The following is a 72089-nucleotide window of genomic DNA, read 5'->3' as shown; positions in this document are numbered from 1 at the left end:
GGAGTAGTATCTGTATACCTCCTATCAAAGCAAGCAGTGTTGAGCTAAATCCTCAGCTCATTGTCATGGTGCAGCAAAACTGCCAGTATTCCGGTCTTCTACAGGAAGAACCTACTGAGTTTCTGGCACAATTCTTGCAAATTGCTGACACAGTACGTGACAAGGAAGTAGATCAGGATGTCTACAGATTATTACTGTTTCCATTTGCTGTAAAAGATCAAGCTAAGAGGTGGTTAAATAACCAACCTACAGCAAGCATAAGAACATGGAAGCAGTTATCAGACAAATTCCTAAATCAATATTTCCCTCCAAAAAGGATGACACAGCTAAGGCTGGACATCTAAGGCTTTAAACAAGAGGATGATGAATCCCTTTATAACGCCTGGGAGAGGTACAGAGGGATGCTAAGGAAATACCCCTCTGAAATGTTTTCAGAGTGGGTGCAACTAGACATCTTCTACTATGGGCTTAAAGAAAAAGCTCAGATATCTCTAGACTACTCAGATGGTGGATCTATACACATGAGAAAGACTATTGAAGAGGCTCAAGAGCTTATTGATGTAGTTGCTAGAAATCAGCATCTATACATAAGTAATGAGTCCTCCATGAAAGAAGAAGCTAAGGTAGTATCAGCTGACTTTAGTCCTTAGGAGCAAGTTGCTAAACTCAATCAGCAAGTATCTTCTATACCAAGGCAGTTGGCAGAATTTAAGGAGATGCTACAAGAAATCAAAATTGCTAACAAGGATATGGAGTCCCAATTGAATCAGACAAAACAGCAGTTATCAAAATAGATAACAGAGGAGTGTCAAGCTGTTCAATTAAGGAGTAGAAAAACATTAAATACATAAACTCAAAGTAGCAGAAAGCCAAGGAAAGAACAACTGACAGAGGATGAGCAGAATGCTACCCAAAATCCCTCTGAGGACAGTAAGAGCCCAGAGAGGAATGATTCTGGCATTCAAATGCCAGAAAAGGGTGAAAAGTTGGCGTCAAACGCCAATTCCATGTTCAATTCTGGCGTTCAAATGCTAGAACAGGGTAGGAATATGGCGTTAAACACCAGCCGGCACCCACTCTTGGCGTTCAAATGCCAGTAAGGGATCAGACACCTGCAAGTGCTGATAATAACTCCCTCAAGAAGGCTTCTCAACCTGCTTCTGTAGGAAATAAACCTGTAGCAACCAAGGTTGAAGAATATAAAGCCAAAATACCTTATCCTCAGAAACTCCGCCAAGCGGAACAGGATAAACAATTTGCCCGCTTTGCAGACTATCTCAGGACTCTTGAAATAAAGATTCCGTTTACAGAAGCACTTGAGCAAATACCCTATTATGCTAAGTTCATGAAAGAAATCTTAAGCCATAAGAAGGATTGGAGAGAAACTGAAAAAGTTTTTCTCACTGAGGAATGCAGTGCAGTCATTCTGAAAAGCTTACCAGAGAAGCTTAAGGATCCCAGAAGCTTTATGATACCATGCACATTAGAGGGAATTTGCACCAAGACAGCTCTATGTGATCTTGGGGCAAGTATCAACCTAATCCCTGTATCCACTATCAGAAAGCTTGGTTTGAATGAAGAGATCAAACCAACCCGGATTCGTCTTCAACTTGCTGATGGCTCCATAAAATAACCATCAGGTATAATTGAAGACATGATTGTCAAGGTTGGGCCATTTGCCTTTCCTACTGACTTTGTAGTGCTGGAAATGGAGGAGCACAAGATTGCAACTCTCATTCTAGGAAGACCTTTCCTAGCAACTGGACGAACTCTCATTGATGTTCAAAAACGGGAAGTGACCCTGAGAGTCAATGAGGATGAGTTTAAGTTGAATGCTGTCAAAGCTATGCAGCATCCAGACACACCGAAGGACTGCATGAGAGTTGATATTATTGACTTTTGGTAGAGAAAGTCAATATGACTGAGAGTCTCGAATCAGAGCTAGAGGACATCTTTAAAGATGTTCAGCCTGAGCTAGAGGAATCAGAGGAAACAGAAGAACCTCTGAAAATGCCTCAGGAGGAGGAAAAGCCTCCCAAGCCCGAGCTCAAACCACTACCACCATCCCTGAAATATGCATTTCTGGGAGAAGACAACACTTTTCCTGTGATCATAAGCTCTACCTTGAAGCCACAAGAAGAGGAAGCACTGATTCAAGTGCTAAGGACACACAAGACATCTCTTGGGTGGTCCATAAGTGATCTTAAGGGCATTAGCCCAGCCAGATGCATGCACAAAATCCTCTTGGAGGATAATGCTAAACCAGTGGTTCAACCACAAAGGCGGCTGAATCCAGCCATGAAGGAAGTGGTGCAGAAAGAGGTCACTAAATTATTAGAGGCTGGGATTATTTATCCTATTTCTGATAGCCCCTGGGTGAGCCCTGTCCAAGTCATCCCTAAGAAGGGAGGCATGACAGTAGTTCATAATAAAAGGAATAAACTGGTTCCTACAAGAACAGTTATAGGGTGGCGCATGTGTATTGACTACAGAAGACTCAATACAGCCACTAGAAAGGATCATTTTCCTTTACCATTCATAGACCAGATGCTAGAAAGACTAGCAGGTCATGATTATTACAGCTTTTTGGATGGCTATTCAGGCTACAACCAAATTGCAGTAGATCCCCAGGATCAAGAGAAAAAAGCATTCACATGTCCATCTGGAGTATTTGCCTACAGAAGGATGCCATTTGGGCTGTGTAATGCACCTGCAACCTTTCAGAGATGCATGCTCTCTATTTTCTCTGATATGGTAGAAAATTTTCTAGAAGTCTTCATGGATGACTTCTCGGTATATGGAGACTAATTCAGCTCCTGTCTTGGTCACCTGACACTTGTTCTGAAAAGGGGTCAAGAGACTAACCTGGTTTTAAACTGGGAAAAATGTCACTTTATGGTGACTGAAGGGATAGTCCTTGGGCACAAAATTTCAAACAAGGGAATAGAAGTAGATCAAGCTAAAGTGGAAGTAATTGAAAAATTACCACCATCTGCCAATGTTAAGGCAATCAGAAGCTTTCTGAGGCATGCAGGATTCTATAGGAGGTTTATAAAGGATTTTTCGAAAATTGCAAAAACTCTGAGCAATTTGCTAGCTACTGACACGCCATTTGTGTTTGACACAGAGTGTCTGCAGGCGTTTGAAACTTTGAAAGCTAGGCTGGTCACAGCACCAGTTATTTCTGCACCAGACTGGACATTACCATTCGAACTAATGTGTGATGCCAGTGACCATGCGATTGGTGTAGTACTGGGACAGAGGCATAACAAGCTTCTGCATGTCATTTATTATGCTAGCCGCATTTTAAATGATGCCCAAAAAAAATTACACAACCATAGAAAAAGAATTGCTTGTAGTGGTTTATGTCATTGACAAGTTTAGATCACACTTAGTAGGATCCAAAGTGATTGTGTACACTGACCATGTTGCTCTTAAATATCTATTGACAAAGCAGGATTCAAAACCCAGGCTCATAAGATGGGTGTTGCTTCTGCAAGAGTTTGATATAGAAATAAGAGACAGAAAAGGGACAGAGAACCAAGTGGCTGATCATCTGTCCCGGATAGAACCAGTCGAAGGGGCGTCCTTTCCCTCTATTAAGATTTCTGAAACCTTTCTGGATGAGCAATTGTTTGCCATTCAGGAAACACCATGGTTTGCAGATATTGCAAACTATAAAGCTGTAAGATTCATACCTAAGGAGTACAGCAGGCAACAAAAGAAAAAATTAATTACTGATGCAAAGTACTACCTGTGGGATGAACCATATCTCTTTAAGAGATGTGCAAATGGGATAATCCATAGGTGTGTGCCTAGAGAAGAAGCACAGAAGATCCTATGGCATTGTCATGGATCATAATATGGAGGACATTTCAGTGGTGAGCGAACAGCCACAAAAGTCCTCCAATGTGGCTTCTAGTGGCCCACTCTCTATAAAGACTCCTGAGAGTTTGTGCGTAACTGTGACAGCTGCCAGAGAGCTGGTAATCTGCCTCATAGTTACGCCATGCCTCAGCAAGGGATCTTAGAGATTGAGTTGTTTGACGTATGGGGTATTGACTTCATGGGGCATTTTCCACCATCATACTCAAACACTTATATTCTGGTAGCAGTCGAATATGTATCCAAATGGGTAGAGGCCATTGCAATACCCACCAATGATACTAAGACAGTGCTGAAGTTCCTCCAGAAACATATCTTCAGCAGGTTTGGTGTCCCTGATGAGCGAGTTTTTGTGTGGTTTAGAATTTTTCAAATGAATTCTCGTTGTAAAGTATAGCTTCTAAACCAAACAAAGAATCCTCTCAATAAAAAATATTGGTTTTATCACAAAGAACAAACCCCAAATAAGAAATAACCGGAGTATTTAGACTCCGGGTCGTCTCACAAGGAGTTACAATGAAGTGGTTAATTATTGGCTATGAAGGGGTCAAGGGGGGTTTGGTTGATAAGAGGGCAAGAAAATAAATGACAAGAAAAGTAAAGAGAGCAACTAAAGAAAGCAATTAATAAAGAGAGACATTCATGGCAAAGATTGAGATCATAGGCTTTCTATCCTAGTCATGCAATGATTAATTCATCTTATTTAGTCAACTCCAACAAATAGGTAGAATGTCAAATAAGACTAATTAATCATGTCACAAATATAAACAAGAATTTATCTCATTATGTCATCTCATGAGAGAAAGTCTAACAAGACTAGCTAATCTCAATCCAAAAGTCCTAACCAACTTACTAATGAAACTAGCAAAAGATTAGCGTCAATGGAAACAATATTCCATAAGTCCTAATCAACTCACTAATTAAATTAGCAAAAGATTAGCATCAATGGAAACAATATTAGCTAACAACTCTAGATCACCAACATAAGTTGGGTTTTCATGACTCAAGATTGTCCAATCGCTCTTTCCAAGCCAAGAATGCTCAAAATCTACTCTAACATTCTTCCAAGCATTTTATCAAACACTTGGAAGGCATACAAGAAAAGCATGGTAAATATGAAAGAAATAGTAAAATCTAACAACTATCAATGACAAGAAAGGTAAATCACAACTCAAATCAACAATTAAAAGGACATCAAACATTAAATTGCATTGAAGAAAATTAAGATCCAACAAGGTTCATGAACATAAAAGCAACAAATTAAAGGAAAAGATCAAGAGAAACTAAGAAGATTAAGATGTAATAACAAGGAATTAACAAGGGAAAACTAAATCAAAACAAGAATTAAAAGTGGAATTTAAGAAAATTAAACCTAAACTACTCTAAATTCTAGAGAGAAGAGAGAGCTTCTCTTTCTAGAATTCTACCCTAAAACATGATGAAAACTAAACTATGAATACTTGTGTTGACTCTCCTTCAATCCTTGGCTGAAATAGCATCAGAAATGAGTTGGGTTGGGCCCCAAAGTGCTTCAGAATTCGCTGGGGGCGAATTCACTTTAATGGGCCACGGCAGCATCGGCACGCGCGCGCAAAGTGCGCGTGCGCGCCCCTGCGCGCGTAATAACATATAGCAAATTTTATATCATTTTGAAGCCCCGGATGTTAGCTTTCCAACGCAACTAGAACCGTCTCATTTGGATCTCTGTAGCTCAAGTTATGGTCGATTGAGTGCGAAGAGGTCGGGCTTGACAGCTTTCCGGTTCCTTCATTTCTTCATTTGTTCTCCCGCTTGCATGTTTTTCTCCTCACTTCTTCCATCCAATACTTGCCCTATGAACCTGAAATCACTTAACAAATACATCAAGGCATCGAATGGAATTAAAGTGATTAAAATTACTAATTTTAGGGCCTAAAAAGCATGTTTTCACATTTAAGCACAATTCAAGGGAGAATTACAAAACCATGCTATTTTTATTGAATAAATGTGAGAAAATGTGATAAAATCCCCCAAAATAAGTACAAGATAAACCACAAAATCGGGGTTTATCAAATCTCCCCACACTTAAACTAAGCATGTCCTCATGCTAAAATCAAGAAAGAAGCAAAGGGACATCAACATTTATTCAATGCAAACTAACTACATGCAATCTATCTATATGCAATTTATCTACATGAATGCATCCACTTGGTCAAAATAAATCAATTTCCAAGAATGAATATACAAACACAAGGGCTAAGGCAATAACAATCACTCAACCCACAATTGATTTGAATTATTAAGAAGATTTTACAAACTTGCAAGAAAAGACATGATCATGGGTGAAAACATGTAATTGAGCAATCGAACCCTCACCGGATGTGTATCCGCTCTAGTCACTCAAGTGTATGGGGTTGATTCACTCAATCCTCCCCTAATCATGTTTTCCAAGGTTTGTTTTTCATCTAACAATCAACAATTACTTTATGCATGCATACAAATATCATGAGGGCTTTCCCATAGGTTGTAATGAGGCTAGGGTCAAGGTAGGATACATATGGTCAAGTGAGCTTGAAATTTGAATCTTTGATTAACTTAAACTTCCCACCTAACCTATGACAACCTATACAATTCTAAACAAACCTAACTACCTATTCTTCACTTTTTCACACACTCATGCATTCTCTTTTTTTTTTTTTATCACCACCCATATGCATTGACTTTTATTGAACCTTGCTTTGGGGCATTTTGTCCCCTTTTTATTCCAATTCTTTGTCTTTCTTTTTTCTTCTATTTCTATTATTTATTTTTTTCTCTTTTTTTTCTCAAACTAAAATATATACAAGAACATCAATGCATATGGTTTACACATGATTAATACATGAGTATGTTCCCAATTCCCAAGATTTTTTAACAAAAACACAAACACACTTTTATCTCTACCCAATGTTCCCAAATCTCCCAAAATCAAATGATAAACACTCTCACTAGCCTAAGCTAATCAAAGATCCAAACAAGGGACATTTATTGTCTTTCACTTATGTAACAACCCTAATTTTCGAGTACGCGAGATCTTTTCTGAAGACACCGATTTCTTTGGAAGATCAGTAAAGAGAACACCTCTTCTATATCATCAAGCACCTCAATCCTCATTGTCATTATATTATCTTTAACTCAAGACCTTAGTTGAGACAAGCTCGATAACGCGGTCACGAAGAACCTAGTTTTTGAACCGTATCGGTTAGGGGTTTTGATTCGGTTTTTCGTAAATAGTCTCAGTTTGACAAACCGGACTCGATTTATGAGAGGAGAGAGATAATAGTATAATATTATCATTATATTAGTATTAGAAAATACTTGAATGATATTATAAGGTTACCTGGTCTGTTTTAATTAAAAACAGAAAAATTGGTTTAACCGGGTTTACGATTTACTGGTGCAGCTTAGCACCAACACTCTCTGATGAATTTAGCAATGCTAAGGCCACATTATACATGTAATATTCTCATAATAAATATGTTACTAGTGTCATTTATGCTAGTAGCTCAGAAAATAACTTTTAGAGATGTTTTTACAACTGTTCCGATACACCTAGTTTTAGTAGTTGTACACCAGAGATATTTTAATATTATTTTAATCCACCTCCAAGCCAACCAATCACAACTCACCTTACACCTCCAAGATCTCCAAGGCTGTCTCATTACATCATTTTGGACGAAAATAACAAGAGAGAAAAGAGAGAAACTTTCATGAACACTTAATCTTCAAAGCTTGATTTCTTCTGAACCAAAACTCAAATCAAAACTCCGATTTCACCAAAATGATCCTCTCTTCTTCCTCTACATAACCATGTAACTTATCAAGGATGGAAATAAGGTGAGATGGCTGTCTCCCTCCCATTTCAATTCGGTTTTCAAGGAAAACCATGCAAAACATGTGTTTTCTTGATGTTCTTCCTTAGGAATCATGCTTAACTTGACTTGAGGGCCAAGAAACGTTAATTTCCAGCAAGTCTAAGGTGAGATATCTCTTCCTAACGTGTTGAGGGAGATTTGGTCAGTTGAGAGTTTGTGGATTTAAAGTTGTTCTTGATGTGTTTTAGGAGGAAAAAGTGCTTCAGGACCCCCTGAAAGTTTAACCGAATTAGGAGCAGCAAAACCAGGTAGCGATTGACGAATTTAATCTTGATTGATTGTGTTTGAGTTGTGTGATTATGATATGGTTTGTCTGTGCTTGAAATTGATTGTTTGTATGAGTAATTCTTGTTGAAATTTTGGTGAAATTTTGATGATATTTGATGAAATTCAAGCTTTAAAGTTCATGTTCTTGGGCAGCTGGAAAAACAAAACCCTAAGCTTAAATTGAGGTTCAATTTGTGTTGAAATCATGTAGAAAATATGGGGTTTTAGTGGCTGCTAATTTATTATGAATTATAGTAAAAATCGGTTGCTGAAAAGACTGAAAACGGGTAAAAACAGAGAAAGAATCTGAAGAATTTATGAAGAACATGAAGAACACTTTGAGTGTGGTGAAGAACAATGAATAACAGGCCTTAGATCTTAAAAAGGGCAAGGAAGTAAAATTTTTGGTGTTTGAGGGGTTATTTTGTAATTTCTGAAAGTTAGGGTGGTTAAAGTAGAAATATTAAAAGTTACGGGTGGTAAAAAGTGAATTTTTAAAGGTTAAAAGTTAAAAAGGGGTAATTTTCGAAAAATTAATGATAAAATAATAAATAATAATAAAATATTAAATAATAATATTTAATTAAAAATAATATTTTAATAAAATAATAAATAATGCGGAAAAGGCAGTTTTCTGTAGCTTTAGAAAGACAACTTTAAGCACAGAATCTCATAATTACTTTCATAAAACACTTAGGGAGTGGTAAAAACATATTAGTGAGGCAAAGATAAATAAAAGATAAAAAGTTGAAGAAAAGATAAAAATCGAAGAAAAAGTCCGTAAAGTTTTAATGACAGAAAAACAGACAGAGACTAGTGAACGAACTAGGGCAACATAGTTAGTCCTGGAATTGCGAATAGGGTTAGGTATTATATGAAAAGTTAAACTGTTTCAGTATAGACTTAATGAACTTATACTTAGGACAGACTAACTATTCATACCGAAATTTACATAAGCTTTAAATACATACGTTAAACAGAGTAACCAGAGCAGAATAAAGGGATACAGAGAAAAGAGTAATCAGAGCAAAGTAAAAAGACAAAGAGAAAAGAGTAATGTCATAAAGAGAAATGGTTTGAATTAAGATGTTGTAAAAGTGAATGATGTAAAGTTTGTACAGTATGATTGAACAGAGAAAGAAAGAGGTACTGCATAGGAATGTGAAAATGATGATGAATAATGAGAATGATTATGTGATGATCTGCTGCGTGAAGGCAGTCAGATAGATGGTGGTACGACCACTGAGAGTGCTTTCCTGGGATACTTAGCTATAATGCTATTCTGTAAGTCAGAGGACTCTTACAGAGGTATAGAGAACACACGACTAGCATATACTCCTGTAAGTCAAAGGACTCTTACAGTGAGAGTGTGTGTGTATGCTCCTGTAAGTCAAAGGACTCTTACAGTGAGAGCGTGTGTATGCTCCTGTAAGTCAAAGGACTCTTACAGAGAGTGTGTTGGGCAGATATAAGTTAACTAGCTCCGCCATGCAAGTCAAAGGACTCTTGTAGTGGGTTGCTAGTGCCGCCCTGCAAGTCAAAGGACTCTTGCAGTGGTTTGCCTCACAAGTCAAAGGACTCTTGCGAGGGGCATTGCCAACAGGGAAGCCTTACCTGGTCAAAGGACTCCGGGTAACGTCGGGAGCGGGTATGTAACCGACAAATGAGCTCATTACCTGCGCTAGGGCTAGACATGCATCATACTTGGTTGCGCATTTCCTCTGTTATGATTGTTGTTTGAATGTATGCTTTCTTTGTTTTTATTCTATTCTCTGTGTCTGTGTTTTATTTTCTTGTATTCTTTTGTTTGTGTTTTGCTTTCTATTTTCTCTATTTATCTGTTTCTTCTGTCTACTGCTTCTCAGTATTCTGCTATTTATCTGCTAAACAACAAGGAATTAATGAACTTAACTAATAACCCCGACCCTACTAAGAACTCCCCAGTTCTTACCCCTTCTCTCTCCCTTCCCCCTTCAGATGGAAGTAGGAGTACCCTTCCGTAATCTACCGATGACCGTTTTGCAAAGAGGATTCCGCTCTAGGTAGTCTTCTGAGTCTAGAGTGAACTCCGTTACCTGTTTATATGTATATACTATGAGGCCAGCCAACGTCTGCACCCCGCTTTTCTACAAACTTTAGCCTAAGTCCTCCGTACGATGTTGCTGTTATGTGGCCACTCGATGAAGTACTTGAGAGACGCTCTTTGATGACATATGATCATGCAGAGGAGTAGCAGATGATATTCTACCTTTTGGTGACATTCCACCTGACTTGAGTTTTGAAGACTTAGAGCGTACTTTCCCTCGCTTTAGTAGTTTAGATGGAATAGGTGAGTATAGAGTCTAGACTAGTCTGGGTGCCAGCTTAGGGACTTCTTGAACAGGTCAGGGCCTGGGATGTTGTATGTATATATATGTATATAGTTATTATCTAGCAATATCTAGGAGTTTTCTAACTAAAAGTCTATACTCTAATAAAGGCTGGATCACTAAATGTTGTTAGCTGCTTGTGATGTATTTATGTGTGGTTGCTTATAACTGTTTTATCTGTTATTATTTGTGAATTGATTATAAATGATTATATTTATTAATCCAAATGTTTTCAGAAAAAAAAGTACCTCACTAACTAACTACGCTTTTAACAACGAATCAGGCTCATATAATAAATAATAGATAATAATTAGGATGACAAATTGGTAGCACTCGGTTTCTGGTATGTCCTAGGCGTACTGAAAATTGGGTCGTTACAACTTATGCTTGTAATGTGCTACAATTAAGAACAAATGGGTTAAGCATAGGCTCAATTTGGTTATCAATGGAAGATAAAAGGTAGGCTTATTTGGGTAAGTGAGCTATTTGAACAATGGCCTCAATCATATAAATGCATGTATACACAAAATAATGGACATATAGAATTAAACAAATCAAAGATTACAATCATAGGAAGAGAATAATGCACACAAGAATGAAAATAAGTGGTCATATATGATGTAACCACACAGTTAAGGCTCAAAACTTACATGCTTGTGTTCTTAGCTCAAAAATCATGTTCCACAAAGTATATAATTCAAGCAAGTTCTAAAAAAAAAACTTTTTTCTCAATCAATTGGGGTGCCCTATAGATAAAATTCTTGGAAAATATCATGATTTTGACTAAGCTTATTATATACATATGCAAAATAAGAAAGTGCAATTAGAAATCCTAAAATGAAATGCAAAAATGTTGGGATTAGGAACTTGTCACCTAAAAATGCCGAGCGGTCGGACGACCTCCCCACACTTAAAAGTTTGCACCGTCCTCGGTGCACTCACAGATGAGCAAGGGGGTACGGCGACTTTCCGAGTTGCTACCTTCAGCTGGTAGGTCAATCGGTGCTGCGTGTTCTTCCTTCCGCTTCCATTTTTGCTTGTGGTGCATTGATCATGAAAAATAAAATAAACACCGTAGGATGAGAAAATACAAAAGGAAGGAAGCGGGTATTGTTGGAATGAGGTAAATCACTAGAATTGAGTGGGTGAATTGGTGTGACATTGATGAAAAATAGGCGTGTGGGTTCTAAAATTGCGCGCGGTTTAGAACACACACACACATACTAGTACAAAAAAAATTATGTCTCAACTACACAAAAGAAAATATGCACTTCACTCATTCTAGTGTGCTTGAGATACTTTAAAAGACTCATAGGTTAAAACAACCCAACAAGTAGTGAAAAAGCATAAAAGCATTCAAGCAAAAATCAAGCAATTGTAAAATTGGATAATGCATGGACATTGATTGATGTATAGGTAGACTTAGTGAGCAAAATGGTATATGAAACGTACACAACAATCAATGACACATATTGAAGTTGTTACAACACCTAAGTGACATAGAGGTGAAACACATGTATGCTATGGAACTTAGGAAAAAGAAGATAGAAGTGGAAATCAATCACATAGAAAGCATGGTCCACAAAGCTTAGGAAGCTCAAAAATATGTCGCTAGGTAAGCTTTCGATCCAATTTCACAATTCTACAATCAATGCATGAAATAAGTGATGTGAACAAAGGTAGACCATAAACAAGCATCACAAAAAAATACAATGATAACATACAATTGCCTAACAATGGATGATGAATGCATGGTGGCCAAAACATGCAATTCAAAAGAGTTAAGAAGCATGAAGGCAATGTAACATGTACTTGGTATTTAAGAGCATTAAACATGAAAAGTTCCGAACCAAGTAACCAAATATAACCTCAATAAAGAATCCAACAATGACAATTAACATCAATGATGTTAAACTAACATCCTATCAGTAAGCAGCAGCAGTAAACAGTAAACAAGATTAGTAATCCAACACTTATAATGGAAAATAAAAATTAAACTAACTAATTAACCAAAAGGAATGGTGTTATATGATGCTTGGTAGTGTTGGATGATGTTTGAAGGGTGGAAAGAAAAGAAGAGAAGAGAAAAGAAGGAAAGAAATGGAAAGAGGAGAAGAGAAAAAGGTGAGTGAAATAGGGCAATCCACGCGTGTGCGTCATGTGCGCGTACGCGTGCATGGCAAGGCAGAGAGTCGACGCGGACGCGCAAGGTACGCGTTCGCGTGCCCTGGGGCACAAAGTTGGCACACTTCAGGCACAACTCTCGGGTGAATGTATGGAGGGGTAGAAAAATTCAATCCACGCGTACGCGTACATGGCGCGTCTGCGTGGATGGCCGAAATTGCTTGATTCACGCGTACGCGTGGAGTGCGCGTGTGCGTGGGTGGTGCTCTGTTTTTTCAAAATTTTTCTATGTTTTTGCACCAAACTAAGCATTCCAAACCTCCAAACAACTACCAAAACATCATAAAACCTTATTTAACCTACTAGACTCCCAATTAAACTCAACTAATCAAACAAAACATGAAATCAAATCTAAATTACCAATATTTACAAAGAGGAAAAGGGAAAGATGTTACCATGGTGGGGTGTCTCCCACCTAGCACTTTTGTTTATTGTCCTTAAGTTGGACTTATAGGGAGCTCCTCATCAAGGTGGCTTGTGCTTGAATCGATCCTTGAACATCCACCAATGCTTGGACTTCCATTGTGCTTCACCATTCAAAGTTAATAACTCCAAGCTTGGATGGAGTTCTTCACAAACCATAGGCTCCCAAAGTTGATCTTCCTTGTGCGATCCGGGGTCCCGCACTTTGTTTTCACACCCGTCCTTGAGTTGATCATGGTGGTTTCCTCCGGGTGGCAAGTGAGATGAATTCTCATGGAAGCACCAAACTATTCTCCTAGACCCATCCAATTGAGCACTAGTCCAACCTTTACTCCTTGAAGCTTCAACCATAATGAGCCTTGACTTACAATGCCAACCACGAAACATCTTTCTTTTACGCTTCATCCCACAAAGCATCCTAAGTTGACCATCCATTTCAAGCAAGCCATATTCGAGTGGGATAATAAAGATAATAGAAATGAGTTTTATCCACTCAAATGAAGGTGTAGATGGCAACCTAGGCAAAGGTGATTCCAAGGGTCTTGACAAGGCATATTCAATTCCCATCCTCCTTTTTCAAAGGACTTCCACCTCTCCACAAGATCTCTTAATTTCAATCCTTTGTTCAACAATTTTATCTAAATATTTTCCTTTACTCGAATCACAAATGGGAGGACAAGAGAGATTTACCTCCACATTGCTTTCCATCTCTTTGGGAGAAGGTTCTTCATGCTCAAAGGATTCTTCACCACTAAGACTTGGTGCTTGATCTTCATCACCAAGGTGACTCAATTCTTGCTCTATCCCATCCAATTCTTCACAAGAGACATGCCTTGGAGGTTGTGCACATTCCTTCTTAGCATCAAATTCAATCATCTTGGAGGGGTTTTCTTCAATCCTAGACTCCCAAGGTGGTTCCGCATCTCCTAAGTCTTCAACCACTTCTTCTTCCTCTTTAATAATCTCTACCTCCTCCTCTTGTTGCATTTCTTGCTTTAACTCCTCTTCTTCACCTTGGAGCTTCAAGTTCACTCCCTCGCTAAGCTCCTTGGTTGCTTCTCCACATTCCACAATGGAAGTGCCTTGATTTCATAGGCTTAGGCGGGATGAGACTATGTTGCTAATGGCTTCTACCATGATAGCCGTTTTTGCTCTTAACTCCTTAAATTTCTTTTCATCCTCCTCATGTCGCCTTAAGAGATGAGATTCAAGATCTCTCAATTCTAGCATGAGGGCTTCATCGGGAGGTGATGGTGGAAGAGAGGGTTCATTGTTTGAGGGAAGGGTATTGTAGTTGGAAGGTGGTTCTTCTTGGTAGGGTTGTGGTGGTTCAATATTTCCCATTCTTTCTATTTGTTGCACAAAACACTCCATGGTTGCTTGAAATTGATCCAATGTCTCCATGAAATGATCCCTTGACTCTTGTTCTTCTTGGATATCATGAGTAGGATCATATGACTCTTGGATTGAAGGACATGAGTATTCTTCCATGGGAGGTTGTGGTGGAAAGTGGTATTCATCTTGTGGTTAGAAATTTTCATACATTGGAGGTGGTTCATCTTGGTAATAATATGGAGGGGGTGACTCTTGAAAATGTTGATGTTGGAATGGTGGTGGCTCTATGTGTGGTTTATATGGCTCATATGATTGTTGGTAGGATGGACATGGATTAGGGTCATGTGAAGATGGTTGGTAAGAAGGGGCTTGTGAGTATGGTTGAGGGCTATGTTGAGGATATGGCTCATAGGTGTGTGGTGGTTCTTGAAAGTCACAAGAGGATTCACCATAACCATTGAATTGGCATGCATCATAGAATGGCTCTTCTTCATAGTGCATTGGTGGAGGTTGTTGCCATGAGGATTGATCATATGCATATGGCTCCTCCCACCTTTGGTTATCCCATCCTTGATGCACATCTTCATTGAAGTTCCCATTTCCTACAACATAGTTGTAATCAAACTCATAGCCAAAGTGAGAATTCATAGTAAAAAGTAAAAATAAGAAACAAAAGCTAACAAGAAATAATGAAACAAAGTCCTAGAACTAGCAAAACTAACAAGCATCCCAAAAATCAAGCTATTCACAATATTCACATATATACAATAACCAATAACATAACACCATTGCAACTCCCCGGCAACGGCGCCATTTTGATGAGCGAGTTTTTGTGTGGTTTAGAATTTCTCAAATGAATTCTCGTTGTAAAGTATAGCTTCTAAACCAAACAAAAAATCCTCTCAATCAAAAATATTGGTTTTGTCACAAAGAACAAACCCCAAATAAGAAATAACCGGAGTATTTAGACTCCGGGTCGTCTCACAAGGAGTTACAATGAAGTGGTTAATTATTCGCTATGAAGGGGTCAAGGGGGGTTTGGTTGATAAAAGGGCAAGAAAGTAAATGACAAGAAAAGTAAAGAGAGCAACTAAAGAAAGCAATTAATAAAGAGAGACATTCATGGCAAAGATTGAGATCATAGGCTTTCTATCCTAGTCATGCAATGATTAATTCATCTTATTTAGTCAACTCCAACAAATAGGGAGAATGTCAAATAAGACTAATTAATCATGTCACAAATATAAACAAGAATTTATCTCATTATGTCATCTCATGAGAGAAAGTCTAACAAGACTAGCTAATTTCAATCCAAAAGTCCTAACCAACTTACTAATGAAACTAGCAAAAGATTAGCGTCAATGGAAACAATATTCCATAAGTCCTAATCAACTCACTAATTAAATTAGCAAAAGATTAGCGTCAATGGAAACAATATTAGCTAACAACTCTAGATCACCAACATAAGTTGGGTTTTCATGACTCAAGATTGCCCAATCGCTCTTTCCAAGCCAAGAATGCTCAAAATCTACTCTAACATTCTTCCAAGCATTTTATCAAACACTTGGAAGGCATACAAGAAAAGCATGGTAAATATGCAAGAAATAGTAAAATCTAACAACTATCAATGACAAGGAAAGTAAATCACAACTCAAATCAACAATTAAAAGGACATCAAACATTAAATTGCATTAAAGAAAATTAAGATCCCAACAAGGTTCATGAACATAAAAGCAACAAATTAAAGGAAATGATCAAGAGAAACTAAGAAGATTAAGATGTAATAACAAGGAATTAACAAGGGAAAACTAAATCAAAACAAGAATTGAAAGTGGGATTTAAGAAAATTAAACCTAAACTACTCTAAATTTTAGAGAGAAGAGAGAGCTTCTCTCTCTAGAATTCTACCCTAAAACATGATGAAAACTAAACTATGACTACTTGTGTTGACTCTCCTTTAATCCTTGGCTGAAATAGCATCAGAAATGAGTTGGGTTGGGCCCTAAAGTGCTTCAGAATTCGCTGGGGGCGAATTCACTTTAATGGGCCACGGTAGCATCAGTGTGCGCGTGTGCCCCTCAGCGCGAAGTAACATACAGCAAATTTTATATCATTTTGAAGCCCCGGATATTAGCTTTCCAATGCAACTAGAACCGCCTCATTTGGACCTCTGTAGCTCAAGTTATGGTCGATTGAGTGCGAAGAGGTCGGGCTTGACAGCTTTCCAGTTCCTTCATTTCTTCATTTGTTCTCCCGCTTGCATGCTTTTCTCCTCACTTCTTCCATCCAATACTTGCCCTATGAACCTGAAATCACTTAACAAATACATCAAGGCATCGAATGGAATTTAATTAAAGTGAATTAAAATTACCAATTTTAGGGTCTAAAAAGCATATTTTCACATTTAAGCACAATTCAAGGGAGAATTACGAAACCATGCTATTTTTATTGAATATATGTGAGAAAAGGTGATAAAATCCCCCAAAATAAGTACAAGATAAACAACAAAATCGGGGTTTATCAGTCCCTAGACCACTAATCAGTGATGGGGGCACTCACTTCTGCAACAAATAGCTTTACTCTGCTATGGTCCGATATGGAATTAGCCACAAGGTGGCAACTCCATATCATCCACAGATAAATGGCCAAGCTGAAGTCTCTAATAGAGAACTAAAAAGAATCTTGGAACAGACTGTAAGTACCCGTAGAAAGGATTGGGCAAGAAGCTTGGATGACGCTCTGTGGGCATACAGAACAGCATTCAAGACTCCTATAGGGACCTCCCATACCAGCTTGTGTATGGTAAGGCCTGTCATCTGCCCGTGGAACTGGAGCATAAGGCCTACTGGGCAACCAGGTTCCTAAACTTTGATTCCAAATTAGCTGGAGAAAAAAGATTGCTCCAGCTGAATGAGCTAGAGGAATTCAGACTCACTGCTTTCGAAAATGCCAAGCTTTACAAAGAGAAAGCAAAAAGGTGGCATGACAGAAAGCTGTCATCTAGAGTCTTTGAACCAGGACAGAAGGTTCTACTATTTAACTCTAGGTTCAGATTATTCCCCGAGAAACTAAAATCCTGGTGAAGGGGACCATATGTGATCACAAGTGTGTCACCATATGGCTATGTGGAGCTTCAAGACATTGATTCTAATAAGAAGTTCATTGTTAATGGACAGAGAATCAAGCATTATCTTGAAGGCAATGTCGAGCAAGAGTGCTCAAAGCTAAGGCTAGATTAAAAGCTCAGCAAGGTCCAGCTAAAGACAATAAAGAAGCGCTTGCTGGGAGGCAACCCAGCCATTAGCAGGGCTTATTTGTTATTTAAATAATAATTATACGAGTTTAATATAAATAATCTTCAAGGTAGAGTATCAATTGCATAAGTTCACAGAGTTACAGAGGGATTCAGAGTATAAAACAGGGAAAAGGAGCTCACTGGCAAGAAAACGCCAGTAAGAGGTACATTTGGGCGTTAAACGCCCAAAAGAAGCTTCTACTGGGCGTTTAACGCCATTAATGATACCTTTTTGGGTGTTAAATGCTAGAATGAGTACCATTCTGGGTGTTTAATGCCAAACATGCAGCATCCTGGGCATTCAGAAAAATGCCCAGTGACAAAAGATTTCTGGCGTTTAACGCCAGCCAGAAGCAACAGCTGGGCGTTAAACGCCCAAAAGAGGCTACAGATGGGCGTTAAACGCCCAAAACAAGCAGCAGTTGGGCGTTTAACGTCAGGATTATGGAAGGGAGGAAGTTTTGTTTTTCAACTCAATTTTTTCAAATTTTCATGATTTCATCCATAATTTCTTGCATAAACATGTTACATATCATCATCTTTCAATTTTAATTTCAAAAAAAATATATATAAAATTTTTTAAAATCTTTCTTCATTCTCCATCAACTTCTTTTCAAATCTTTTCCAAATCATCATACTATCTTTTCAAAAATTAGATTTATTTTTTTCAAATCTCTCTCTCATCTTTTCAATTTTAAAACTACATATTTTGAATATCATAATTGTCTTTTTACAAATCATATCTTCTAGCATATCTTTTTCAAAATTTTCGAACCCACCCCCCTCTTTAAATTCAAATTCGGCCATCTCCCTCTCCTCCACAATTCGAATATGTCTCTCCTTCTCTTCCTCTCCTTTCCTTTCTTTTGCTTGAGGACAAGCAAACCTCTAAGTTTGATGTTCTTTTCGTGATCACTGAGCTAAGACTCACTAAGATCATGGCTCCTAAAGGAAAACAAACCACTTCAAGAGGCAAGAAAGAGAATATTCCAAAATTACTCTGGAATCAAGAGAGGTTTTTAACCAAAGAACATGCAGACCATTACTACAGAATAATGGGTCTAAGATCAGTGATCTCGAAAGTTAAATTCGATCTAAAAGAAGACGAATATCCGGAAATCCAAGAGCGGATTCAAAAAAGAGGCTGGGAAATTCTGGCTAATCCTGAGACAAAGGTGGGTAGAAACATGGTTCAGGAATTCTACGCAAATCTGTGGCAAACAGATAAGCAGAGATTAACTGGAGCCGCTTTCTATACCTTTCGAACCTTGGTCAGAGGGAAGATTATGTACTTCCACCAGGACAGAATAAGAGAGGTCTTCAAGCTGCCTCAACTACAAGATGATCCAGAATCCTTTAATAGGAGAATGGTGAAATTTGATAAGTGCTTAAACCAAGTTCTAGAGGACATATGCATCCCTGGAACCAAGTGGATAACCAATACAAAAGGTGTCCCAAATCAACTCAAGAGAGGAGATCTCAAACCAATTGCTAGGGGTTGGCTGGACTTCATTGGGCGTTCTATACTGCTCACCAGCAACCGCTCTGAAGTCACTGTCAAAAGAGCAGTGATGATCCACTGCATTATGCTGGGTAACGAAGTGGAGATTTATCATCTAATTTCTTGTGAGCTCTACACAATTGCAAACAAGAACTCCACTGACACTAAATTGGCTTACCCAAGCCTAATTTCTCTACTATGTAAAGATGCTGGAGTGAAGATATGAGTGAATGAATATATCTCAGTTGAGCACCCAATCACCAAAAAGTTAATAGAAGGATAAGTGCAGGATAACTCCATCAAAAGGAGGGCACAGGAGTTCCTCCCAGAAATCCCTCAGATTGACTACTGGACCCGCTTAGAAGCATCTGTCACCAAATTGCAAGAAGCTGTGGATCAACTAAAAGAAGAATAGAAAGTTTAAAATAGCATGCTCTGCAAACTTCTGAAAGAACAAGAAGAGCAGGGGCGTGAGCTACAGGAGCTGAAGCGCCAAAAGCTATCTCTTGAAGGGCCAAGCACCCCACAGACTAAAGGAGCATCCATCTCCCAAAATAAAGGTTGTTAAGTCCTAACTTTGTGATAACCTTTTATCCATTTTAAGAGTACATGAGTATTAGTATTAGAGTCATTTGTCTTTATGTCATTAATTTCATTTCTTTTATTACCAATTGTCTGCTTCTATGCCTATTTTATATTATTTCTCTTAAATAATAAATAAATATTAGAGTCTATGCCTTAAAGTTATGAATGTCCCATGAATCCATCACCTTTCTTAAATGAAAAATGCTTTTAATCACAAAAGAACAAGAAGTACATGATTTCGAATTCATCCTTGAAATTTGTTTAATTATTTTGAGGTAGTGACAATACTTTTTGCTTCTCTGAATGAATGCTTGAACAGTGCATATGTCTTTTGAATTTGCTATTTATGAATGTTAAAATTGTTGGCTCTTGAAAGAATGATGAAAAAGGAGAATTGTTATTTGATAATCTGAAAAATAAAAATATTGATTCTTGAAGCAAGAAAAAGCAGTGAATAACAAAGCTTGCGAAAAAAAAAAGAGAAAGAGAAAGAAAAAGCAAGCAGAAAAAGCCAATAGATTTTTAAACCAAAAGGCAAGGGTAAAAAGGATCCAAGGCTTTGAGCATTAATGGATAGGAGGGCTCGAAGGAATAAAATCCTGGCCTAAGCGGCTAAACCAAGCTGTCCCTAACCATGTGCTTGTGGCGTGAAGGTGTCAAGTGAAAAGCTTGAGACTGAGCGGTTAAAGTCGAGGTCCAAAGCAAAAAAAGTGTGCTTAAGAACTCTGGACACCTCTAATTGGGGACTTTAGCAAAGCTGAGTCACAATCTGAAAAGTTCACCCAGTTATGTGTCTGTGGCATTTATGTATCCGGTGGTAATACTGGAAAACAAAGTGCTTAGGGCCACGGCCAAGACTCATAAAGTAGCTGTGTTCAAGAATCAACATACTGAACTAGGAGAATCAATAACACTATCTAAATTCTGAGTTCCTATAGATGCCAATCATTCTGAGCTTCAAAGGATAAAGTGAGATGCCAAAACTGTTCAGAGGCAAAAAGCTACTAGTCCCGCTCATTTAATTGGAACTAAATTTCATTGATATTTTGGAATTTGTAGTATATTCTCTTCTTTTTATCCTATTTGATTTTTAGTTGCTTGGGGACAAGCAACAATTTAAGTTTGGTATTGTGATGAGCGGATAATTTATACGCTTTTTGGCATTGTTTTTAAGTAGTTTTCAGCATGTTTTAATTACTTTTTAGTATATTTTTATGAGTTTTTATTCAAAATTCACATTTCTAGACTTTACTATGAGTTTGTGTGTTTTTCTATGATTTCAGATATTTTCTGGCTGAAATTGAGGGACCTGAGCAAAAATCTGATTCAGAGGATGAAAAACGACTGCAGATGCTGTTTGATTCTGACCTCCCTGCACTCGAAATGGATTTTCTGGAGCTACAGAAGACCAATTGGTGCGCTCTCAATTGCGTTGGAAAGTAGATATCCAGGGCTTTCCAGCAATATATAATAGTTTATACTTTGCCCAGGTTTTGATGACGCAAATTGGCGTTTAACGCCAAGTCTTTACCCTATTCTGGCGTTAAACGCCAGAAACAGGCTACAACCTGTTGTTTAACTCCAAGAGAAGCCTCTACATGTGTAAAGCTTAATGCTCAGCCCAAGCACACACCAAGTAGGCCCCGGAAGTGGATTTCTGCACTATCTGCACTTAGTTACTTATTTTCTGTAACCCTAGCTACTAGTTTAGTATAAAAACAACTTTTAGAGACTTACTATGGACCTCATGACATTTTACACGTTTCATATTGTATTTCTGATGGCATGAGTCTCTAAACCCCATGGTTGGGGGTGAGGAGCTCTGCTGTGTTTCGATGAATTAATGCAATTACTACTGTTTTTTCATTCAATCACGCTTGTTTCTATTCTAAGATATTCACTCGCACTTCACTCTGATGAATGTGATGATCCGTGATACTCATCATCATTCTCACCTATGAATGCGTGCCTGACAACCAACTCCGTTCTACCTACAATAGCTTGAGTGTGTGTCTCTTAGCCTCCTGGTTCACGATCAGAGTCTTCGTGGTATAGGCTAGAATTATTGGCGGTCATTCCTGAGATTTGGAAAGTCTAAACCTTGTCTGTGGTATTCCGAGTGGGATCTGGAAAGGAATGACTGTGACGAGCTTCAAACTCACGAGTGTTGGGCGTAATGACAGACACAAAAGAATCAATGGACTCTATTCCAACATGAGTGAGAACCAACAGATGATTAGCCGTGCGGTGACAGCGCATTTGGACCATTTTCACTGAGAGGATGGATGGTAGCCATTGACAACGGTGATCCACCAACATACAGCTTGCCATGGAAGGAGCCTTACGTGCGTGAAGAAGAAGACAGTAGGAAAGCAGAGATTCGGAAGACAAAGCATCTCCAAATCCTCAATCTGTTCTCCATTACTGCATAACACGTATTATTTAATTTATGATATTTACTCTTCATAAACCCAATCACTTTTATTACTAATTTCCTGACTAAGAATTATAAAATAATCATAGCTTGCTTCAAGCCAACAATCTCCGTGGGATCGACCCTTACTCACGTAAGGTATTACTTGGATGACCCAGTGCACTTGCTGGTTAGTGGTACGAGTTGTGAAAAGTGTGATTCACAATTCGTGCACCACGTGCGTGTCGATAGCGCCACCTGCCCTTCTGGTATATTTTCCAAAGAGTTGGGCCAACCTTGGGCTGACACTGTACCCTGTGCCTAATCCCACCCACGCGTGCGCGCACCTGGCGTGTACGCGTCCTTCTGCCAAACTGCGCATTGACGCATGGGCGTGCGTGACGTATCCACATCGCAAAAAAAAGAGTTTTTTTTCTCATCTTTCATTTTCTTTTGTTTATTGCATTTGTACACTTTTATTCTTTGCATTTCAATTTTGTTTTTATAACCTGTTTTCATTTTTTTCCCTAAGTTTCTCATTTTAATAATGGTGTTAAAATTTCCTACTCAATTGTTGAGACTCTCTTGTATTATTTTGGTACTTCATGACTTGTTGCATTAATTGTAATATCTGTTCCACACGCAAGATTAGTGCCTTAGTCCGTCCGAATTCATTATCCTTTGCTTTTATGCTTCATCATCAATGAGTTAGGATGGGACCAATTGCTCTCATGCTTATCACTAATCTTGTTTGTGTCAATTCTTATTTGATCTTGATGCTCAATATGCTCTTCATGCTTTGACTTTACTCTTGCATCAAGCCTAATGATATGCCTTAGCTTACATTGTTTTCTCACTCACATATTGTAGCTATCATGTAGTAGAGAACTTTACTCTTATTTGGCATTAGCCCCCGCCTATGTTCTCTTTGCTTTGATATCTTTGTTGTAGGCTTAATTTTGTTTCTTTTTTGCTCTTTTTAGGTTGGCCACCAAAAGAGGAAAAGGAAAATCTTTTAAATGGGGGCAACAAACAAGTTCATCCACACAATCTTTTTAAGAAACTCATCAGTTGTAGCAACCCATCCACATTGCTCTCCTTTGCATGCACCGAAGACAGTGCAATCTTCAAGTGTGGAGAGGTCGTCCGACTGATCTCCATGGGTAACAATTTTATTTTTTCAACACCAATATTAGCTAGTTATTGCATTGCATGATAGGTTGCATGTTAGTTAGAATTTGTACATATTTTACCACTTCTTTCTTATTAGGACTACTCGGTTAGGGTGATGATTTCCTTTCCAAGAAACTGTTTTAGGATTTATGAATCATCATATGACCTTAGCCCTAACTATTTATACATGCTATTGGAGGATTGATTTATTTTTAACCAAGTAGGTAGAATCATTTTGTATTTAGTTGCATTCATATAGATAGATGCATTTAGGTTATTTGCATTGAATAAATGTCCATACCCCTTCTCTTATCCTTCTTGGTTTAGCATGAGGACATGCTATGGTTTAAATGTGGGGAGGTTGATAAACCCCCTTTTTAGGGTTTATCTTGTGTTGAATTTAGAGCATTTTGATAACCTTTCCTCACATTTATTCAATGAAATAGCATAATTTTGTGATTGTCTCCTTATTTGTGCTTAGATGTGAAAATAAACTTTTTAGACCTTTAATTTGATGATTTTTATCTTCCTTTGATTCCACTAGATGCCTTGATGTGTTTGCTAGTGATTTCAGATTGGAAAAGACTAGGAAAGGATCAAAGGAGTAGAAGGAAAGCATACAAAGTGGAGAAATCATGAAAAACCAAAGATTTGGAAAAATCCCATGGGCGCGCGCACGCACTATGCGCCTACGCGCGGATTGCGAAATACTCCAGGGACGCGTATGCGCGCTGTGCCGTACGCGCCGAAGGCCGCACGTGATTTCTAAAGAAGAACTCGTGCCTGGCGATTTTGGAGTGTTTCTAGCCTCATTTGGAGCTGAATTTTTGGCTGGAAAAGGCTAAATAGACCAAGGAATGAAGGGGAATGCATCATCACTTCACACAGGAGACATTAGATCTAGTTTTAGTTAGTTTTAGAGAGAGAAGCTCTCACTTCTCTCTAAGATTAGGATTAGGATTAGGTTTAGGTCAATAATCTTATATCTAGGTTTAATTCATGCTTTGATTTACTTTCCCTTTACAATTTCTTATTCCTCTACTCTTCCTCTCTCTAATTTTGTATTTCATTCTTGTAATTGCTTACATTGTTGTTGATGCATTCTTTCTTCTTCTATTTTTCCTTTAATGCAATTTGAGGTAATGCATGTAGATCTTGTTTTCTTTGATTGTTGTTATTAATTCCTTGTAATAATTGTTGTTGGATTCTATTCTTGTTGTCAATTTACTATGTTTTTCTTTTGTACCTTCCAAGTGTTTGATGAAATGCTTGAAAGGATGTTAGAGTAGAATTTTATGCTCTTGGCTTAGGAAGGTAACTTGGGAACTCTTGAGTTACTAATGTCCAAGTAATTGATGATTGGGAGCCATTAACTCTAGTTCTCACTAATTGAATTGGTAGAGAACTAGGACTTATGGACTTGGATTGATATAGCTCACTCGACTTTCCTTTACTACTAGTTAGAGGATGACTTAATGGGATTGATCCTTGCCAATTCTCATGTTGTGGTTAGTGATTAGGATAGAGATCCTTGACCACCAAACCTTGCCAAGACCACTTTATCATTTACATTTCCATTGTCATTTACTTTTCTTGTTCCTTAATCAAAACCCCAAAATATGCAACTCATAACCAATAACAAGAACACTACCCTGCAATTCCTTTGAGAGACGACCCAAGGTTCCAATACTTCGGTTTATAGATTTTAGGGGTTTGTACGTGTGACAAACAAAATTTTTGTATGAAAGGATTATTGATTGGTTTAGAAACTATACTAGCAATGAGATTTTATTTGTGAATTCTATACCGTCAAAAATCCGTTCATCAAAGAGCCTACAGTTATTGAAAAAAAGGAAGACATGGTTGAAAATTTAGGAGACGTGGAACCACCATGGGAGTCACAACCACCTCCGGAATATGTCAAAATTGAAGAATATGAAGAGGTTGAGCAAGAGATGGAATTAATCATCAACAAATTCTTATCAAAAGTTGAACCCTCTCCCATTAGGTGTGAAATTGACATATTGAAGACAACTCCAAAACAATTAATATTGGTATCCTTGTTGAAGAAGGTGACAAGCAAGAAGAAATTGAAAGAAGTGATCAAGAGGTGGAAATTACCAAGGAAGAGCCTAAGAGAATAGACCTCGCATTGTCTTAGTATGGGGAGGTCTTCCTCCCCAAGCCACCATCCAACACATCATTCCTGTGGGTAAAATTCTTATCCTTAAGCTTTACTGTCTCACCTGAATATGGGTTGATTGAAACGGATGGGCAACTTAGAGCTCTTTGTGGAGTCAATAGTAAGAGGGGGTTGTGTAGTGGTGGGAAGTGTGGTATTAGGCTCATTAATGTCACAACTTCAAGGTATAGGGACTATGATTGGATGAATGCTACTTTGTGTGGGTATAGGAAGAGATTTTGATGTGCTAAAGAGAATTCTGTGTGTCAACCACCCAGATGGAAGAACCATGACAATCAACTTGAAGATGGTGTGAAGATAAGATATGGGATCCCGGATTGTACTTTAAAGACCAAATTTGGGAACTCATATCTTGGGTTGAACTTCACCCAAGCTCGGTGAAGACGGTTGGAATTTATGTCAACCACTTGAGGAGCAAAGATCCTTGGCGATTCAAGGATGAGTACAAACACAAGCCACCATGACAAAGAGCCTCCCAAAATGTCCAACTTAAGGACATAAAATAAAAGTTCTAGGTGGGAGACACCCCACCATGGTAAACTCTTTCCATTTCCTCTTGCAGATTTGATTAATAAGTAATTCGAGTTGCCATTGTAGGTAGTTTTCCTCTTCATTGCAATCTTCTCTTGATGTTTTGATTGTAGTTGCTTAGGGTGCAAGTTATGTTTGGTTGCTTTTGGAAATTTTTATTAATTTTGTATTTTTGGTTGATTTAGAGTTGAAGGTAATGTTAGAGAGATTCTTAGCTATTTTTAGTGTTTCTTAAAAAAAAAATAGCAGGGACTGATGACAAGTCATCTTATGCTAGCTTTTCAAGCATTTTTCACTTGTTTCATTAGGTCTTATGAACTTTCTTGCACAATAAGTAAGTGATTTGGAGTGAATTTTCATGATTATATTAAATCAATCAACCATCAGTTATTTGACACAAAATCATAGGGTTTAAGCTAGAATTAATTAATTTTATGAATGAATTAGAAACCCTATGAATTTAGTGATACTTTGACATGTTTGTGTGGTTGCTTGTAGGTGAAGAAATGATGAAGAAAAGAAAGAACCAGGAAAGCGTTGCATTACCAAAGCATGGCAATTCATTAAGGCAACGCTAAGCTTGGAAATAAAGACCAGCATCCAAGGCGGGCGCTCAATTAAGTGAGCGCTATGCTCACTCTAGTGAGCATTGTCGTGCATCAAACCAAGGAAGGCAAGGAGCACTCAAATGGCGCTCAAAGCAGTGAGCACTATGCTCAAAAGAAGTGAGCATTTTCGAGTTCTCAACCAAGTAAATAAAGGAAGCGCATCATGCAAAAAGGGGTTTACCAAGGCTCGAAGGGGGAAGCACGCATCAACACTAGACATAGCACTCATTATTTGAGCACACTGCTCAATTAGTGAGCGCTAGTGAGCATGCTTCACCAAGGAAAGTGAGCACAACGCTCACAAAACCGAGCAGAGCACTCCAATGGAGCAGGCCTCCAACTAAAAATTGAACCAAGCCATCTTGGATCCATTTCTTCACAAATCAAAAGGGCCCACTCCAAGCTTTGAAGACTAAAATAGAAAGTGTATAAATAGGAGTAGATTTAATTTAGAAAGGAACCCTTTTTTTCTTTTGGGATTTTTAACTTTTAGTTTTTAGCTCATTTTCATTTTGAATTTGGGGAATTGGGACTGAGATCTGATTTTTCTTTCTGTATGTTCTTGCTTCTACAACTTCTACTTTCTGTTTTAAATTTTTGGATTGAGATTGAAGAACTCCATTTCAATTCTTGATCTGAAATTCATCTTCGCTTTTCTTCTGCAGAATTCTGAGAATTGAGGAATTGGATTTAAATTTCTTTTGCTGTTTTCATTTTCATTTCTTCTACACTTTCTTTTCTGTTTGATCAAGGGAGTCATTGAGATCTAAATCTATTTTCTGATCTCATTACTCTTCTTTGATTTTTAATTTCTCTTTTAGAATTTCACAATTGAGCTAAGTTTCTTTCTATTTCGTTGCTTCAAGTAATTTTCCCTTTCTGTTGGGTCACTGAACTGCACTTCTGTATTTCATAGCTTTCTAATTTACTTTAGCTTGCATCTTCTTATTTAATTCTGAAACCCAGCCCCCAAATCCCTTTAATCTTCAAGCAATTTAAGTCTCTCAGCAATTTAGATTCAATAATTTAGTTTTCTTGCACTTTAAGCTTCAGCCATTTACATTTCTTGTAATCTAAGTTTCAGTTATTTACATTACTTGCACTTTAAGTTTTAGCTCTTTTATCTCTTCTGCACTTTACTTTTCTGTCAATTTCCCCTTTCCCTTTTAATTTCCTACAATTTAGCTTCTGTAATTCGAATTTCACTCAAATCACCAACTATTTGCTTAAGTAAATTCATCACCTAACTAAAATTGCTCAATCCATCAATCCTTGTTGGATTGACCTCACTCTTATGAGTAATTACTACTTGATGCAACCCGGTATACTTGCCGGTGAGTTTTGGTGTGGAAATCTGATTTCCACCCATCAAGTTTTTGGCGCCGTTCCCAGGGATTGATATAGATTGAAAATGATTAAGTAAGGTGATAATCTAGATTAAGAACTTTTTTCTTTTCTTTTTCTTTGTTTCTAATAAGCACACTAACTATTTGAACTTTTGTTTAAGCTAACCATAACCTCACTTTGGAAGTAGAGTGAATTGCTTTTGTTTTCTGGTTTTTCTGTGTGTTTTTCTTGCTGTTGTATGACAGAGGCAAGGAAAGAGATCCCTACCTTCTGTGATCAAGACGAGAGGACTCTCCGAAGATTAAGAAGAGAAGCAAGAGGAAAAAGTGTTGTTGGAGAGGAAGGATCAGAGGAAGAGAATCAAGAGATGGAGAAGAATCCAACAAATCCACCAGTGGGAGTTGCCAACAACAACGGTCAGCCCCAGAGGAGAGTCTTGGCTTCTTACACGTTTGCTAATCCAAGGCATTGTGGGAGTAGCATCCTTACTCCAAATGTCAATGCAAACAACTTTGAATTGAAGCCTCAACTTATCACTCTCGTACAGAACAATTGTTCCTATAGAGGAGGCCCTCTGGAAGATCCAAACCAGCACTTTGATGAGAGGACTTTTGATGGTTTAGAATTTCACAAATGAAGTCTCGTTGCAATATAGTTTCTAAACCAACAATAGTCCTTTCATACAAAAATTTGGTTGTCACAAGTAACAAACCCCTAAATTTATAAACCGAAGTATTGAACCTCGGGTCGTTCTCCCTAGGAATTACAATAAAGTATCTTGTTATTGGTTATGAGATATATTTTGGGGTTTTTTTGGGATAAGAGACATGAAAAATAAATGGCAATGAAAATAAACTAACAACTAAAAAGGTCTTGGCAAGGTTTGGTGGTCAAGGATCTCTATCCTAATCATTAACCACAACATGAGAATTGGCAAGGATCAACCCCATTAAGTCATCCTCTTACTAATAAAGGAAAGTCAAATGAGCTATGTCAATCCAAGTCCATAAGTCCTAGTTCTCCACCAAATCAATTAGTGAGATCTAGAGTTAATGGCTCCCAATCGTCAATCACTTGGACGTTAGTAACTCAGGAGTTCCTAAGTTACCTTCCCAAGCCAAGAGCACTAAAATCTACTCTAAAATCCAACCAAGCATTTCATCAAACACTTGGAAGGCACAAAAGAAAAGCATAGTAAATTGCAAGAATTAAAGGAATCTACAACTATAAAAGTAAGAGATTAACAATAGAAAGGCAAAACAATAGAAAGGTAAACTCATAACTAAAAGAAGCATTTTAACAAACACATAGAAGGTAATAAAAGTAAACAACATGAATTGTAAGAATTAAAGAGAGATCTAACTAGAATAGCAAGAGATCAATAATATAAAAGGAAAACAATCATGAAACAACAAAGAACTTATCAATTGCATTGAAGAAGAAATGTAGATCTACAAAAGAAAGTTCATAAACTACAACTAACAACACAAAGAAATTACAAGAGAAGAAGAATTCTACAACTACAAAAGAATAATTAGGGAAGAGAAAGGAAAATTAGAAGAGGAGAAGAAGTGGATCTAGATCTAAAGCCTAATCCTAATCCTAGAGAGAAGTGAGAGCTTCTCTCTCTAAAACTAACCTAAACTAAACTAATGATCAAAAGTATATAAAAGTCTGTCAATTCCCCTTAATCCCTGGGTTAAATAGCATCAGAAATGAGTTGGATTGGGCCCATAAGGCTTTAGAATTCGCTGGCCATGAATTTGCATTTAATGAATCACATGCAAATAGGCGTGTACGTGTAATGTGCACGTGCGCGCCCTTATCCACGATGCAACTATAGCAAATCTTATATCATTTTGAAGCCCTGGATCATAGCTTTCCAACGCAACTGGAACCGCATCATTTGGACCTCTGTAGCTCAAGTTATGGTCAATTAAGTGCAAAGAGGTCGGCTTGACAACTTTTGCGATTCCTTCATTTCTTCATGAGTTCTCCATTTTTTTCATGCTTTTCTTTCATTCCCTTGATCCAATCTTTGCCTTCTAAACCTGAAATCACTTAACAAACATATCAGGGAATCTAATGGAATTAAGGTGAATTAAGATTAAACAATTAAGGGCCTAAAAAGCATGTTTTTACTCTTAAGCACAATTAAAGGAGAATTTACAAAACCATGCTATTTCATTGAATAAATGTGGGAAAGGATGATGAAACCCTCTAAATTCAACACAAGATAAACCCAACAAATGGGGTTTATCACACTTATCCACTTTTCTGAGGATTTGTGACACTATCAAAACTAATGGTATGCATCTAGATATCTACAAGCTGTTGCTGTTTCCATTTTCATTGCGAGACAAAGCTGCTCAGTGGTTGGAAGCATTTCCCAGAGAAAGCATCAACAACTTGAAGGATTTGGTAGGCAAGTTTTTGGCTAAATTCTACCGACCTCAGAGGATCATTAGATTGAAGATAGAGGTACAAACCTTCACCCAATTGGATGCAGAATCACTCTATGAGGCTTGGGAGAGATATAAAGCCTTGATTAGGAAGTGTCCCCCTGAAATGTTTAATGAATTGGACAAGCTTCAGAACTTCTATGAAGGATTGACACTAACAGCTCAAGAAGCTTTGGATTATTTAGCAGAAGGATCACTACAACTTATGAAGACAGCTGAAGAAGCCCAAAACCTCAGAAACACAGTGGCGAACAATCAATACTTCTATGCTCATCAAAGACAACGCCAACCAGCTCAAAGGAAAGGTGTATTGGAGTTGGAAGGTGTGGACACCATTTTGGCTCAAAACAAGGTGATGCATCAGCAAATCCAGCAACAAATAAAAACGATGGCAAAGAGGATTGATAACTTGCAAGTTGCAGCAGTGAATACCACAAATCAACCACCAGCTGGGTGGGGGTAGAATGAAGATAGCTATGAAGAACAGCAGCAGGAACAAGTTCAGTATGTGCACAACCAAGGATCTGGCCAAAATGACTTTCATGGAGATACCTACAACCCTTCCTGGAGGAACCACCCAAACCTAAGATGGGGAGACAACCAGAATCAAAACCAGCAGCCATAGCAAAGAAATTCAAACCAAAAGAACTCCAAAAACACAAATCACCAAAATCATCAACAAACTAACCAAAACCCATACAAAAAACCACAAAACAACTACCCCAATTCTAACTTCTATCCACCCAATAACTCATCAAACAACCAAAACAGTTTCTACCCACCATCTACATCCCATAATAAACCACAAATACCGAAAGAAGCTCAAAGGATCTCCAATTTGGAGAAACTAATAGAAAAGATGATGAAACATCAGGAGTTAACCAGCAAGAACCATGAAGCTTCAATGAGAAATTTAGAAAGGCAAATTGGACAACTGTCCAAGTAAGCAGTAAGTGAAAGACTAACCAGCTCACTCCCAAGTGATACCATTCCAAATCCCAAAGAAGAATGCAAAGCAATCCAATTAAGGAGTGGAAGGACCTTGGTGAATAACAAAGAAACCAGCAAGAGGCCAGTTGAGAATTATGAGGCCAGCAGCAAGGATGAAGCTATACTTAACAAGCAAGAACAGTAGAAGCTCAAAGAGAAAGAGGAGCAGCCACAAGCTTCAAGGAAAGGGAAGCAAGTAATGGAGGAACCATCACAAGAACAGAGGAAGGAAGTGAAGGCTTACACACCTCCTCTGCCATATCCTCAAAGACTACAAAAAGAACTCAAGGATCAACAATTCCCTAAGTTCCTTAAGGTCTTCAAGAAGCTGGAGATTAATATCCCACTTGCTGAAGCATTAGAGCAGATACCTCTATATGCAAAGTTCCTGAAGGAGCTCATCAACAAAAAGAGAAGTTGGCATGAGAAAGAAACCGTCATGCTCACTGAAGAATGTAATGCAGTAATTCAAAGGGGTATTCCACCAAAGCTTAAAAATCCAGGGAGTTTTGTAGTTTCATGCACCATAGGCAAGATGACATTAGAGAAAACTCTCTGCGATCTAGGTTCTAGTATCAACTTGATGCCCCTCTCAATGATGAGAAAGCTTGCCATAGAAGAAATCAAACCTACCAGGATGTCACTTGTAATGGCCGATAGATCAATCAAGGCACCCAATGGAATTATGGAAAATCTATTAGTGAAGGTTGGAAAGTTTATCTTCCCTGCAGACTTTGTGATATTGGACACAAAAGAGGAAGAAAACAACTCAATTATCTTGGAAAGACCATTCTTAGCCACAGCAGGAGCTATTATTGATGTAGAAAAGGGAGAAATGATCTTCAGGGTGCACAATGAGCAAATGGTCATCAATGTTTTCAAATCAATACAACATCCCCCTGAGCAAGAGAATTACATGAGAGTGGATATGATAGAAGGTTTGGTGGAAGAAATGTTGGAAGCCAATTATCATGAGCAGGAAGAAGAAGGAGAACGAGATCAAGAGACAATAGAAAAACAAGTAGCTGCAATTACCATTGAGAAAGAAGTGGAACAAGACAAGACAGAGGAGGTTCCAAAACAAGAATTAAAGCCTCTACCTATTCATCTCAAGTATGCATTTCTTGGAGGAGGAGAGACTCTGCCAGTAATCATCAATTCCTCCTTAAGCATGGAAGAAGAGGCAAACCTGGTTGAAATATTGAAAGCTCACAAGATAGCTTTAGGGTGGACAATTGATGATGTCAAAGGCATAAGCCCTGCCATCTACATGCACAAAATCTTGCTAGAAGAGGATTCAAGACCTGTAGTACAACCTCAAAGAAGACTCAACCCAACTATGAGGGAGGTAGTTCAAAAGGAAGTAATGAAGCTATGGATTGTTGGAATTATATACCCAATCTCTGATAGCTCATGGGTGAGTGATAAACCATTATTTCATGGTTTATATTGTGTTTAATTGTGTAGTTTTATCAAATATTTACCCACTTATTCATTAAATAAGCATGCATTTATAATTCCTTCCTAAAAATACTTTATGGTTGAAAACTTGCTTCCTAGAGACTTTTAATTTTGTATTTTAATTCTCCTTTATTCCATTCGATACCGTGATCTGTGTGTTAAGTATTTTAGGCTTTATAGGGCATGAATGACTTGGACATTGGAAAGGAAGCTTGCAAAAATGGAAGGAACACAAGAAATTAAGGAGATGACCAGCGAGAAGTGACGCGGGCGCATGACTTACGCGACCGCGCGATATAGAGGAAATTGCAGTGACGCGGATGCATGGCTCACGCGACCGCGCGGATTGGAAACTGCACCAGTGACGCGAAGGCGTGGACGACGCACACGCGTGGCAAGGCAAAATGCTGGATGACGTGAACGCCTGGATGACGCGATCGCGTGACATGGGCGATCTGCAGAATCTGCAGAATTCGCTGGGGGCGATTTTGGGCCCTGTTTTGACCCAATTTTTGGTCCAGAAAAGTAGATTAGAGCCAGGGAACATGCAGAGACAGAAGACAACATTCATTCTAGATAGTTTTTGTTTTTAGATCTGATTTTACCTCTCCTCTAGGTTTTCTCTCTACACATTGATAGTTTTTAGGATTCGTTTTTATTGCTTTTTGGATTGGGACATTGAGAAGAGTTATTACCTCCGTCAAGACTTCGTCATTCTAGTTTGTTTCCTTACTTGTCACTTACTCTTTCATGTTCTTTATTTACTCAGATTTACTCTTGGATTATTTCTAGAATTTATTTATACAAGAATTATTTTTATTTTTAATTGATCCTTTTGATTATTATTTATTATGTCTTTCAGTATTTCTCTTCCTTATTTTGTGAATTTTACATTCATAATGAGCGAGTAGTTCCATAACTTGATTGGGGGATGATTGAAAGGAAACCTTGAGTTGGGTTACTCAAGAGAAAAATTGTAATTGGATTTATTGTTGGATCGCCCTCTAATCATTGACACTAATCCTTCTCAAGGGAGAGGATTAGGACTTGTGATTAGAAATAGCTTTCCAACTTGCTTGACCCTCCTCTACCTAGTAAAGGGTAACTAAGCAGAACAACCTTCAATTATCAATTAATCTTGATAGTACTCCAACAAGAATAGGGCTTCCAACTAATCTACTCCCAGTCAAGATTTTTATTTAAAATTACATAAATTCTCTAATTTAATTTCCTGTTTATCAACTCAAACCATTTTTGAAAACGTCTGATTAATAAAGTAGCACATCTTTCTGCAACTCGTTGGGAGATGACCTGGGATTCATACTCCCAGTATTTTGATTTTAATTTTAATTTTATGACAACCCTTCTAAATTGATAAGTGGATTTTTGGTTGGTTAAGAACTGTACTTGCAACGTATCTCTTATAATAATTTCTTAACTCTCCAATTTCTGCCACGTCAATTTTTGGCACCGTTGCCTGGGAGTTGCAATAGAGTGCTAATTTATTGATTGGAATTTATTTATTTACATTTTATTTTATTTTTGCTACTATGAGCTACATGTTTCCTTCGTTAAATGACGCGTTCACTTCCTGATCCAAGCATGCCAGTATTTGATCCTGAGATTGAAAGAACTATCTCACGAATAAGGCAAGCTCGGCGTCGGTTAGCTCTCTCTGAGGGTGAATCTGAAACGTCACTTGAGGAAGAAACAAGCTCCCTTTCTGTTGATTCGGTTGATTTACGTGTAGGTGACATGGCAGCACCTAGGAGAATTACTATCCAGGAGACTGGAGCCCCTGATTTCACAACAAAACATTTTCAAGCGCATCACCCAGCAGTGGCTACAGACTTTGAAATAAATACTGCACTGCTCAACTTGATGCCTAAGTTTCATGGCTTACCTACTCAAGAGCCTATCAAGCACCTGAGAGATTTTCAAGCAGCCTATTCTACTGTCAGGCGTGATGGTGCAGATGAAACTTTTATTTTGTTGAAAGCTTTTCCGTTCTCTCTTGAGGAAAAGGCGAGAGAGTGGTACTACACTCAACCCGCAGCAACTGTTTCTGACTGGGATACGCTTAGAAGAGAATTTTTGGAAAAATTCTTCCTAGCTGAAGTTACTAACAAACTGAGGAAAGACATTTCCATAATTGTTCAGGACGAATCCGAGACTCTCTATGAATATTGGGAGCACTTCAACAATCTTCTGGAAGCATGCCCCCACCATATGATTGACAAGATAGTGTTACTCGGCTACGTCACACAGGGCATGAGGCCCCAAGATAAGACCACATTGGAAAGTGCTAGCAATGGGTCTATGAAAAAGTACAAGACCACTGATGAGGCATGGCAATTGATCAGCGACTTAGCTGAATCTACTTGAAATCACAGGTAGAAACAAGGCCGTTCAAAAGCTGTTGCAGAAGTATCCTCTAGCAGAGAGACTACTGCTCTAACTCAAAGTATCTATGAAATGACCAACTTACTGAAGCAGATGCAATTGAATCAACAACAAGTTCAGCAAGCTCAACCTTCTCCACCACAGCAAAGCCAACAGTTAGTCCCACAGAGAATTTGTGCAATCTGTGCTGATTATAGCCATTATACTGATGAATGTCCGCAGCTCCAGCAGGAAGACAACACCCTGGCAGCCACTCATAACTTCTATGACCGTCCCAACCAAGGGTACAATCAAGGTGGCAGTTACAGCCATGGATGGCAGGACAATTCTAACCAGAATTGGAGGGACAACAATAACAGAGGAGGCAGAGACAATCAGGGAAATCAGAGGTGGAATAATAACAACAACAGGCAGCAGAACCAGAACCAGCCTTACAGAGCACCTCACCTGAGGCAATTCCAAGGATCACAGCACAACCAACAGCAAACCTCTCAGATCACTTGTCCTTCTTCATCTTCTAATGATGAGTTACTACAATCTATTGATTGGAGACAACAGGCCATGGAAAATAACCTTACTTCTACTCTAAATGGTCTGAACTCTACCTTGCAAGCTCTTGTCTCACAGATTGGATCAATGAATAACTCCAATAACCATCCTTTGAGCTCCAGTGGAATCCCCTCTCAACCATTACCCAATCCAAAGGGTGGCATTAATGCCATCACCCTAAGGTCTGGAACCACATTGCAACAGACGAATCAGGAGGAGCCAAGCCCACCAGAACACGCCTTAGCTGAAGAGGTAGTGGAAATAGTAGATGTTGAGGAGGAAGAGGACATACAGGACATGGCTGCAGAAGAAGAAGCTCAATCACAGGAAGAACCACCAAAGAGCACAGACACTGCAGAAAATGCCATTCCTATTCCATTCCCACAACTTGCAAGGAAGCCCAGGAAGCAGTTGGAACCTGATCCCAAAATGGTAGAAATATTCAAAAAGGTTGAGGTAACTGTTCCCCTTTTTGATGTCATTCAATAGGTACCTAAATATGCAAAGTTTCTAAAGATTTATGTATACATAAAGACAAAATTAATGAATTAGAAACAATTCCTTTAGGTAGTTCTATATCTGCTTTAATGGGAGGTATACCTGAAAAGTGTAGTGATCCAGGTCCATGTATGGTTAATTGTACTATTGGTGGTGTGGTATTTTCTGACTACATGTGTGATTTGGGAGCATGTGTGAGTATAATGCCTTTGTCTATATATGATATTTTGAGGCTCCCTCCCTTAAAAAGATCGGCAGCTCGTTTTGTGTTAGCAGATAAAAGCATTATTACAGTGGCTGGAGTTGCTGAAGATGTATTAGTGGGCATTAAGGGGCTCACATTTTCCATTGATTTTTATATCCTGGAGATGCCCCAAAACGACTCAGAGAAGCCATCATCAATTCTACTCGGAAGACCATTCCTGAAGACCTCAAAGTTCAAATTGGATGCTTTTTCAAGAACATACTCTTTTGAAATAGACGGCCGAGTAGTAAGCTTCAATCTAAATGGAATTATGAAGCACCCTTCAGAAGATCATTCTATCCTCTAGTGTGACATCATAGATGAAACCGTAGCTGAAATTCACCAAGAGGAGTTAGAAGAGAAGTACATATGACAAGGTCCGAGTGTGGGGACACTTTTCTGAGGACCATGAAAGTACTTCACCATTGTCACCAACTCCAGACAATCCAGAGCCTAGCCATGAGCCTAAGTTAGAATTAAAACCCCTCCCTCCACACCTTAAATATGCTTACCTTGAGGACAAGCAGAAGTTTCCAGTTATCATTGCACGGGAACTCACTTCTCAACAAGAAGAGCAGTTACTTAGTGTGCTGAGGAGGCACAAGAAGGCAATTGGGTGGAGTTTGGCAGACATAGTAGGCATCAACCCTTAAGTTTGTGAGCACAGAATATTTTTAGAAGAGGGAGCTAGGCCTGTTTGTCAACCCCAGAGAAGACTGAATCCCACTATCTTAGAGGTTGTCAAAAAGGAAGTGACCAGACTACTAGAGGCGGATATCATCTATCCCATCTCAGACAGTGAATGGGTAAGCCCAGTACAAGTGGTGCCCAAGAAGTCTGGAGTCACTACAGTGAGAAATGAGCATGGAGAGCTCATTGCAACCAGAGTACAGAACGCCTGGAGGGTCTGCATTGATTACAGGCGCCTAAACCAGGCCACCCGTAAGGATCACTATCCTCTTCTATTCATTGATCAAATACTGGATCGCCTGTCAGGTAAATCGCATTATTGCTTTTTAGATGGTTACACAGGTTATTTCCAGATTCATATAGCTCCTGAAGATCAGGAAAAGACTACTTTTATATGTCCTTTTGGGATTTATGCTTACAAGAGGATGCCCTTTGGCTTGTGCAATGCACCAGCTACTTTCCAAAGGTGCATGATGAGTCTTTTCTATGATCTTATTGAGGACTGTATGGAGGTTTTTATGGATGATTTTAGTGTTTAGGGTAATTCTTTTATCCTTTTCTTAGATAGTTTATCTAGAGTTTTAGATAGATGTGTCCGTACAAACCTTGTATTGAATTTTGAAAAATGTCACTTTATGGTTAAACAAGGTATTGTACTAGGACATGTTGTGTCTAATACTGGCATTTCTGTAGATCCAGCAAAGGTGGATGTTATTTCTAGTTTGCCTTACCCCTCCTCTGTGAGGGAAGTCCGTTCATTCCTTGGCCATGCAGGATTTTACCGGAGGTTCATTAAGGACTTTAGTAAGGTAGCACTTCCCTTATCCAGATTACTGTAGAAAGATATTGAGTTCGAGTTCAGTGAGGATTGCAAACAAGTGTTTGATAAGCTGAAGACTGCCCTGACTCAAGCTCCAATTGTGAGAGGACCTGACTGGAGCCAGCCATTTGAGATCATGTGCGATGCTTCCAACCATGCAGTAGGAGCAGCGCTGGCCCAGCGTGAAGGTAAGGACCCCTTTGTAATTGCTTATGCGTCTAAGACCTTAGATGCCGCTCAGTCTAATTACACTACTGCTGAGAAAGAGCTTCTTGCTATTGTTTTTGCTCTGGATAAATTCCGAGCCTATTTACTTGGTACTAAAGTAGTAGTGTATTCAGACCACACAGCTCTAAAGTATTTATTAGCTAAAAAGGAATCCAAACCAAGGCTTATACGTTGGATACTGCTACTACAAGAATTTGATTTAGAAATAAAGGATAGGAGTGGAAACTAGAACTTAGTGGCAGACCACTTGAGTCACCTTGAGCACATTAAGGATGACTCCACTCCTATAACTGATAATTTCCCTTTTGATAACCTACAAGCAGTATCTGAAGTAGTCCCTTGGTATGCACCTGTAGCTAATTATCTAGTTAGCTGCACTTTTTCTCCAAACTTTACTAAGCATCAAAGAGACAAGTTGAAAAGTGAGTCTAAATATTATATATGGGATGACCCATATTTATGGAGATGTGGCGCTGACCAGGTAATTAGAAGGTGTGTACCTTAATCAGAATTCCAGTCCATCTTAGAGGCTTGTCACTCATCTGAGAGTGGAGGACATTTTGGCCCTCAAAGAACAGCTAGAAAAATCTTAGACTGTGGATTCTGGTGGTCTAACCTTTTTAGAGACGCTGCTGAATTTTGTAAATCTTGTTTCCCATGCCAAAAATTTGGTAATATATCCAAGAAGGATGAGATGCCTCAACAAATTATACTTTTCTGTGAAATTTTTTATGTTTGGGGCATTGACTTCATGGGTCCATTTCCAAATTCTAATGGTTATTTTTATATATTATTAGCTGTAGATTATGTTTTCAAATGGGTGAAAGCAATTCCTACCCGCACTGATGATGCTAACACTGTTGTTTCCTTTGTGAGAAACCACATTATTTGTCGCTTTGGATCACCACGAGCAATCGTGAGCGATCAAGGCACCCATTTTTGTAACAGGAGACTAACAGGATTACTGAAGAAGCATGAGATAATTCATAAAGTAGCAACAGCCTACCATCCTCAGACTAATGGGCAAGCCAAGGTGTCTAACAGAGAGATAAAGTGTATATTACAGAAGATAGTCAAACCTCATAGAAGAGACTGGAGCACCAGGCTACAAGATGCACTTTGGGCATATAGAACAGCATACAAGACACCCATTGGGATGAGTCCCTTCCGCTTAGTTTATGGAAAAGCCTGTCATCTCCCAGTTGAAGTAGAACATAAAGCCTTTTGGGCAGTAAAAGAGTGCAACATGGGATTTGAGAAAGCCGGAGCTGAAAGGAAGTTGCAACTGCAAGAATTGGAAAGCCTTCGCCTGGAAGCTTATGAGAACTCAAGACTGTACAAGGAAAAGATGAAGGCTGTACATGATCAGCACATCAAGAGGAAAGAGTTCCAACCTGGGGACTTAGTCCTCCTTTACAAATCCAGACTAAGGCTCATGCCAGGCAAGTTGAGATGAAGATGGGAAGGTCCATATCGAGTAGAGAAGGCTGAGCCATACGGAGTTTTTCACCTAAGTCACCCTTCAAGCTCTGAACTCATCAAAGTTAATGGGCATCGTTTGAAGCTATATCATGGTGAGAAGGTGATGAAAAACAAGGAGCTAGAAATCTTCCTCTTGGAAGATCCACTCACAGCAGAAGACTAAGCTAATGGAGTGTCCAACTTACGGACGTTAAAGCAAAGTGCTAGGTGGGAGACAACCCACCATGGTATGATCGTTCCTTTCTTTATTATTAGTTTTCTTTTTCAATAACTCTTCTCATTATTAGCACATTTAGTTTGCATCTGCATTTGTATATTTTTATTAAAAAAAAAAGAAGAAGAGAGGGAGAGCCGCGACGCGACAGCGTCGCCGACGCGTCCGCGTCGTAGGTGGCTCAGTGAGAATAAGAAATCAAACAGAAAGTCACGCGGGAGCGTGGCTGGAGGCGTGCCTTTGGCACAAATCACCCCACGCGATCGCGTCACTAACGCATCCACGTCACATGGGAAACATGCCTCCCACGCGTCCACGTCACCCACGCGGACGCGTAACCTGGAAATCGATGTAAGAGTGGGTACACGACCGAAAGTTGTGCTAGAGTGGTGCTGGACTGATGCTGAACGCACAAGCCTTACCACGCGGACGCATGACTTACCCGTCCGCGTCATATCCCTATAATGGCCACTCACGCGATCGCGTCGACCACGCGACCGCGTCACCCTGGATTTTGGCAATACAAAGTTTTGAACAAAGAGTTGTGCGAGCGCGAGGCTGCCCTTGCACCAGTAGCACAAAACGTGTCACGCGTCCGCGTGACCGATGCGACTGCGTCGATTAATTTAAGCGCAAGTCACGCAAACGCGTCCCCCGTGCGTCCGCGTCGCTTGCGACACACAGCTTATCCTAATTTGCCAAATATCTTATCTTTCTTATCCCCAAATCCTACTTTTTCTTTTCCCTCCTCATTATTTTCTTCCCCTTTCTTCCTTCTTCCTTCCTTCTCACTTTCTACTTTCTCTCTCTCTCATCACCATTAACAAGGTTTTTCTTTTCTTCCCCCCTCCTTACTTTTCTATTCTTCTTAATTTATGTTCTCTTCTTCTTTTCTTTTTCTTTTTATTTTCATTATTCATGTTTTCTTTTTCTTTCTTTTTCTCTTTTAATTGGTGTTAGATATTTAGTAAGGGTCGTTAATATTCCTTATGTTTGCTTGTGGATTGTTGCAACATTGTTTGGAAATTATATATCAATTTTTAAAGGGTTGCTTGCATGTTCAATTTCTTATTTTGAATAGCTTACCTACCATGCATGCTATGTGTTTGTGAAAAAGCCCATATGGCATTGTGCACTATTTTTGAATCCTTTTATTTTCCTACTCTAAATGCTTGCTTTTCACAAAACCCTTTTTCGTATCATATTAATTTAATATAATTGTCATTACAAACAGATTGTTAGTATGAAAGACTTGGTAATCTAACTTGGACATTGAATGCTTGATCTATGCTACTCATGCCTTTGCCTGCATGCCAATAAACACCTTGCATTTAATTGTCCTCATATGCTCTCGTTATATTTCCATTGTTGATTTTCCACATGTTGTCATGACCATGTGTTAACATCATTCATTTTTTTTAATGTGCATTGATTACCACCTTTCCCGTTCTCTTCCTTGCTCTATCCCTTGACATTTTGACATACTTTCTCTTTTCTCCCTTTCAGGATGGCCACCAAGAAAGGCAAGGAGAAAGCTGCTCCCAAATCAACAGCAAGGATAGGAACAGAACGAGCATTAGTGATAGAGCCTTCTTCGACTACGGTTAAACCCTCAACAAAAAGAATTAAGAGGATTATAAAGGTTGATGATAAAGAAAAAGCCTTCCCAGCAAAGAACACTGCGCGATTTACCAATCGCTATTGTGAGCAGATGTTCCCCATCCTGGTAGAAAGGAGTTACAACAACGAATACCTTCTTATCCTCCCAAACCATATTGCTGCATTTGTTGAGCCACAAATTGCGCAAAGACAATGGGGCTTCCTACAGAGACAGCCACGGCAGGTCAATCTTTCCTGGATTGTTGAGTTCTACTCCAACTTCCACCTGCCGACCCTGCAGTCTGTCTATGTCTGTCAGAAGCAAATCCCCATCACAGAAGAGGCCATTCAACGAGCTTTAGATCTTCCCCCTACTCCAGAAGGACTGGACGCATTTCAAGAAGCCGCACTCAAGCGCCAGATGTACCAATTTGACTGGGACGCTGTTCTCAGAGTTATCGCACTACCTGACAGCAGATGGATCTACGGATACCATCGTTCCCGTCCTAAGGGAATATCGGCTTCCGCACTCACCTTAGAGGCTTGAGTATGGGCACAGATTATGTCCCATTACGTCTTTCCGAGCACCCACGAGTCCTCCTTCACTATAGACATGGCCGTTCTACTATGGTGCATCCTTACCGACTAGCCTCTGAACCTACCAAGACACATCCAGAGTGCTATGGGACACGTACAAATTGCAGACAACTTACCTTTTCCTGTCTTGGTCTCAGATCTTGTCTCAGCAGCCGAAGTCTCCTACAGAGCTGGGGACACCAAAGCCATGCTCCCACGGGATGATCAGTATGTCCCTAACGGGAAATATATCAGACCTTCAGCAGCCACTACAAGCCCGCCTACTGAACCGGCTGAAGAGATTCCTCCTTCAACACCACAAGCACCTATAACAAATCAACTGCTCCATCAGATACTTGAAAGGTTGGTTCGGCAGGAACACAAAGCAAAGCTTAGAGAGCGTCGTAACAAGCGCCGATTCACATACCTCAAGGAGCTACTTAAGAGAAAATACAGAGACTCAGACACCCCGAACTCCACTTCCTTTACCAGCACAGGGGAGCCATGACGGTCCCGACTGTGGAGATACTACTGCCAGCCCACCTTTGTTCCTGACAGATGGCACCGAGGACGGTACAAAGCCTTAAGTGTGGGGAGGTCGATCAGTACCTGACTTCCGGAGGTAATTTCTCTTCCCTAACACCAATAAAATAGGATATTTAGTTAGTTTTTCTTTTGTAGAATAGGATAAATTGCATAGTAATAGATTAGTTGCATGCATGTTCTGCTTGATTAAAAAGACAATAAGTTTCTTCTAAGACCCTATTTTTAGAACAAAATTTCACTAATCTTAAATAAAACTTTTATGTTAAATCTGCTTGAAGTTGTATTTGGAACATGGTTTTTGAGCTAAAGAACACACAACCTATGAGATTTGAGCCTTTATACATGGTTACATTATTTAACCATAATTATTTTATTCTTGTGTGTTTACTTCTCTTTGATTGTAATTTATATTTTGTTTCATCCTATATGTCCAATGTTCAATATATTTATATGCTTGCATATAATTGAGGCCATTATTTGTGTAGCTCACTTATCCAAATTAAGCCTACCCTTGCAATTACCTTTGTTAGCCACTTTGAGCCTTTAAATCCCATTTGTTCTTTATTTTACCACATTACTAGCCTTAAGCGGAAAAACAATTATATATCCCAATTGAATCTTTGGTTAGCTTAAGATAGAATTATATGTTAATTAAGTATAGGAAAATTGTGGGAACAAAAGATAATAAGGGAATGTGTCATAATGATATAATGGAAATTTGGGTACCTACTCATGTGAAACTATAAGAATCAAAAATCTATGTGCATTGATAAGCTATGTTTATTTTTATATTTATGTTAAAAAAAATCCAAAAATCCAAAAATATTCAATAATTAAATAAGGGGACAAAATTATCCCAATGTTAAGTTAAGAATTCAAAGATCAATGTATGTATGATAAAATTAAATTAAAAGTTGATACATAAGTAATGAATGTGAGAGAGAAATTTTGGGTAGCTAGGTATGAAATTTAAGTTATAAAGAATATATATGTGTTAGGTGAAAGCTTGGGCTGATTAAAGATTCAATTTATAAACTTACTTAGCCATATATGTACCCTTACCCATACCTTGGCCCCATTACAACCTTGAAAAGACCTCATGATGTTTGCATTAGTATATTAATTGTTGTTGATTGGTTAGGTGAAGAACAAAAGTTAGAAAGCATGATTAGAGAAGGATAGAGTGATTACCCTATACACTAGAGAGATTAGAGCATACATACATCATCAGTGAAGGGTTCAATGCTTAAATTCTATGTTCCCTGCTTTCATGAGCTACCTTCTTGTATTTTTATCTGTTCTTACTATATAAGAATTGAATTAGTGGAATTTGATTTGTGATTGTCTTGAAGAGCTTATTTACTTTTGACCAAGTGGACTAAAATCATATAGTTGCATTCACATATATAGGTTGCATTGCATTGCATGAGTTTTACATGTTCCTACTCATTTATTTTATCTCCTTCAACTAAGCATGAGGACATGCCAATATCTAAGTGTGGGGAGGTTGATAAACCATTATTTTATGGTTTATATTGTGTTTAATTGTGTGGTTTTATCAAATCTTTACCCATTTATTCATTAAATAAGCATGCATTTATAATTCCTTCCTAAAAATACTTTATGGTTGAAAACTTGCTTCCTAGAGACTTTTAATTTTGTATTTTAATTCTCCTTTATTCCATTTGATGTCGTGATCTGTGTGTTAAGTATTTTAGGCTTTATAGGGCATGAATGACTTGGAGATTGGAAAGGAAGCTTGCAAAAACAGAAGGAACACAAGAAATTAAGGAGATGACCAGCGAGAAGTGACACGAGCGCATGGCTCACGCGATCGCGCGATATAGAGGAAATTGCAGTGACGCGGACGCATGGCTCACGCGACCGCGTGGATTGAAAACTGCACCAGTGACGCGAAGACGTGGACGACGCGCACGCGTGGCAAGGCAAAACGCTGGATGATGCGAATGCTTGGATGACGCAATCGCGTGACATGCGCGATCTGCAGAATCTGCAGAATTCGCTAGGGCAGTTTTGGGCCCTGTTTTGACCCAATTTTCGGCCCAGAAAAGCATATTAGAGCCAGGGAACATGCAGAGACAGAAGACAACATTCATTCTAGATAGTTTTAGTTTTTAGATCTGATTTTACCTCTCCTCTAGGTTTTCTCTCTACACATTGATAGTTTTTAGGATTCGTTTTTATTGCTTTTTGGATTGGGACATTGAGAAGAGTTATTACCTCCGTCAAGACTTCGTCATTCTAGTTTGTTTCCTTACTTGTCACTTACTCTTTCATGTTCTTTATTTACTCAGAGTTACTCTTGGATTATTTCTAGAATTTATTTATACAAGAATTATTTTTATTTTTAATTGATCCTTTTGATTATTATTTATTATGTCTTTCAGTATTTCTCTTCCTTATTTTGTGAATTTTACATTCATAATGAGCGAGTAGTTCCATAACTTGATTGGGGGATGATTGAAAGGAAACCTTGAGTTGGGTTACTCAAGAGAAAAATTATAATTGGGTTTATTGTTGGATCGCCCTCTAATCATTGACACTAGTCCTTCTCAAGGGAGAGGATTAGGACTTGTGATTAGAAATAGCTTTCCAACTTGCTTGACTTTCCTCTACCTAGTAAAGGGTAACTAAGCAGAACAACCTTCAATTATCAATTAATCTTGAGAGTACTCCAACAAGAATAGGGCTTCCAACTAATCTACTCCCAGTCAAAAATTTTATTTAAAATTACATAAATTCTCTAATTTAATTTCCTGTTTATCAACTCAAACCATTTTTGAAAACGTCTGATTAATAAAGTAGCACATCTTTCTGCAACTCGTTGGGAGATGACCTGGGATTCATACTCCCAGTATTTTGATTTTAATTTTAATTTTGTGACAACCCTTCTAAATTGATAAGTGGATTTTCGGTTGGTTAAGAACTGTACTTGCAACGTATCTCTTATAATAATTTCTTAACTCGCCAATTTCTGCCACGTCGGTGAGCCCAGTCCAGGTTGTGCCAAAGAAGGGGGGATGACAATGATCTCCAATGAGAAGAATGAGTTGATCCCTACAAGGACAATGACTGGTTGGAGGATGTGCATAGAGTATAGGAGACTGAATGAGGCTACAAGGAAAGATCACTTTCCTCTCCCTTTCATTGATCAAATGCTGGAGAGATTGGCTGGCCATGCTTATTATTGCTTCCTGGATGGGTATTCTGGGTATAATCAGAAAATGGTGGACCCCAAGGACCAAGAAAAGACCTCCTTCACATGTCCATTTGGAGTTTTCTCCTATAGAAGGATGCGATTTGGGCTATGCAATGCCCCAGCTATCTTTCAAAGGTGTATGCTTTCCATCTTCTCAAATATGGTTGAAAAATTCCTAGAGGTCTTCATGGATAATTTCTCTATTTTTGGAAACTCTTTTAAAATTTTTTTGCAACATCTAACTCTTGTATTGAAACGATGCCAAGAAACAAACTTAGTCTTAAATTGGGAAAAATGCCATTTCTTGGTACCAGAGGGTATTGTTCTTGGGCATAAAGTTTCAAACAAGGGTATAGAAGTTGATAGAGCTAAAATAGAAATCATTGAAAAACTCCCTGTACCTGTCAATGTAAAAGCAGTGAGAAGTTTGATAAACCACTATTTTATGATTTATATTGTGTTTAATTGTGTGATTTTATCATGATCCTTAACCACTTATTCATTAAATTAGCATGCATTTAGATTTCCTTCCTGAATTTATTACATGTTTGAAAACTGCTTCCTAGAGACTTTAACTATTTATTTTTAATTCGCCTTTATTCCATTCGATGCCGTGATCTGTGTGTTGAGTGTTTCAGACTTTACAGGGCATAAATGAGTTGGAGATTGGAAAGGAAGCTAGCAAAAATGGAAGGAACACAAGAATTTGAGGAGGTAACCAGCGAGAAGTGACGCGGTCGCATGGCTCACGCGACCGCGCGAAGGCAAGCAAATCGTAGTGACGCGGCCGAATGGCTCACGCGGCCGCGTGGATTGGAAAAACTCAGGCGACGCGGTAGCGTGGACGACGTGAACGCGTGGCGAGAAAAAGCGCGAATGACGCGTCCGCATGGATGATGCGGTCGCGTGACATGTGCGATCTGCATAATCCGCAGAATTCGTTGGGGGCAATTTTGGACCCTATCTCGACCCAGTTTTCAGCCCGGAACAGCAGACTAGAGTCAGAGAACATGCAGAAATAAATAACACATTCATTAGAGACAATTGGGAGATCTAGTTTTTACTCTCTTAGGTTTTTCTCTCTAGGTTTTAGAATTTTAATTTTCAATTGGTCTTAACATTGGAACATTGAGAAGAGTTATTTCCTCATCAAGACTTCGTCATTCTAGTTCGTTTTCTCAACTTGGTTTTATTCTTCCATGTTCTTTGTTTTGTTCAATTTTGTTATTTGAATACTTTTATGATTAATTAATGCAAGGATTATTTCTTTTTAATTCAATTTCAATTCCAATAATCATGTCTTCTTTTAATCCCCTTTCATGTGTTATGGATTTATTATTTACAATGCGTGAGTAGTTTCTTTACTTGATGGGGAGTTAATTAAAAAGGAACTCTTGAGTTGGAAGGATTGAAAGAAAAATTGTAATTGGGTTAATTGTTGGATTGTTATCCTGTTACCAACGCCAATCCCTTTGAACTAAGTGGGTTGCAACTTGTGAACAGACCTGGCATTCCAACTTGTTTGACTTTCCCTTACATAGTAAAGGATAACCAAACAGAGCAACCATTAATTATAAATCAATCTTAAAATCATTCCATCAATAGTAGAAATTCCAACTAATCAACTCCCAGTCAAGGCTTTTATTCATATTATTTAAATTTCCTCAATTTACATTCCAATTTACTTAGCTCAACTTCTTGGAACATCTGATTAATAAGATAGCACACTTTTCTGCAACTCGTTGGGAGACGACCTGGGACTTAAAACTCCCAGTAATTTTTAATTTAACTCTCTGTGACATATTTCTAAATTGATAGGTAGATTTTCGGTGAGTTAAGAACTATACTTGCAACGTAACCATTTTAATAATTTTTAATTCACCAGCTTCTGCGTCTCATCAATTTTTGGCGCCGTTGCCGAGGAGTTGCAATAGAGTGCTAATTTTATTAATTAGAATTTATTTATTTGCATTTTATTTTATTTTGCTACTATGAGCTGCATGTTTCTTCCGTCAAATGACGCGTTCACTTCCTGATCCGCGCTTGCTAATATTCGATCCTGAAATTGAAAGGACAATTTCACGAATAAGGCGAGAACAGCGTCGGTTAGCCCGCTCTGAGGGCGGATCTGAAAGTGAATTTGAGGAAGAAACCAGCCCCCGTTCTACTGATTCGGTTGTTTTACGTGCAGAAAACATGACAGCTAGGAGAGTTACCATCCAGGAGGAAGGAGCCCCTGATTTTACAATGCAATCGTTTCAAGCGCATCATCTGGCGGTAGCTACAGATTTTGAAATAAAGCCCGCACTGCTAAATTTGATGCCCAAGTTTCATGGCCTACCTGCTCAAGAGCCTATCAAGCACTTGAGAGATTTCCAGGAAGCCTGTTCTACTGTCAGGTGTGATGGCACTGATGAAACTTCAATTCTGCTGAAAGCTTTTCCGTTTTCTCTTGAGGGAAAAGTAAGAGAGTGGTACTACACTCAGCCTCTAGCAAATGTATCCAACTGGGATACACTCAGAAAGGAGTTTCTGGAGAAATTCTTTCCATCTGAAGTTACTGATAAGCTAAGGAAGGATATCTCCACAATTGTTCAGGATGACAATGAGACTCTCTTTGAATACTGGGAGCGCTTCAATAATCTTCTGGAAGCATGCCCCCACCACATGATTGACAAGATCGTGCTACTCAGCTATATTACACAAGGTATGAGGCCCCAAGATAAGACCATACTGGAAAGTGCCAGTAATGGGTCTATGAAGAAGTACAAGACCACTGATGAAGCTCGGTAATTGATCAGTGATTTAGCTGAATCCACTAGGAACCACAGACAGAAGCAAGGCCGTTCAAAGGTTGTTGCAGAAGTATCTTCTAGCAGAGAGACTGCTGCTCTAACTCAAAGCATCTGTGAAATGACCAACTTGCTGAAGCAAATGCAGTTGAATCAACAAGCTCAGCAAGCTCAACCTCCACCACAGCAAAACCAATAACTAGTCCCACAAAGAATTTGCAGAATCTGTGCTGATTATAGCCATTACACTGATGAATGCCCGCAGCTCCAACAAGAAGACAACATGGTGGCATCCACTCACAACTTCTATGACCGCCCCAACCAAGGGTACAATCAAAGTGGAAATAATAACCATGGATGGCAGGACAATTCAAACCAGAATTGGAGGGACAACAATAACAGGGGAGGCAGAGATAATCAGGAAAATCAGAAGTAGAATAATAACAACAACAGGCAGCAAAATCAACCTTACAGAGCACCTCACCTAAGGCAGAACCAAGGACCACAGAACAATCAGTAGCAGACCTCTCAATTTACTCATTCTTCTTTGTCTTCTACTAAAGATCTACTACAATCTCTTGAGAAAAGACAACAGACCATGAAAAGTAACATCATGAATAGTATTAACGCCAGTCTGAATGGTCTCACCTCTACTATGCAAGCTTTTATGACACAGCTTGGATCAGCACAAAATTCCAGTAACCAACCTTCAAGCACCACTGGAATCCCCTCTCAACCATTACCCAATTCAAAGGGAGGCATTAATGTTATCACCTTGAGGTCCGAAACCACACTGCAGGAGAGGATTTAGGAGGAACCAAGCTCACCAGAATACGCCTCAGCTGAAGAGGTGGTAGAAATCGAAGATGTTGAAGAGGAAGAGGATATACAGGACATAGTTGAAGAAGAGATAGCTTAACCACAGGAGGAAGCACCAAAAGGCGCAGGCACCACAGAAAACACTACTCCCATTCCATTTCCACAACTTGCAAGGAAGCCCAGGAAGCAGCTGGACCCCGATCCTAAAATGGTAGAGATATTCAAAAAGGTTGAGGTAACTGTTCCCCTTTTTGATGTTATTCAGCAAGTACCTAAATATGCAAAGTTTCTAAAAGACTTATGTATCCATAAAGACAAAATTAATGAATTAGAAACTATTCCTTTAGGTAGTTCTATATCTGCTTTAATGGGAGGATTACCTGAAAAATGTAGTGATCCAGGTCCTTGCATAGTTAGTTGTACTATTGGTGGTGTAGTAATTTATGATTGCATGTGTGATTTAGGAGCATGTGTCAGTATAATGCCTTTGTCTATATATGATGTTTTGAGGCTCCCTCCCTTAAAAAGGTCGGCAGCTCGTTTTGTGTTAGCAAATAAAAGCATTATTACAGTGGCTGGAGTTGCTGAAGATGTTTTGGTGAACATTAAAGGGCTCACATTTTCCACTGATTTTTATATCTTGGAGATGCCCCACAATGATTCAGATAAGCCATCATCAATCCTACTTGGAAGACCATTCCTGAAGACATCAAAATTCAAATTGGATGCTTTTTCAGGAACATACTCCTTTGAAATAGATGGCCGCATAGTAATCTTCAATCTGAATGGAGTCATTGACAACCCCCTAGAAGATCGTTCTATCTTCCAGTGTGATGTCATAGACGAAAGTGTGGCTGAAGTTCAAGAGGAAGAGTTTGAAGAGAGGCACACCGGACAAGGTCCAAGTGTGGGGACCCTCTTAACTGACAATGGGAGCACTTCGCCATTTTCACAAGCCCCAGATAATCCAGAGCCCGCCCATAATCAAAAGTTAGAATTAAAACCTCTCCCTCCACATCTCAAATATGCTTATCTTGAGGATGAGCAGAAGCTTCCGGTTATTATTGCAAGGAAACTGACTTCTCAACAAGAGCACTTACTTGATGTACTGAGGAAGCATAAGAAGGCAATTGGGTGGAGTTTGGCAGACATAGTGGGAATCAACCCTCAAGTATGCGAGCATAGAATATTTCTAGAAGAGGGAGCAAGACCTGTCCGTCAACCCCAAAGAAGATTGAATCCCACCATCTTGGAAGTTGTCAAAAAGGAAGTGACCAGACTATTGGAAGCAGGTATCATATATCCCATCTCAGACAGCGAATGGGTAAGCCCAGTACAAGTGGTGCCCAAGAAATCTGAAGTCACTACAGTGAAGAGTGAGCATGGAGAGCTCATAGCAACTAGAGTTCAGAATTCTTGGAGAGTCTGCATTGATTACAGGCGTCTCAACCAAGCTACCCGTAAGGATCACTACCCACTTCCATTCATTGATCAAATGCTGGATTGCCTGTCAGGTAAATCACATTATTGCTTTTTAGATGGTTACACAGGTTATTTCCGGATTCATATAGCTCCTGAGGATCAGGAAAAGACTATTTTTACATGTCCTTTTAGGACCTATGCTTATAAGAGAATGTCCTTTGGCTTGTGCAATGCACCAGCCACCTTCCAAAGGTGCATGATGAGTCTTTTTTCTGATCTTATTGAGGACTGTATGAAAGTTTTTATGGACAATTTTAGCATTTATGGTGATTCTTTTAGCCTTCACTTAGATGGATTATCTCGAGTATTAGATAGATATGTTAATACAAACCTTGTATTGAATTTCGAAAAATGCCACTTTATGGTAAAACAAGGGATTGTATTAGGACATGTGGTATCTAATAATGGCATTTCTGTAGACCCAGCAAAGGTGAATGTTATTTCTAGTTTACCTTACCCCTCTTCTGTGAGGGAAGTCCGTTCGTTCCTTGGCCATGCAGGTTTCTACCAGAGATTTATTAAGGACTTTAGTAAGGTGGCACTTCCCTTATCCAGATTACTGCAGAAGGATATTGAGTTCGAGTTTAGTAAGGATTTCAAACAAGCGTTTGATAAGCTGAAGACTGCTCTAACTCAAGCCCCAATTGTGAGAGGACCAGACTGGAGTCAGCCGTTTGAAATCATGTGCGATGCTTCCAACCATGCAGTAGGAGCAGCGCTGGCTCAGCGCGAAGGTAAGGATCCTTTTGTTATTACCTATGCGTCTAAGACTTTAGACACTGCCCAGTCCAATTATACTACTACTGAGAAAGAGCTCGCATATTTTTTTTTCAATGATTTAGATTTAGTTGAGAGGGAGATCTTCTCTCTCTCTCTCTCTTAGGATTTAGGATTTCTTCTTGTTTTAAGAGTGACTCTCAATCCAGGTTTTACGTTTCTTTGTTTTAGCTTCCTTTTACTTTTATTTATTCCAGCACTTGAATTGATCAGTGAATTTATGAATTTCTTCCATGTTACAGACTGTTATTTGAATTAATGATAATTGAGGTATTTTCAGTTTATGATTGTTCTCTTTGATTTAAGTTACCATTGCTTCCCATCTAAGGACATTTTTATTATTCCAGCAATTTTACTTTTTCCCCTTTTGGTCTTGGTTAAGAATTCAGTAACTCAACAGTTATTAAACTCAACATAACTGATAATCGTTATCTTGCTAATTGAGCTGGACTTAAGTAATCCCAACCTTTCCTTAGGAAATAAATAGGATTCAAAGGTCAATTTAATTAGTCCCTTGACTCTCCTTTGCTTTAGTAAAGGTTGACCAAGTGGAATTTAGATTCAACTTTCATTATAATTGAGAGAGATAACTAAGTTGGACATCTAATTTCTCTTACCTTGTCAAAAGTTTGCTTTACAGTATTTATTTATTTTAATTGCCATTTACTTTACTTGTCATTCAAATTACTTGCTTCTCACCTTTTAAACCCCGCTTACAACCTTTATAGCCAATAATAAGAACATACTTCCTCGCAGTTCCTTGAGAAGACAACCCGAGGTTTGAATACTCGGTTAACAATTTCTAAAGGGGTTTGTTACTTGTGACACCCAAAATGTTTGTACGAAGGGATTTTTGTCAGTTTAGAGATTATATCTACAACGCAACTGTTTCTATGAATCTCTCTACTGGTAAAAATCCTAACGTCAAAGTTTTCTTGGGCATGCTGGGTTTTATAGAAGATTCATCAAAGATTTTTCAAAAATAGCGAAACCATTAAGCAATTTGCTAGTAGTTGAAAATCCTTTCATTTTTTATGACAATTGTAAACATGCCTTTGAAACTTTAAAAAGAAAACTCACTACAGCACTAATCATCACACCTCCAGAATGGGGACTCCCCTTTGAACTAATGTGTGATGCAAGTGATGTTGCAATTGGTGCTATATTGGGGCAAAAGAAAGACAAGCTGCATCATATCATATACTATACCAATAAGGTGTTAAATGAGGCACAAAAGAATTATAAAACCACAGAGAAAGAGCTATTAGCCATTGTATATGCATTTGATAATTTTAGACAATACTTGATTGGTTCAAAAGTTATAGTGTATACTGATCATGCTGCTCTCAAGTATCTCATGTCTAAACAGGATGCAAAGCCTAGAATCATTAGGTGGGTGCTGCTGCTACAAGAATTTGACATTGAAGTGAGAGATAGGAAGGGGAGCGAGAATCAGGTGGCAGACCATTTGTCAAGAGTGCCCCAAGAGGCCAATCAAGATGTACCACAGCAAGTGAATGAAAAATTTCCTGATGAACATCTTTTCCATGTCCAACAAGCACCTTGGTTTGCTGACATAGCAAACTACAAAGTGGGAAGAAAAATCCCTCAAGAACTCTCCAAGCAACAAGTGAAAAAGCTACTCAATGAAGCCAAGAAGTTTTTGTGGGATGAACCATTTTTGTTCAAAAGATGTTCGGATGGAATGATTAGGAGGTGTGTCCCTGAAACTGAGATGAGAGACATATTGTGGCATTGCCACGGTTCAGCCTATGGTGGACACTTTGGACTAGAGAGAACAGCTGCCAAAGTGCTAGAAAGTGGATTCTATTGGCCAACTATATTCAAGGATGCCAAAGAGTTCGTTCATCAGTGTAATGAGTGCCAAAGAACTGGAGGACTATCATGAAGGAATGAGATGCCTCAAAATTTCATTCTTGAAGTGGAGCTATTTAATCTTTGGGGCATTGATTTCATGGGCCCTTTTCCTTCTTCCTACTCTTTCAAATACATCCTGGTAGCAGTAGAGTATGTCTCAAAATGGGTGGAAGCTATAGCCACAACCACATGTGATGCACAGATTGTCCTTCAATTCCTTAAGAAGCATATTTTTACTAGATATGGAGTGCCTAAGGGTCTTGTCAGTGATGGTGGCAGTTATTTTTACAATAAACATATGGAGAAACTACTTCAAAAATATGGGGAGATACATAAAGTAGCTACTCCATACCACCCACAGACCAATGGCCAGGCAGAGCTTGCAAATAGGGAGTTGAAGAGGATTTTGGAGAAGACAGTGGGAGCCACCAGAAAAGATTGGACTAGAAAGCCAGATGATGCTTTAGGGGCAAATAGAATAGCATTCAAAACTCCTATAGGAAGATCCCCATTTTAGCTAATTTATGGAAAATCATGCCACCTTCCTGTAGAGCTAGAACACAAAGCTTACTGGGCCACTAAGCTCGTAAATTTTGATCCTCAAGCAATAGGAAAAAAAAGGTTGTTGCAACTCAATGAGCTAGAAGAATTCAGATTGGAAGCTTATGAGAATGCAAAGATATACAAGGAAAGAGCTAAAAAGTGGTATGACAAGAAGATCTTGAAAAGAGAGTTCAAACCAGAACAGCAAGTACTCCTATATAATTCCAGGCTCAAGATTTTCCCAGGCAAACTCAAATCCAAATGGACTGGCCCCTACTTGGTGACAAAGGTTCTCCCTTATAGAAGCCTTGAATTGCTTGATGAAGCAACAAAGAACAATTTCACAGCAAATGGTCACAGGGCAAAGCATTACTTGGGAGGCCCTTGGGATGAAGAGAAGGAGGTTCAGGAGCTAAGTTGAGCAAAAATGAAGGATGTCAAGCTAGTGACATTAAAAGAGCGCTTGTTGGGAGGCAACCCAACCAGAGGTAGTTATTTTTTCCTAACTATTTCAATAAAAAGGTTAAGTACATTCATCCGTATTGTAAGGAGCTAAGTTTGGTGTTACACACCAAAACAATATAAGGGTGAATAAAAAATGCTAAGTTTGGTGTTCCACCAAAAATCTCAACTAAAACACATTTCAATCCTCTGCATAAATGGTTACTAGCTCTAAACAATCAGGAAACTTACTTAACCATTGTCTATTTTCTGGTTTTTATTAGTTCTACTACCTTTAGCAAAGGCACAAGGTTTCATATATGGTTGGCTTGTTGTATAAGAAACATTGGCAAGAAACTAAGTTTTGTGTTCACACACCAAACTAAGTTCAAAAGCCTACACACAATTTCTGCATACTAATCAATTGCCTAAGGGCTTGGGAAACAAGCAACTTCTAAGGATTATGCAGGAAAACATTCAACCTTTGGAAGGATCTGCATCATCATCCAAAAGAGATACAACAGAGAGAAATGATGTGGATAGAAGAAAAGCTTAGAGACATTCCAACAGGTTGTATTGATACTTAATCCTTTTGCTGAGAAGTATTTTAACTTGAAAATTCCTACATGCCTTGCTGAAGTGTTCAATTAGGTGTAAATATAGATGTCTGCTAAGTATTCTAGCTTGCATTATGCTTGTTATTGCTCATCTGCTAAATTCTGTTTTGTCTCCCGTTGTGCATTAATAAGAGAAAAATGTTTGACATAGAGAGTAAATGTCCAATGTTGTAGGAATTAGAATGAAATTCAGTGGTGGTGCTTGCTTGATTTAATGATTAGCTCAATAATAAAAGCTGCATAATAGGATATTCTTTGTAGTGTGAACTAAGCTGCTGCTATAAGACCTTTTATTAATGAACATCCCTTGAGAATAAAGCAAAGTTAGAAAGAAAAAGAAAAGAAAAGCCAAGAATTGGCAAAGAAACAAACAATAAGGCTAGACACCAATAGCTTGGACCTTAGGACATATGCTTGTGATGCTTCTTGTACTAGGATATGCTTGGACAATTAGGTTCTGAGGAGTATTTTAAAACTTGGTAACTTGGATTAACTAATCCAGGATTATCAACCGAAAGTCCACTATCAAGAGCAACCTAGTTACAAAGCATTTAGTGATCCAAAGAGATGCTGGGCATCAATGTTCCTAGGAAGAATTTGTGAGCCAAGTGTCTGTGGTAAAGAAGTGTTGAGCAAAAATGGAGACAAAAGGCTGCTGCAACACTTGCCACCAAGCTTTCATTAAGAAATAAGCTTTCTAAGCAAAAGAAAGAAACAAAAAGCTAACAGGGATCAATCAAAGAGCAAGGTACTATAGTAGCAACTCTAGTAAATCTTCAAAGGAACATTTCATATCAGACAGCAAAGAATAATTGAGCTGCATTTGTCTGCATAAACCCCCATGAATCAAGTTCTATTATCTGCTAAATAAGGACCTATATACTTCTCTGTCTCACTTCATTTCTTCTCATGTTTAGTGCTTGCTTGGGGACAAGCAAGATTTAAGTTTGGTGTTGTGATGACAAGTCATCTTATGCTAGCTTTTTAAGCATTTTTCACTTGTTTCATTAGGTCTTATGCACTTTCTTGCACAATAAGTAAGTGATTTAGAATGGATTTTCATGATTATGTTAAATCAATCAACCATCATTTATTTACACAAAATCATATGGTTTAAGCTAGAATTATTTGATTTTATGAATGAATTAGAAACCTTGTGAATTTAGTGATACTTTGACATGTTTGTGTGGTTGCTTGTAAGTGAAGAAATGATGAAGAAAAGAAAGAACCAGGAAAGCGTTGCATTACCAAAGCGTGGCAATTCGTTAAGGCAACGCTAAGCTTGGAAACAAAGACCAGCATCCAAAGCGGGCGCTCAATTAAGTGAGCGATATGCTCACTTTAGTGAGCATTTACATGCTCTTCAGCAAAGTAAGCAAGGCCAAGAGAAGGCTGGTGCTCAATTAAGTGAGCGCTATACTCACTCTAGTGAGCATTGTCGCGCATCAAACTAAGGAAGGCAAGGAGCACTCAAATGGCGCTCAAAGAAGTGAGCACTATGCTCAAAAGAAGTGAGCATTTCGAGCTCTCAACCAAGTAAATAAAGGAAACGCATTATGCAAAAAGGGTTCACCAAGGCTCGAAGGGGGAAGCACGCATCAACACTAGACATAGCATGCATTATTTGAGCGCAGTGCTCACTTAGTGAGCGCTAGTGAGCATGCTTCACCAAGGAAAGTGAGCACAACACTCACAAAACCGAGCAGAGCACTCCACTGGAGCTGGCCTCCAGCTAAAAATTGAACCAAGCCATCTTGGATCCATTTCTTCACAAATCAAAAGGGCCCACTCCAAGCTTTGAAGACTAAAATAGAGAGTGTATACATAGGAGTAGATTTAATTTAGAGAGGAACCTTTTTTTCTTTTGGGATTTTTAACTTTTAGTTTTTAGCTCATTTTCATTTTGAATTTGGGGAATTAGGATTGAGATCTGATTTTTCTTTCTTTGTGTTCTTGCTTCTACAACTTCTACTTTCTGTTTTGAATTTTTGGATTGAGATTGAAGAACTCCATTTCAATTCTTGATCTGAAATTCATATTTTCTATTCTTCTGCATAATTCTAAGAATTGAGGAATTGGATTTAAATTTCTTTTGTTGTTTTCATTTTCATTTCTTCTACACTTTCTTTTCTGTTTGATCAAGGTAGTCATTAAGATCTAGATCTATTTTCTGATCTCATTACACTTCTTTGATTTTTAATTTCTCTTTTCGAATTTCACAATTGAGCTAAGTTTCTTTCTGTTTCGTTGCTTCAAGTAATTTTCCCTTTCTGTTGGGTGACTGAACTGCACTTCTGTATTTCACAGCTTTCTAATTTACTTTAGCTTGCATCTTCTTGTTTAATTCTAAATCCCAGCCCCCAAATCCCTTTAATTTTCAAGCAATTTAAGTCTCTCAACAATTTAGATTCAGTAATTTAGTTTTCTTACACTTTAAGCTTCAGCCATTTACATTTTTTGCAATCTAAGTTTCAGTCATTTACATTACTTGCACTTTAAGTTTCAGCTCTTTTATCTCTTTTGCACTTTACTTTTCTGTCAATTTCCCCTTTCCCTTTTAATTTCCTACAATTTAGCTTCTGTAATTTAAATTTCACTCAAATCACCAACTATTTGCTTAACTAAATTTATCACCTAACTAAAATTACTCAATCCATCAATCCCTATGGGATCGACCTCACTCTTGTGAGTAATTACTACTTGATGCGACCCGGTATACTTGCTGGTGAGTTTTGTTGTGGAAATCTGATTTTCACCCATCAAGTTTTTGGCGCCGTTGCCGGGGATTGATATAGATTGACAATGATTAAGTAAGGTGATAATCTAGATTAAACACTTTTTCTTTTCTTTTTCTTTGTTTCCAATAAGCACACTAACTGTTTGAACTTTTGTTTAAGCTAACCATAACCTTACTCTGGCAGTAGAGTGAATTGCTTTTGTTTTCTGGTTTTTCTTTGTGTTTTTCTTGCTGTTGTATGACAGAGGCAAGGAGAGAGATCCCTACTTTCTATGATCAAGACGAGAGGACTCTCCAAAGATTAAGAAGAGAAGCAAGAGGAAAATGTGTTGTTGGAGAGGAAGGATCAGAGGAACAGAATTAAGAGATGGAGGAGAATCCAACAAATCCACTAGTGGGAGTTGCCAACAGCAACGGTCAGCCCTAGAGGAGAGTCTTGGCTTCTTACACGTTTGCTAATCCAAGGCATTGTGGGAGTAGCATCCTTACTCCAAATGTTAATGCAAACAACTTTGAATTGAAGTCTCAACTCATCACTCTCATACAGAACAATTGTTCCTATGGAGGAAGCCCTCTGGAAGATCCAAACCAACACTTATCCACTTTTCTGAGGATTTGTGACACCGTCAAAACTAATGGTGTGCATCCAGATATCTACAAGCTGTTGCTGTTTCGATTTTTCATTGAGAGACAAAGCTGCTCAGTGGTTGGAAGCATTTCCCAGAGAAAGAATCAACAACAGGGAGAGATATAAAGCCTTGATTAGGAAGTGTCCCCCCGAAATATTTAATGAATGGGACAAGCTTCAGAACTTTTATGAAGGACTGACACTGAGAGCTCAAGAAGCTTTGGATTATTCAACAGGAGGATCACTACAACTTATGAAGACAGATGAAGAAGCCCAAAACCTCATAGACACAGTGGCGAACAATCAATACTTCTATGCTCATCAAAGACAATGCCAATCAGCTCAAAGGAAAGGTGTATTAGAGTTGGAAGGTGTGGACACCATTTTGGCTCAAAACAAGGTGATGCATCAGCAAACCTAGCAACAAATAGAAGTCATGGCAAAGAAGATTGATAGCTTGCAAGTTGCAGCAGTGAATACCACAAATCAACCACCAGCTGAGTGGGGGCAGAATGAAGAGAGCTATGAAGAACAGCAGCAGGAACAAGTTCAGTATGTGCACAACCAAGGATCTGGCCAAAATGACTTTCATAGAGATACCTACAACCCCTCCTGGAGGAACCACCCAAACCTGAGATGGGGAGACAACCAGAATCAAAACTAGCAGCCATGGCAAAGAAATTCAAACCAAAACAACCCCAGAAACATAAATCACCAAAACCATCAGTAAACTAACCAAAACCCATACAAAAAACCACAAACAACTACCCTAATTCTAACTTCTATTCATCCAATAACTCATCAAACAACCATAACACTTTCCACCCACCATCTACATCCTATAATCAACCACAAATACCGCAAGAAGCTCAAAGGAACTCCAATTTGGAGATACTAATAGAAAAGATGATGAAACATCAGGAGTTAACCAGCAAGAACCATGAAGCTTTAATGAGAAATTTAGAAAGGCAAATTGGACAACTGTCTAAGCAAGTAGTAAGTGAAAGACCAACCAGCTCACTCCTAAGTGATACCATTCCAAATCCCAAAGAAGAATGCAAAGTAATCCAATTAAGGAGTGGAAGGACCTTGGTGAATAACAAAGAAACCAGCAAGAGGCCAGCTGAGAATGATATGGCCTGCAACAAGGATGAAGCTATACTCAACAAGCCAGAACAGTAGAAGCTTAAAGAGAAAGAGGAGCAGCCACAAGCTTCAAGGAAAGGGAAGCAAGTAATGGAAGAACCATCACAAGAACAGAGGAAGGAAGTGAAGGCTTACACACCTCCTCTGCCATATCCTCAAAGACTACAAAAAGAACTCAAAGATCAACAATTCCCTAAGTTCCTTAAGGTCTTCAAGAAGCTGGTGATTAATATCCCACTTGCTGAAGCATTAGAGCAGATGCCTCTATATGCAAAGTTCCTGAAGGAGCTCATCAACAAAAAGAGAAGTTGGCATGAGAAAGAAACCGTCATGCTCACTGAAGAATGTAATGCAGTAATTTAAAGGGGTATTCCACCAAAGCTTAAAGATCCAGGGAGTTTTGTAGTTTCATGCACCATAGACAAGATGACATTAAAGAAAACTCTCTGCAATCTAGGTGCTAGTATCAACTTGATGCCCCTCTCAATGATGAGAAAGCTTGCCATAGAAGAAATCAAACCTACCAGGATGTCACTTGTAATGGCCGATAGATCAATCAAGACACCCAATGGAATTGTGGAAAATCTATTAGTGAACATTGGAAAGTTTATCTTCCCTGCAGACTTTGTGATCTTGGACACAGAAGAGGAAAGAAACAACTCAATTATCTTGGGAAGACCATTCCTAGCCACAGCAAGAGCTATTATTGATGTAGAAAAGGGAGAAATGATCTTCAGGGTGCACAATGAGCAAATGGTCATCAATTTTTTCAAATCAATGCAACATCCCCCTGAGCAAGAGAATTACATGAGAGTAGATATGATAGAAGGTTTGGTGGAAGAAATGTTGGAAGCCAATTATCATGAGCAACAGGAAGAAGAAGGGGAAGGAGATCAAGAGACAATAGAAAAACAAGTAGCTGCAATTTCCATTGAGAAAGAGGTGGAACAAGACAAGACAGAAGAGGTTCCAAAACAAGAATTAAAGCCTCTACCTATTCATCTCAAGTATGCATTTCTTGGAGGAGGAGAGACTCTGCCAGTAATCATCAATTCCTCCTTAAGCATGGAAGAAGAGGCAAAGCTGGTTGAAATATTGAAAGCTCACAAGACAGCTTTAGGGTGGACAATTGATGATATCAAAGGCATAAGCCCTGCCATCTGCATGCATAAAATCTTGCTAGAAGAGGATTCAAGACCTGTAGTATAACCTCAAAGAAGACTCAACCCAACCATGAGGGAGGTAGTTCAAAAGGAAGTAATGAAGCTATGGAATGCTGGAATTATATACCCAATCTATGATAGCTCTTGGGTGAGCCCAGTCCAGATTGTGCCAAAGAAGGGGGGGATGACGGTGATCTCCAGTGAGAAGAATGAGTTGATCCCTACAAGGACAGTGATTGGTTGGAAGATGTGCATAGACTATAGGAGACTGAATGAGGCTACAAGGAAAGATCATTTTCCTCTCCCTTTCATTGATCAAATGCTGGAGAAATTGGCTGGCCATGTGACGAACTGGATTTCTGTCAGTATAGAATTTTTATAAAAATAATCACGCGTTGTAAGTATAGCTTCTAGACCGACAAGAATTCCTTTCGTACAAAAATTTGGTTGTCACAAGTAACAAAACCCAATAAAATTTACAACCGAAGTATTTAAACCTCGGGTCGTCTTCTCAAGGAATTGCAGGGAAGTATGATTTATTATTGGTTATGAAAAAAAGGTTTGTTTTGGGTTTTTTGAATTAGAGAACAAGTAATTTAAGTGGCAAGAGAAATAAATTAATAATTATAAAGAAAACTCTTGACAAGGTATAAGAACTGGAAATCCCATCATAGTTATCCTTATCAGGTGTGATGAGAATTGTTTATCGCTCCCACTTAGTTAACCCTTACTAAATAAAGAAAAGTCAAGTGGACCAATCAATTTGATCCTCAAGTCCTAGTCAACTCCTGTGGAAAGACTAGCTTTAGAGTGATCCAAATCAATCAGCGAGAATTCCAATTTTCAATTAACTGCTGAGTCTGATAACTCAAGTGTTACCAATTACTTAACCAAAACCAAAAGGAGAAAAATCTGAAATTAAATTGAAAGCATTATAAATAGAATAAAACAATCACAAATCTGAAATACCTCAATTTATATTAAATAGAATATTCAAATCTAACATGGAAAGATTCATAAGCCAATTTGAAAAGATAAATAACAATTAAAGTAATAGAATAAATAAAAGTAGAAAATAAATTAAAGGAACATTGAACCTGGAATGAAGAGAAGTAGCCTAATCATAATAGAAATCCTAAATCCTAAATCCTAAGAGAGAGGAGAGAGCCTCTCTCTCTCTAAAACTACATCTAAAACCTAAAATTGTGTATTGTGAATGTTATTTCTATGAATGAATGGATTCTCCCACTTTATAGCCTCTAATCTGTGTTTTCTGGGCCGAAAACTGGGTCAAAAATAGCTCAGAAATCGTCCCCAGTAACTTCTGGTACGTACAGGTCACTGCAAAGTCACGCGAAAGCATCATCCACGCGTTAGCGTAGATTGGGTTTTTGCCAGGTCACGCGTCCGCGTGATCCATGCGTTCGTGTCACCTGGCTTCGAGGCAGCTATAGCAAACTAAATATCGTTACGAAGCCCTGGACGTTAGCTTTCCAACGCAACTGGAACCGTGTCATTTAGACCTTTGTAGCTCAAGTTATGGTCGATTTAGTAACAAAAGGTCAGGCTAGACAGCTTTAGCAGTTCCTTCAGTTTATTGTCTTCCTTCCACTTTTGCATGCTTCATTTCCATCCTCTAATCCATTCTTGCCCTATAAATCCTGAAATCACTTAACACACATATCAAGGCATCGAATGATATAAAGGGAGAATTAATATTTGGAAATTTAAAGGCTTGGGAAGCAAGTTTCCAATTATAGAACAAAATCAGGAAGGAAATTGTAAAACCATGAATTTTGTATGGATAAGTGTATGAAAGATTGATAAATCCACTCAATTGAGCACAAGATAAATCATAAAATAGTGGTTTATCACCATGCTTATTATTGCTTCCTGGATGGGTATTCCGGGTATAATCAGATAGTGGTAGACCCCAAGGACAAAGAAAATACCTCCTTTACATGTCCATTTGGAGTTTTCGCCTACAGAAGGATGCCATTTAGGATATGCAATGCCCCAGCTACCTTTCAAAGGTGTATGCTTTCCATCTTCTCATATATGGTTAAAAAATTCCTAGAGGTCTTCATGGATGATTTCTCTGTTTTTGGCAACTCTTTTGAAAATTGTTTGCAATATCTAACTCTTGTATTGAAACGATGCCAAGAAACAAACTTAGTCTTAAATTGGAAAAAATGCCATTTCATGGTACCAGAGGGTATTGTTCTTGGGCATAAAGTTTCAAACAAGGGTATAGAAGTTGATAGAGCTAAAATAGAAATCATTGAAAAACTCCCTGTACCTGTCAATGTAAAAGCAGTGAGAAGTTTTCTTGGGCATGCTGGGTTTTATAGAAGATTCATCAAAGATTTTTCAAAAATAGCCAAACCATTAAGCAATTTTCTAGTAGTTGAAAATCCTTTCATTTTTTATAACAATTGTAAACATGCCTTTGAAACTTAAAAAAAAAACTCACTACAGCACCAATCATCACACCTCCAGAATGGGGACTCCCCTTTGAACTAATGTGTGATGCAAGTGATGTTGCAATTGGTGCTGTATTGGGGCAAAAGAAAGACAAGCTGCATCATGTCATATACTATGCCAGTAAGGTGTTAAATGAGGCACAAAAGAATTATACAACCACAAAGAAAGAGCTACTGGCCATTGTATATGCATTTGATAAGTTTAGACAATACTTGATTGGTTCAAAAGTTATAGTGTATACTGATCATGCTGCTCTCAAGTATCTCATGTCTAAACAAGATGCAAAGCCTAGACTCATCAGGTGGGTGCTGCTGCTACAAGAATTTGACATTGAAGTGGGACACAGGAAGGGGAGCGAGAATCAGGTGGTAGACCATTTGTCAAGAGTGCCACAAAAGGCCAATCAAGATGTACCACAACAAGTGAATGAAAAATTTCCTGATGAACATCTTTTCCATGTCCAACAAGCACCTTGGTTTTCTGACATAGCAAACTACAAGGTGGGAAGAAAAATCCCTCAAGAACTCTCCAAGCAACAAGTGAAAAAGCTACTTAATGAAGCCAAGAAGTTTTTGTGGGAGGAACCATTTTTGTTCAAAAGATGTCCGGATGGAATGATTAGGAGGTGTGTCCCTGAAACTGATATGAGAGACATATTGTGGCATTGCCATGGTTCATCCTATTGTGGACACTTTGGACCAGAGAGAACAGCTGCCAAAGTGCTACAAAGTAGATTCTATTGGCCAACTATATTCAAGGATGCCAGAGAGTTCGTTCATCAGTGTAATGAGTGCCAAAGAACTGGAGGACTATCATGAAGGAATGAGATGCCTCAAAATTTTATTGTTGAAGTGGAGCTATTTGATCTTTGGGGCATTGATTTTATGGGCCCTTTTCCTCCTTCCTACTCTTTCAAATACATCCTGGTAGCAGTGGAGTATCTCTCAAAATGGGTGGAAGCTATAGCTACAACTACATGTGATGTACAGAATGTCCTTCAATTCCTTAAGAAGCACATTTTTACTAGATATGGAGTGTCTAAGGGTCTTGTCAGTGATGGTGGCAGTCATTTTAGCAATAAACATATGGAGAAACTACTTCAAAAATATGGGGTGATGCATAAAGTAGCTACTCCATACCACCCACAGACCAATGGCCAAGCAGAGCTTGCAAATAGGGAGTTGAAGAAGATTTTGGAGAAGACAGTAGGAGCCACCAGAAAAGATTGGGCCAGAAAGCTAGATGATGCTTTATGGGCATATAGAACAGCATTCAAAACTCCTATAGGAAGATCCCCATTTCAGCTAATCTATGGAAAATTATGCCACCTTCCTGTAGAGCTAGAACACAAAGCTTACTGGGCCACTAAGCTCCTAAATTTTGATCCTCAAACAGTAGGAAAAAAAAGGTTGTTGCAACTCAATGAGCTAGAAGAATTCATATTGGAAGCTTATGAGAATGCAAAGATATATAAGGAAAGAGCTAAAAAGTGGCATGACAAGAAGATCTTGAAAAGAGAGTTCAAACCAGAACAGCAAGTACTCCTATATAATTCCAGGCTCAAGATTTTCCCAGGCAAACTCAAATCCAAATGGACTGGCCCCTACTTGGTGACAAAGGTTCTCCCTTATGGAAGCCTTGAATTGCTTGATGAAGCAACAAAGAATAATTTCACAGCAAACGGTCACAGGGCAAAGCGTTACTTGGGAGGCCCTTGGGATGAAGAGAAGGAGGTTCAGGAGCTAAGTTGAGCAAAAATGAAGGATGTCAAGCTAGTGACATTAAAAGTGCGCTTGTCGGAAGGAAACCCAACCAGAGGTAGTTCTTTTTTCCGAACTATTTCAATAAAAAGGTTAAGTAAATTCATCCGTATTGTAAGGAGGTAAGTTTGGTGTTATACACCAAAATAATTTAAGGGTGAATGAAAGATGCTAAGTTTAGTGTTCCACTAACAATCTCAACTAAAACACATTTCAACCCTCTGCATAAATGGTTACTAGCTCCAAACAATCAGGAAACTTACTTAACCATTGTCTATTTTCTGGTTTTTAGTTCTACTACCTTTAACAAAGGTACAAGGTTTCATATATGGTTGGCTTGTTGCATAAGAAACATTGGCAAGAAAATAAGTTTGGTGTTCACATACCAAACTAAGTTCAAAAGCCTACACACAATTTCTGCATACTAATCAATTGCCTAAGGGCTTGGGTAACAAGCAACTTCTATGGATTATGCAGGAAAACATTCAACCTTTGGAAGGATCTGTATCATCATCCAAAAGAGATACAACAGAGAGAAATGATGAGGACAGAAGAAAAGCTGAGAGACATTCCAACAGGTTGTATTGATACTTAATCCTTTTGCTGAGAAGTATTTTAACTTGGAAATTCCTACATGCCTTGCTGAAGTGTTCAATTAGGTATAAATATAGATGTCTGCTAGGTATTCTAGCTTGCATTATGCTTGTTATTGCTCATCTGTTAAATTCTGTTTTGTCTCCCTTTGTGCATCAATAAGAGAAAAATGTTTGACATAGAGAGTAAATGTCCAATGTTGTAGGAATTAGAATGAAATTCAGTGGTGGTGCTTGCTTGATTTAATGATTAGCTCAATAATAAAAGCTGCATAATAGGATGTTCTTTGTAGTGTGAACTAAGCTGCTGCTATAAAACCTTTTATTAATGAACATCCCTTGAGAATAAAGCAAAGTAAGAAAGAAAAAGAAAAGAAAAGCCAAGAATTGGCAAAGAAACAAACAATAAGGCTAGACACCAATAGCTTGGACCTTAGGACATATGCCTGTGATGCTTCTTGTACTAGGATATGCTTGGACAATTAGGTTCTGAGGAGTATTTTAAAACTTGGTAACTTGGATTAACTAATCCGGGATTATCAACCGAAAGTCCACTATCAAGAGCAACCTAGTTACAAAGCATTTAGCGATCCAAAGAGATGCTGGACATCAATGTTCCTAGGAAGAATTTGTGAGCCAAGTATCTGTGGTAAAGAAGTGTTGAGCGAAAATTGAGCCAAAAGGCTGCTGCAACACTTGCCACCAAGCTTTCATTAAGAAATAAGCTTTCTAAGCAAAAGAAAGAAAGAAAAAGATAAAAGGGATCAATCAAAGAGCAAGGTACTATAGTAGCAACTCTAGTAAATATTCAAAGGAACATTTCATATCAGACAGCAAAGAATAATTGAGCTGCATTTGTCTGCATAAAACCCCATGAATCAAGTTCTATTATCTGCTAAATAAGGACCTATATACTTCTCTGTCTCACTTTATTTCTTCTCATGTTTAGTGCTTGCTTGGGGACAAGCAAGATTTAAGTTTGGTGTTGTGATGACAAGTCATCTTATGCTAGCTTTTCAAGCATTTTTCACTTGTTTCATTAGGTCTTATGCACTTTTTTGGACAATAAGTAAGTGATTTGGAGTGGATTTTCATGATTATGTTAGATCAATCAACCATCATTTATTTGACATAAAATCATAGGGTTTAAGCTAGAATTAATTGATTTTATGAATGAATTAGAAACCTTGTGAATTTAGTGATACTTTGACGTGTTTGTGTGGTTGCTTGTAGGTGAAGAAATGATGAAGAAAAGAAAGAACCAGGAAAGCGTTGCATGACCAAAGCGTGGCAATTCATTAAGGCAATACTAAGCTTGGAAAAAAAGACCAGCATCCAAGGCGGGCGCTCAATTAGGTGAGCTCTATGCTCACTCTAGTGAGCATTTGCATGCTCTTCAGCAAAGGAAGCAAGGCCAAAACAAGGCTGGTACTCAATTAAGTGAGCGCTATGCTCACTCTAGTGAGCATTGTCGCGCATCAAACCAAGGAAGGCAAGGAGTACTCAAATGGCGCTCAAAGAAGTGAGCACTATGCTCAAAAGAAGTGAGCATTTTCGAGCTCTCAACCAAGTAAATAAAGGAAGCGCATCATGCAAAAAGGGGTTCACCAAGGCTCGAAGGGGGAAGCACGCATCAACACTAAACATAGCGCTCATTATTTGAGCGCAGTGCTCACTTAGTGAGCGCTAGTGAGCATGCTTCACCAAGGAAAGTGAGCACAACGCTCACAAAACCGAGCAGAGCACTCCACTGGAGCAGGCCTCCAACTAAAAATTGAACCAAGCCATCTTGGATCCATTTCTTCACAAATCAAAAGGGCCCACTCCAAGCTTTGAAGATGATGAGCGGATAATTTATACGCTTTTTGGCTTTATTTTTAGTATGTTTTTAGTAGGATCTAGTTACTTTTAGGGATATTTTCATTAGTTTTTATGTTAAATTCACATTTCTGGACTTTACTATGAGTTTTTGTATTTTTCTGTGATTTCAGGTATTTTCTGGCTGAAATTGAGGGACTTGAGCAAAAATCAGATTTAGAGGTTGAAGAAGGACTGCGGATGCTGTTGGATTCTGACCTCCCTGCACTCAAAATGGATTTTCTGGAGCTACAGAACTCAAAATGGCGCGTTTCTAATTGCGTTGGAAAGTAGACATCCAGGGCTTTCCAAAAATATATAATAGTCCATACTTTGGTTGAGTTTAGATGACGCAAAAGGGCGTTGAACGCCAGTTCTACGCTGTAGTCTGGAGTTAAACGCCAGAAACACGTCACAAGCCAGAGTTGAACGCCAGAAATACGTTACAAACTGGCGTTCAACTCCAAGAATGACCTCTCCACAAGTAAACTTCAAGCTCAGCCCAAGCACACACCAAGTGGGCCCCGGAAGTGGATTTATGCATCAATTACTTACTTCTGTAAACCCTAGTAACTAGTTTAGTATAAATAGGATTTTTTACTATTGTATTTGACATCCTGGATTGTATTTTTGATCCTGTGATCACGTTTTGGGGGCTGGCCATTCGGCCATGCCTGAACCTTTCACTTATGTATTTTTAACGGTAGAGTTTCTACACTCCATAGATTAAGGTGTGGAGCTCTGCTGTTCCTCATGAATTAATGCAAAGTACTACCGTTTTTCTATTCAATTCAACTTATTCCGCGTCTAAGATATTCATTCGCACTTCAACATGAATGTGATGAACGTGACAATCATCATCATTCCCCCACGAACGCGTGCCTGACAACCACTTCCGTTCTACCTTAGATTGAATGAGTATCTCTTGGATCTCTTAATCAGAATCTTCGTGGTATAAGCTAGATTGATGGCGGCATTCATGAGAATCCGGAAAGTCTAAACCTTGTCTGTGTTATTCCGAGTAGGATTCAGGGATTGAATGACTGTGACGAACTTCAAACTCGCGAGTGCTGGGCGTAGTGACAGACGCAAAAGGAGGGTGAATCCTATTCCAGTATGATCGAGAACCTCAGATGATTAGCCGTGCCGTGACAGAGCGTTTGGACCATTTTCACAAGAGGATAGGATGCAGCCATTGACCATGGTGATGCCTCCAGATGATTAGCCATGCAGTGACAGCGCATCGGACCATTTTCACAGAGAGGATGAAAAGTAGCCATTGACAATGGTGATGTCCTTACATAAAGCCAGCCATAGAAAGGAGTAGGATTGATTGGATGAAGACAGCAGGAAAGCAGAAGTTCAGAGGAACGAAAGCATCTCTATACGCTTATCTGAAATTCTCACCAATGAATTACATAAGTATTTCTATCTTTATTTTATGTCTATTATTTATTTTCGAAAACTCCATAACTATTTGATATCCGCCTGACTGAGATTTACAAGGTGACCATAGCTTGCTTCATACCAACAATCTCCGTGGGATCGACCCTTACTCACGTAAGGTTTATTACTTGGACGACCCAGTGCACTTGCTGGTTAGTTGTATCGAAGTTGTGAATGAAAAATGATTTATTAAGACGTGCGTACAGATTTTTTGGCGCCGTTGCCTGAGATCACAATTTTGTGCACCAAGTTTTTGGCGCCGTTGCCGGGGATTGTTCGAGTTTGGACAACTGACGGTTCATCTTGTTGCTCAGATTAGGTAATTTTCTTTTTGTTTTATTTTCAAAAATTTTTCAAAAAAAAAATTATTTTCAAAAAAATTTTTCAAAAACTTCTCCTTTGTTTTCGATAAAAAAGAAAAAAAATTTCTTTTCAAAAATTTTATTATATTCTTCAGAATTTTTAAGAATGAATTCTAGTGTTTCATGAAGCATGTTGAAGCCTGACTGGCTGTAAAGCCATATCTAAATTCATTTAGACTGGGGCTTCCAACCCAACATTATCAAGAGCAAGCTAGTTGTTGCTAATCCACCTGCTGCTGTTCCAGATCCAAAAGATTTACATGCTAAAGCTTGACTGGCTATTAAGCCATGTCTAACCCTCAGATTGGAGCTTTAGAATAAGAGTGCAAGATTCCTGGAATTCATATTAAAAATTTTGGAATCCTTATTTTTCTTTTTCACAAATAATTTTTGAAAAATCCAAAAAAATTAGAAAATCATAAAAATAAAAAATATTTCATGCTTCTTGTTTGAGTCTTGAGTCAGATTTTAAGTTTGGTGTCAATTGCATATTCATTTTACATTTTTCGAAAAAAATCATGCATTCATGGTGTTCCTCATGATCTTCAAGTTGTTCTTGATAAATCTTCTTGTTTGATCTTGATGTCTTCTTGTTTTGTGTCTTTTCTTGTTTCTTATGTGCATTTTTGCATCCATAGAGTCTAAGCATCAAAGATTTCTAAGTTTGGTGTCTTGCATGTTTTCTTTGCATTAAAAATTTTTTAAAAATATGTTCCTGATGTTCATCATGATCTTCAAAGTGTTCTTGGTGTTCATCTTGACATTCATAGCATTCTTGCATGCATTCATTGTTTTTGATCTAAAAATTTTCATGCATTGCATCATTTTCATGTTTTTCTCTCTCATCATAAAAATTTAAAAAATAAAAAAAATATCTTTCCCTTTTTCCTCTCATAAAATTCGAAAATTTGAGTTGATTTTTTTTTTAAAAATTTTTAAAATCTAGTTGTTTTCTATGAGTCAAATCAAATTTTCAAATTTTATCTTTTTCAAAATCTTTTTCAAAAATCATATCCTTTTCACTTTTCTTATTTATTTTCGAAAATTTTTAAAATATTTTTCAAAAATCTTTTTCTTATCTTTATCTCCTAATTTTCGAAAATAACATCATCAATTAATATTTTGATTCAAAAATTTCAAGTTTGTTACTTGCTTGCTAAGAAAGATTCAAACTTTAAGTTCTAGAATCATATCTTGTGATTTCTTGTGAACCAAGTCATTAATTGTGATTCAAAAAAAATCAAATCTTTTTTTTCAAAAACTAATTTAAATCATATCTTTTCAAAAATATCTTTTTATCTTATCTTTTTCAAAAATTTGATTTTAAAATATCTTTTCTAACTTCCTATCTTCTTATCTTTTTTCAAAATTGATTTTCAAAGTTGTTTCAACTAACTAACTAACTTTTTGTTTGTTTCTTATTTTTTCAAAACTACCTAACTAACTCTCTCTCTCTAATTTTCGAAAATATCTTCCCTCTTTTTCAAAAATTCTTTTTAATTAACTAATTGTTTCAAATTTTAATTTTAATTTTCGAAAATCACTAACCATTTTTCAAAAATAATTTTTGAAAATTCTTTTTCTCTCTCATCTCCTTCTATTTATTTATTCATCTACTAACAAATCTCTCCCATCCAAAAATTCGAACACTACCTCCCTCTCTGTGTTCGAGTTTTTCTTCCCTTCTTTACATTACATTCTTTTCTTCTTCTTTTCTTCTACTCACACAGGGACCTCTATACTGTGGTAAAAAGGATCCCTATTATTATTTTTCTGTTCCCTCTTTTTCATATGAGCAAGAGCAAGGACAAGAATATTCTTGTTGAAGCAGATCCAGAACCTGAAAGGACTCTGAAGAGAAAACTAAGAGAAGCTAAAATACAACAATCCAGAGATCACCTTACAGAAATTTTCGAACAGGAAGAGGAGATGGCAGCCGAAAATAATAATAATGCAAGGAGAATGCTTGGTGACTTCACTGCACCTAATTCCAATTTACATGGAAGAAGCATCTCCATCCCTACCATTGGAGCAAACAATTTTGAGCTTAAACCTCAATTAGTTTCTCTAATGCAACAAAATTGCAAGTTTCATGGACTTCCATCTGAAGATCCTTTTCAGTTCTTAACTGAATTCTTGCAGATCTGTGATACTGTTAAGACTAATGGAGTAAATCCTGAAGTCTACAGGCTCATGCTTTTCCCTTTTGCTGTGAGAGACAGAGCTAGAATATGGTTGGACTCTCAACCTAAAGATAGCCTGAACTCTTGGGATAAGCTGGTCAAGGCTTTCTTAGCCAAGTTCTTTCCTCCTCAAAAGCTGAGTAAGCTTAGAGTGGATGTTCAAACCTTCAGACAGAAGGAAGCTGAATCCCTCTATGAAGCATGGGAGAGATACAAGCAACTGACCAAAAAGTGTCCTTCTGACATGCTTTCAGAATGGACCATCCTGGATATATTCTATGATGGTCTGTCTGAATTAGCTAAGATGTCATTGGATACTTCTGCAGGTGGATCCATTCACCTAAAGAAAACGCCTACAGAAGCTCAAGAACTCATTGACATGGTTGC

General features: G+C 38.4%; 1 protein-coding gene and 1 non-coding gene across 2 annotated transcripts; one reads left to right on the top strand and one right to left on the bottom strand.

The window, feature by feature from the left end:
• Positions 1–31663: 31663 nt before the first annotated feature.
• LOC148571852 (uncharacterized) lies at positions 31664–54706 on the top strand. The gene is made up of 4 exons (XM_088507326.1): positions 31664–32329; positions 32444–32881; positions 53234–53580; positions 54514–54706. The coding sequence occupies exons 1-4, from the start codon at positions 31664–31666 to the stop codon at positions 54704–54706; spliced, it is 1644 nt and encodes a 547-aa protein (XP_088363452.1).
• A 17138-nt stretch (positions 54707–71844) lies between these two features.
• Positions 71845–71952, bottom strand: LOC148571851 (small nucleolar RNA R71). The gene has a single exon (XR_015907981.1). It is a non-coding gene; the product is annotated as a small nucleolar RNA R71 (small nucleolar RNA).
• Positions 71953–72089: the final 137 nt, after the last annotated feature.

This window comes from Arachis ipaensis, chromosome B3 (assembly GCF_059453495.1).
Source record: "Arachis ipaensis isolate K30076 ecotype BB chromosome B3, ASM5945349v1, whole genome shotgun sequence".
In the NCBI taxonomy this organism is placed as follows: Eukaryota; Viridiplantae; Streptophyta; class Magnoliopsida; order Fabales; family Fabaceae; genus Arachis; species Arachis ipaensis.
Note: the sequence above shows the minus strand (reverse complement) of the source record. Positions and strands in the feature narration are given on the sequence as shown.

Coding starts and splice junctions, on each gene's coding strand:
- LOC148571852 (XM_088507326.1), top strand. CDS start 31,664: ATGGAGGAACCATCACAAGAACAGAGGAAGGAAGTGAAGGCTTACACA. Junction 32,330..32,443: donor GGGTGCACAATGAGCAAATG/GTCATCAATGTT, acceptor TATCATGAGCAG/GAAGAAGAAGGAGAACGAGA. Junction 32,882..53,233: donor CAATCTCTGATAGCTCATGG/GTGAGTGATAAA, acceptor ATGTCTAAACAG/GATGCAAAGCCTAGAATCAT.